Raw genomic sequence first — 72,089 nt, 5'->3', positions numbered from 1 at the left:
ATACCTTTTATAAACCGGTGCTTTTCAAGCTCCAGAACCGGCCCTGAAACACCGTTGGTGTGAATGAGGTAAGAGAGGGCCTAGAGGGCCCTGACGGCTCGCCACTGACCAGCTGCTTGTGTGACAGTCACACAGTGAATACTTTACTGTGGCCGCTGCCGTGTGAGCGGAAGAATAAACTCTGGTGGAAGAGCAGCACTGCAGCGGTCGGTAAATGCCGCTGAAACACAATAATAAACAATGAACCACGGTACTCTGGAGAAAAGTATAAGGTTGGAGAAGTCGTTATTTAATTTAATCTGGCTTCGTATATGATTAAAAGCAACACGATCATCGACCCGACGCAGTCCCCCATTGTTGTTGTAGTGAGCGTCGTAACGCCGTTGAGGAGAAAATCAGCGAAGTAAATGGTGACGTCATGACGCAGCAGTGGCAACACCAGTCGGGCGGTGTGAACAAAACGGGGGCTGAAAAGAAAAAACGGTTCCAAACCAGAAAAGCTCTAGCACGGAGCTAGAACGGGAACCGCATTGCTGTGAAAGGGGCAAGAGAGACACGAGGAGAGCTGGAGCTTTGATGGCAAACACTGACGGTTTATTTGGAGCTTCGGCCGGAGAATTCACAAGACATGTCACGGGCCACGGTTTGACCACACGGTTGAGATGCCACAATCAATTCTGAAGAACCCTCCTGTAGCTCGAGATTTTAACTAGTTCAGAGTGTAATAATCAAAATTCTTCAATAGATAGACTAAACAGCTGATGACACTGAATCACATTTCAATCAGGAGAGACGTAATGTATGGAATACATGTTTATTATCGGTCACATTATATAAATGAAACATAATTATGACAGTTTATAACGAGAGAACGAAATGGTGTTTGGCGATTAGGCCCAGGTTTTGTAGGATATCATACGTACAGGGCTTCCTGGACGTACAGGGCATCCCGGACGTATGGGGCATCCTGGACCTACAGGGCGTCCCGGACATACAGGGTTTCCCGTTGTGCAGGAATATCATTCGGGAAGGGAGAACCGATCCGATGAATCCCCAAAAGAATGAAATATATAGAAATGAGATGTACTGGGTTTCTTACCTTACGAGCTGGCTGCGGTGGTTTATGGATATAATTAGAGAATTATACGGGGACAGAGAAAACATGTTATTGACTATCGTAGGACTAAGAGTGGGATAATGCATGGATGGACTCGTCCTGGCTCACGCGAGCCTCAGACCCTTCCGGTCAAATATGAAGATAAAATGCGTGGATGTCACATCCTGGCTCACAAGCCTGGGACCCTTCCGGTCAAACATGAAAATAAAATGCGTGGATGTCACGTCCTGGCTCACTCGAGCCGGAGACCCTTCGGTCAGAACACGTGGAACGTGACTTGAAATAACCATGTAACACGACAGGACCTGTAGTGTAAACGTGCCCGTGATCTTAGATTGATGATGCAATAGAATCCAGATAGAAACATGACGATGATATGTGAGCTGATATGCTAATTTCACCACCACCAGTTAAATGCGTGATTACCAAAGTTTTTATTTTTATTTTTTATTTACTTTTTATAGTATCATATGCATTTTGTATCTATTTATTGTTATATTTATTTATTGATTAATAACAACAACAACAAAAATAAGAATGTGTTTGAAGCCCTAAGGGGAGATAGTTCTAAGAGCACGGGATCCTGGTGAGTAGATGAGACGCTGCTAAGCGAGTGATGTTTAGGGAGTGGAGGGGTGAATGATCAGAAGAATCTCCCGCCATGTGGTTTCTGAAGCAGGGCGGGGATCTTAGGCCGGCTGCGCCTGGGACATACGGACCTCGGATGAGCATCGTTGCAGGCGCTGCAGATATGGAGGAAATGGCAGTTTGGTGCAGACATTTTCGTTGAAGTTACTGCATATCTGCTTGTCTTGCCAGCGCTGCGCCTGACTGCCTTGTCTATTATCTGAAGTCTGAAAAGTGTGGGGGGGGGGGCTCTGCATGCGGAGAGAGGCACTGAAGGGCAGAATTGGGCGAGGTGGCCCTGAGCACCGCAGCTGTTGCACGACATGACTCGGTGGCCGCCTGTGGACATGACATGACGAGCAGCTCTGTGTCCAGTATGGACCAGTCCAGGCGGATGTTGGAGTGTGCAATGTGAAGCGCTGCTTTACATGAGAAGCTCTTGTGGTAGGAGTAAAATACGTTTTTCCCGTATTTCAGAAAAAGGTCGCCGATCAGAGCAAGATATGCATCTAGCTCTTGCCTTCTTTCCAAGTAGACGGAGCATATGACGTCACGGTAGATGCCGAACGCAACCAGAAAATACCCTATGGAGAGGTCTCTGTTGCCTTGAATACGGCGGTGATGCTTCCCCCTGTGGCGATGGATTTGTCGCACTCCGGGGACGGCAGGATGAGGCTAACTAGGTCCTTCCCGTCGAGTATTTTTGCCCGAAGCCGGGGGGAAATATTCGCCGTTTGGGGAATGTAAGACCTACCGGAAAGAGTGACTGGGAGGGAGGAAGCCAGGGAATGAGGGAAGGCTACACTGTGAGGGAATGTAGGGGCTTGGACCGGCATTAACCTTGGCGGCGCCATGGCAGGAAGTGCAGCCCTGTGAGTTGATGAAGTGGAGGCTCTGGCTGCTCCCCTTTCCATAGACTGAAGGCGAGCGTCGATTTGTTGCATGGATTTGGCCAGGGATTGCAGGCTGTTGGCCAAGCTGGTATCTATGAGCCCAGGCTGGTTTAAGGTGCTTCCGGGCTGGTCAGCGATGGGGCGAGCCTGGGAGGAAGTTATCTTTTTGGACGGATGAGCTCCTGGGGGGGGGCGACTTCCTTGTCCTCTTACCCCCGCGGCCGCGCCCCGGTCTGTCTGAGGGGCCGGAAGGAGCTGCTGGCGTGAGCTGGGGAACGGCGCCTGCTACTTGGTCTGAGAGCGAGTAAGACCTGGGGCTGGGGAAATGCCCTTCTGCTGCAGTTGAAGAGTGAGGAGATCTTCCTCTGCTGAATGAGAGCTGCTGCGGGAACCCGCACGGGTGCTCGAGCGCCGGTAGCTTGAGGAGGGGGAAGCTGCCTCGGGCGGAGCGTCAGGGCTGGGATTGAGATCCTCCTGGAAGAGTTCGTCCTCGGAATCGTCCGAATTGGACATCTTTGAGGTTAGATTTATCGTAGGCGGAGGTTTGTTTGCACTACCGTTGCGCGTTGACACCTGAAAGACAGCTGATAGAAAAGGGGAGAGCATATATAGAGGGATTAACAGGTGCGATAATTAGGCTTGTGAATGGAGGGAAGTGATAGGTTGGCTAAGGAGTGGCGCTCCCTGTCATCTAGTGAAGGGAGCGAGTATTGCCATGACGTGCAATACGGAGTGATAGGTCTTCCTGTCTGAACTTGCGCTAAGCTTCATTTGTTGTCGCTAATGGCTCGGGGTCATCTACACCCCGAGAAGGATGTGTTCCAGGTGTCCCACAACAATAACTATCTCTGACAGAGAGTTGCCCGGTCATAAACTGGTAACAACAACAACTTGCTAGGGCAGCCCCTCCTTATGGGAGATAACGGCTGCTCAAGGTTGGTCAGAGGGCGAAGGAGGGCATTCAGGGCAAATTATTCCCCAACAATAATAAGTACCCTGTATCAAGATTGATGCAAAACAAGTGACATTTTAAAAAACCACTTCTGGGGTCATTTGGGTGAATTTTCCATATCTCTGGCCCCCCTCGGTCGATTTTGATAGAATCGAGGGGAAGTTCCTAAAATCCATCTAAACATTACCCATTAGTGAATGAGTGATGCGTAGCCAGAATGCCCAAAACCGGAAGCTTTCATACACTCTCGTAGCAGCTAATATGAAATCTCCGCTATTGACATGAAGATGGATTATCACTAGGGGTGTAACGGTTCACAAACATTTCGGTTCGGTACGTACTCGGTACAGCAGAAACAATGATCACAAAACATGAAATATTTTGTGGGGGTTTTTAATTATTATTAAACTGTGAATAATGTATTCACTCAAATAAATACAAAATATAATAAAATAAACATTAAGGTGCAGCATGTCGATGAACTGAAATAATCTGTACTTGAACTGTATAGTACTAGTACTCAACTAAGCAGCCAGCTTGACATTAGGACTTGCTTGCTTATCATTGTATTTTCATGGTTTTTTTAAGAAAAATTAACTTGTCCACATTGCTTGCCGAAAGGGCAGATCTGATGGCACTAACAATGTCTCCTGCTGTGGAGAACACCTTCTCACTAGGGACAGAGGTGGCAGATACAACCAGGTAGCACTTTGCTAACATGTCAGTGATACTGAACTTGTTGCGAGTGGTGGAGGCTTAAATGCTAGTGGGAGTTGGGTTTGCACTTCAGTCTTTCTTCTTTTGGTACCGGTGATATTCACGTTCGGGTGACGCCTTTTGAGTGTGCAAGTTTGATGTATTGCCAGCCGCATAACCAATTTTAGTTGAACAATGCCGACAAACAGCTTTGGTTCGGTCCACCTGTATTTGTCAGTCATCCTTGTACGTAACTGCGAAACCAAAATGTTCTCAAACCGGAGACTTCAATGATGCTGGAGGATTTCGAGCTCAACTTGATCTGCGTTCGCCATTTCGACAGTTCCTCAAACAACTGACTGTATTTGAACGCATCCCTGTGACCAGCTCTCATAGTATGCCTCTCGTCCAATGAAATTGCTTCCCCTGCCGCTCAGTGGTGATACTTATATTTCTAGAATCTGTGGAATCTCAGCTTGCTAGCTGATATCTTGTTTGTGCAGATCCGATAAGTAATAAGGATATTTTACCGTAAGTTCTGTGCGAAGTGCGTTAGCATTTTTTTGCTCAGCGCTAATTCAGAAGCTTGGTATGACCCTTGTGTTTCATTTAGCTACAAATTGTTAACATTGTCTGATAGCTGAGTTTAAGTTAAGTGGGTATGACACATTCCTAGTTTGTTAAATGTTAAGAAGCCCTCAGACGCTGTTTCTTGCAAGATGCCCCCGGTACCGGGGGCATGGGGCTTAACTGGTTAAAGCCTGCACTGACCAAACTGAAACTTTGACTTTGATTAAATATATTATGTCAACAGATTTGACAAAACTGGATTAGGTTATAGTTGAAAGCAGTAATATATCAAGTTTGAATAAAGATATATTTAATTGTAGTGGTATAATGGTGTGTTGGATATTTGGTTTTCACAGTTGGGCCCCCTTAAGGTCCAATGTCATGGCCATTCCACTGATCATAATTCCATCATAATTCCATTCCATTGTTGAGGTATACTAAAATGTATACTGTGCAATTTTCCAAACTCAACATTGGTTTCGCATACAGCATCTCTGTAAAGTATGTGTATTCACCGGTATTCAATCTCTGTCCTAAACGTCTCGTTGGAGCTCTTGTCCCCCCCTCCCTGTGTGCTCCGATTGGTCAGCTCGGGCCACTCTGTTCTGATTAATCAACCACCGAAAGTCTATGTCTATGTCTAACCATGTCTAACAGTGCTTTTTTCGGCTGTTCTGAGCGGAACATCAGTCTTACAATGGCGTCGGTACAGCCATATACGCTAAACTAACCGAACTGTACCTACAACTGTTTGTTATAGAAGAGTAAGTTATTTTGACCTGTAATAAACTAAAACGCTAACGCTGATGTTTGGGTGACTTGTGTAATTCGTGGAGAACCGAAGAGTTTTGTTGGGAGGGGGGGGTCCGACTCATGGACTGACGGACAACTTCTCACTTCAAAACATAGACTTTACTTGGGCGGGCCGCCCACATATAGCCTATTAACGGCCGCCAAAGTATATTTTTGTATCCATCCGCGAGCATGACTAGTGGACAAATGATCCCTCGCTCTATGCCTCCTGTACCTGTTCGCTCTGCTATCGCGTGAAGGGTCTGCTTTCTAACAAGCAACCAACAGAAGACAAACAGGAGTCACATGTTGTTGCACATCAGTCATGCGCAAATGACGCGCACTTCTGCACCAGTCAGTTGCGCAACCACCGCATGTAAGTACATTTTTCTGTTGGCTGTTATAACATCATTAGCTCTAAAGTGCATGTATGCTATGTATTTTTACCATAGACTATATATAAATGGTATTTTTTTGTATAATACAATTGTATTGCATCAGCTAATTGTATTGCGTCAGCTAAATGAAATGTAATGTATTGTAGGCTATATAAGCTTTATTTGTACCTAAGGGTGATCGGCCCTCCAATTAAATTGGCAATTTCACTCCAAATGACTCCATTAATTATTAAGGTACAATTCTAAACGTGTACACCCTTTTAATTTTAATTTGGCAAATACTCCGTTAGCTCAATGCTAACATATAAGAGCGATCGACGCGCTAAAATAAATTAGCATTACGCACGCGGTAATTTTATACTTGAACTATATTTCTGTCAACCTGATCAACATAAACGACATAAGCTTAATACTTAGTCATATTTTTCCTGTGCTCTGTGGACATTAACACATGACTGCTGTATAGTTTACTAGTTTGGTATTGAAGTAGCCTTTATATCTGATATTGAATAAGATTTAGAGGCCTAGCCATGAGTCTAATGAGTGTTTAATAATGGGGAAACTTAACCTTAGTGACAACTCTAATTTGCATTCATTTTCAGAATGAAAGATTTTGAGGAAAGTGATGCACTTGTTGTGAAAGAACTGGATGCAGGTTGCAATCCAGCTGGAAGTGGTCATGGCTAAAGCTAGATGTCACAATTGAGGTGAAGTCAGTCAAACACACATTCCCACTGTCAGACTTTTTCAAAAAGTTGACAAAAAAGGATGTGCTAGATGCACTCTTTGCACAAAAGAAATTAATTATGGCAGCAGGGGGCGTGCATGGCCTGTTGGCACACTGTCAGACAGAAATTCACAAACATAAAGTGACCACAATCACAGAAACACTAAGTGTTGCACAGCTCCTCAGAAAGAGCCCATTCCCAGCAAGCCCCAAAGCAGCAGCTGACAAGATCAGGGAGAGGATAGCGCCTAAACTACCAGTACCTATGTGTGATCGCATATCCAATGCAGAGGTGTGTGTGTGTGTGTGTGTGTGTGTGTGGTGTGTGTGTGTGTGTGTGTGGTGTGTGTGTGTGTGTGTGTGTGTGTGTGTGTGGTGTGTGTGTGTGTGTGTGTGTGTGTGTGTGTGTGTGTGTGTGTGTGTGTGTGTGTGTGTGTGTGTGTGTGTGTGTGTGTGTGTGTGTGTGTGTGTGTGTGTGTGTGTGTGTGAGAGTAGCCAACACAACCTGTCCTAATGCTTTTGTGCTGGGGGAGCTTTTTCAGAGCAAATGCTAAGTTAAAGGTGCTGTCAGTAGGAAGGTTCGTTGTAGCTAAATTAGATTTGTTTTCCTGAAATGAGTAACCTCATATATTTAATCTGTTTTCTAGGCAATGGTCCTGGCTGTTATTGCTGAACATTCCCTACCTCTCTCAGCTGCACCTGTCCCTAGTTGAACTGAGTCATCAACTGGCTGCAGACAAAATAGCACTTAGTAGGATGAAACTGTCACGAACCGCTGCCTCTTACAAGATGGTGCATGGTCTAGGCCACACATTCTCTGAGAGAACGCTGTCCAACTTAAGGACCTTTTCTCTTAATGTAGATGAGAGTACATCTAGCAGTAGTAAAAAGGTGCTTGCAATGCTTGTGAGCTACTTTGACCAAGAGCTGAAGGATGTTGTGGTGGAACATTTGGGTTCTCTGGAAGTTGTTAAAGTCATGCTGCCAGCTTGGAGGAGCTCATCTGCAACTTCTTTAAGGAAAAAGATATTCCCTGGTCAAACCTGGTCAGCATAATGTTAGACTCATGCAATGTGATGCGAGGCAGCAAGTCAGGACTGGAGACAAGAATTAGACAGAACCATTGTAAAACGCTTTCCTGATGTTGATTCATGTCACCATGTGCACAATGCTGCAAAGAAGTTTGCAGAGACCTTTGAGAACTACTTGGAGCAGCTGTTTACAGATCTCCATACTGACCACCTGTGGGCATCAGATCAGGTAACTGAATGTCAATTTTGATTTTAGCTTAAGTGATAGATTGAGTTTGTCTCGTGTTTTCTCTTAATGTGTTGAGTGGTGTGACACTTAGGCGGTGGTAAAATGACTTATGTCTTTATTTGCAGATCATGTATCTGAAAGAAATGGCTGAATACATGGACATACCTGCTTCAAATCCCAAGAGGTTTGTCTCCCACCGTCGGTTGTCTGCGTATGACGTTGGGATGCAAACAAAAAGACTGCTGCCTGTGTACAAGGTCCTGTACTATGGTTTCAGGGGAACGAGGACAAAGCTCTCTACCAGGATCCATTGCAGCAGCTATATGAAGACTACCATGTCAGCGAGAAAGCACAGCGAAGGATCACATTAATGTTGTGCACCAAGACCTCAGTAAGAAAGGTATGTATAGTAGTTTAAACAAGGAACTCAAATTGTGAATGTCCTCTTTCTGAGAAAGTTATTAATACTATAATAAAATGTGTTTTTCTTTTGGTAGGTATGACTGAATTGGGGAAGAAGAGGAAGAGCCGAGTGGTAAAGAAGATCTGGTTTGAGAACCAAAAAGTGGACCTGCATCTCAGTGTGTACCTCAGTGTACTGCCAATACTAAAAGAGTATGTGATGGTTTTCCAGGTGAGTGTTTTTGTTATACAGTGTATATAACACACACCATATAGAAATAACATGCATATTGCAATTTTATAAACAAAAGATGGTTCAGTATTTACTGAAATGTGCCCTTTCTGTGCATTTAAGGAAAGTCAAACCTTGGTCCACAAGCTGCATGACAAGCAGCTTCAAGTGTTTGTCAACTTCCTGGCTTGCTTTATCAAACCAGAGCATCTGAAGATTTCGCCCAAAGCATTGTCAGAATTGGACTTGGCCAACCGAACACTTTATTCCCAGCTCTATATTGGTAAAGTGGCAGAAAACCTGAAAACACCCGGTTAGTGTGTGAAATAGATTAATATAATATTACCTAAATACTAACTAAAGTAAAAAAAGAGTGCCATCTACTGGTGGAAAGAGGCCAAGTTAACCCAAAGGCAGCACACCTCTTACTATTTCACATACATTTGAATATTATTCTTACACCAAATCTCGGGTTGTACCATAGTCATTTTTGTATGAATAATTGTTGCATGCCTTATTTAAACATTGTCTTGCTTGATGTTGACTAGTACAGGCCATCATTTCACTGATAGCTTTAGTATTGAGAAACGTAGCACTGTGCTGCATGAAACTTAGGATATTCATCAAAGTGTTTTTTGTTTTTGTTTTTGTTTTGTATTTGTGTTTGGTGACCAAGGCATATGTGACTTGTGGCAAGTACATGCAGGTCAAATTGCCACTTAAAAGCAAGACCCTACAAGCCTTGTTGTAAATGCAGCCTATCTACCAATTGGATCAAATATAAAAGTCCGCCGAATTAGTGTTGATACTGCAAGGAGACGCATTGTGTGAAAAGAAATGTAAGATGTTGTTTAATTGTTGATATATTTATGATCCACGTCACGTTTTCAGTTCCTCATGTTTGTCTAGAAGTCTTCTCATCAGGGCTCTATAAATACCGAACTACGGCAGATATGTAATATTTAATGCAGCCGAACCGTGTATTACAATGCCGTTATGTGATGACTTTCAAAGAGAAAAGAAGTACACTCGGAATAAAGTGTTTTCGGTCTGTTTCCGGTATTTGTTAATGACGATGTGCTGTGAGACTGGAATTGTACAGGGGAAAAACGTTTCTGCACCATTTTAGATGCGGATTTTTTAAACTAATACGTTTGCGCTGTGGACCAACACTATACATTGACGGGGAAGGGGTAGCAATAAAGATAACACCATTAAACGGTTACACAACATAACAGAAATAATATCGATAGCAGCGTCCCTAGCAACCACCTTGGTAACAATGAAAACGTTGTATAGACACCATTTCCTGAAGTAATCTTCGTAATAACTAGCAAACTAAAGATCATGTACATACACTGCACACATAATCTGAAATAACAACTCATATTTCTCGCATCAAATGACATCAAAACGCATTTTAATGGCCAAAGTAACTTTAAATAGGCATTTTACACCGAGAATAAAACGAAGTTCGGCCATGTTTTTTTTTTCTGCAGGAGAAATGTGAAGATCACGTGACATAGACGCCAGCCATTGGAATGAATGGTGAAAAAAAACGTAGGGATCTTACAATTTCAGAGGCGTTTTCGTAGAAATACTACGTCCTACGTTGTGGACCAACGTATTATTACACGTTTTTTTGTGAGACTGGGTTGGAATACCAGAAAACCAGTACACTACCTGCCTACACAGTTGCCAAATCAAATGGATCACCTTGATAACATTAGAAAAAAGGAATCATTGTAATATGTTCGGAACAACAGACTATTAAAGTAAGATTGAAGTCCTGAAACCAAGCAGACAGAGGCAGCCAACTCCAAATACCCATAAAAGATCTCCTGACTTAATGTATCTCTTTTTTATTATTTTATCACAGGCCACAGTTTACTCTGTCCAACCCTTAAAAAGGCTGTGGCTGCAAAACATCTACATAAAAATAACAACCAGGCTTAATGTGGAAGCTATAAATTCACAAGAGGATTCAATTAGGTTAGGTGTAGGGAGGGAAACAAATGAAAACCTTGTATCTCAATAGAGTCTACTCTGTGAATCTAAGCTAAAGGGGAGACAATGTAGAGTCAAATAAAAATATATTTAGCATGTGGTATTAAACATAAAAATGACCAATATTACAGTTTAGTGTATTGAATTTGTTCTTTTGGCGAAAGTAGATCCTAAACTGCCAAATATTAATATGTCAGGGTTTGTTTCCCTGTTACCCTTATTTGATTCCAATAAATACAAATAAAAAGCTCAAACATCCTAAAGACATCACTTTTTGTTGTAAACTGACATAAAACCATGATGGTGCAATCCAGGCACATTTTATGTGTACAGTAAATACAATTCTGAAGTTCCCATAATTAATGGATAATGTTTCTACTGTAGCCTACTGGCAAACCACTTTCAGCTGTTACTCTTATCCTCATCAAATGACAAGGAGAAGCAGGATTTAGTGTCTTGCTCAAAGGAACTTCAGAGATGGGTCCATTAGATCAGTGGTTCTCAAACTTTTTTCAATAATGTACCCCCTATGAAAAAAAATGCAGCCAAGTACCCCCTGATCAGCGCAAAAACTATTTGTTAGGGGAAAAAGTACTATATAAAGAGGTACAGTACGGCGCTGCACCATCAGTGTCTGATTTATTAAAATAACAACCTTGTAACTGAGAAACACTTAATTGCTACATTTCAAATGTTTACAATCCATCACTAAATTCATGGCAAACCAATTTCAGCATCATGCATAACACAGAGACGACATTAGTTGCATTTCACATGATTTTTAATAAGTTCTACTTACAATGTAGTGAGAAACATGTGCTTCACTGAGGATCTTTGTCATTCTGACAGGGAGGCAAACTGCCGTTATTACATTTCACATTTTGAAATATGTGTAACTCTGTTAATATAAAACTCACACTGCTCAAACTTCCTTACTTTTCCTAAAATTGGTTTATTTATTTTGGGGCGTGGGGAATGAAGAGAAAAATATATGAGCATTTTATGAGAATTTGATTTTGACCCCTCATATAAACAAATGCATAATTCTGCGCTATACTTTGCGGCCACACGCCGTTGCCAAGCAACGCTTATTGTTTAGGTCCTTTGATAAGCAGGCAGTCATATAATTAGCTAGAACTAGCTAGATCTGATAGATTTGGACATAAACGCGAGTGAAGACCGGACGTGAGAGAGAGATCAGAGATCAGATCAGCTTCTGCTGACGGAGAACACGCAGCTCTTCCGGACCACAGTGACGGACAGTTGAGTGGAGCTAAATACACTAAGAGTTAGAACTAACACACTTAGCTAGCTTATCTACTCTGGAACTAGCTATACTAGTTATAAATATGTGTATTCGTTACTGTCGGGTCACTTATTACAGGTTCAGCGAGCTGCACGAGAGACCGGCTGTCAGGAGAGAGAGAGGAAAAGAGAGCACCCCGTCTATTTTTCCCATTGTATTATCCAGAATTGCTGTAAACTTTTCAATAAAGTAGTTCATCTACGAAAGTAGTTTGTTTAAATGTATTACTTATGTTTCTTTTTCATGGACATAAAATAAATCTCACGTACCCCCTGCAGTACTCCAACGTACCCCTAGGGGTCCACGTACCCCCATTTGAGAACCACTGCATTAGATGCTGCAATGATTAAACCTGTGACCTTTCTTTTATGAGGTTTTACTTAACTGTTAGGCCACCCTGACTGCGGGAAAAAACCCTCCTGTTTCAGAGGTATGAGGTTGCCATTCAACAACGATGTGTGATTCTAATTCTTCAGACATGTGGCCATGCTGCTCTTTTAAAGGATACTCTTAGTTCAATAGGTCTCCTACAAAACATTTACATGATTTCCTGTGAAAACTTGTAAAGGCATCTGCTGAGTTCATAAAAAACATTATAAAGACATTTGTGAAAGAGACATTGGGGGTTACTCAAAGCTATTTTGTTTTTCCGAGTGTTACAAAACTAAAAATGTCTCCTTTAAATCACACTGCATCTTTGATCTGGTAACGAAGAGTGCAGCGAGTCAGTCAGCAACATATTTCACGACATTAAACAAAGTTGTTCTAAAATGGAGAAACAGAACAAACAATTGAGCAAAACATGCAACTACATTTGTGAGTCAAGGTCAAACCACAACACTCTAACCACATGGAGCTCATCCACTGGATTATTCCCATGTATTGAAATAAAATGGGGACTTTAGATTCGGTCATTGATTGGATCGTTTTTAATGAGTTTTAAGTTTAAAGAAAATCCTACAACTGCTATTGATATTTAGGGGAGGAAGCAAACAACGGCCCGGGGTGCAAAACGCATCAATGACAGCGACCCTCTACCACACAAAACACCATTTATATAAACACCTATCATGACAGGGCACCCACAGCCAAGTGACAATTACAAATGAATTAAGTCGGCACGGCGGCCCACACAAATGACTTAGGCCTACCTTTGATGATCAAATCACTTAAACACAAAGTCCATCCTCCTGTCCTTTTGGATGAAGCACTTGGTGGTGGGGTCATGCAGCTGATCCTTTGCCACTCCAATTTATCATTGAAACTCAATCTTGAAAATGACTCTGTTAATAATTTTGCAACGATGTCATCACTTTCACTGAAGTGAGCCATCATGAACGGACTTATGCTAATTAGCTACTCCCGCTAACCCGTTGTTATAACACACATGCATAAACTTCACAGCGGGCCGAACTTGTCATAAAGCCCACCATTTAGAGGGAAGATATGATTGGTCAATTGTACTGTCATTTGACATTACTCTCTCGTTGAGTTACCCCTAGCTGGCCCTCTGTGAATTTGTAACTCGCAGAGAGGGCCAAAGGAGCTTCTTCATGTAACCCTTCACATTCCAACAGAAACTGAACAGGCAGATTCGAAGGATTTATTTTCTGTGGACATTTTTTTAAATACAATTAAATCAAGTTATTTTGGTAAAACTAATGAAAAATATTTTTTTTTTTTATGTTTTCAATATTATTTTTTGAATATCTTAGGCACTCAGAGAGGGTCTAGAGGGCCCTGACAGCTCGCTACTGCCATTACTTATAGTGAAAACCACCCTTAAATTATGGGATAGTAGACTACAAGCTTTAGGAATTCAAACTATAACATATAATTGTGGGGGAAACTTCTGAAGCAATTGGAGTCAGGACTCATATGGGGCTTTCACACCAACGCGGTTCCAGGGCCGGTTTGGAGCTAGAGCCTGAAAAGCACCGTTTTTTTCCTGTTCACACCGCAGTGGAGCCGCCTCTAAGCTCCGGAATCCGGTTCGTTTCAAGCACCAAAGAATTGTCGGTCTAGAAGCAAGAACCGCATTCGTCACGATTACGTTGGAGGGGGGCGAGATTAACCTGAGCTAACAGTTAAAGGCAAGTACGGCAAATAAAGTTATAACAAGCAGTAGCGCTGAGCAAAATGACTAGAACGCAACACACACTTGTAAAAAAAACACACTTTATAAAGTCAGGCCACACTAACCAGGCTTTGTGTGATTCTGTTTATTTATATCTTACTTTGACCATCTGTTCGCTGTTATTGATCATTGTGGAGAGCAGGCAGACGTTTTGTTTTGTATTATAGCAGCTATCGGATGGTCATCAATCAATCAATACATGGGCTGCACAGGTTGTCATGTCCGACTATCACAAGTAGAATCACAATGAAAAATACGCCGTAAAATGTGCCTGTAGAAAATGGCTTATACCACAATAGGATAGCAACAACAAGTAGTCAAGATAGTCAGTTTAGCTTCGGGTTGCTATCACCCATTTTATACCAGAGAAACTTTCATAACATCGTTGTGATGCCAAAAACAGCGCAATTCATAATGAAACACATTCACTTATGGGAATTGGGGATATGCATCAGCTGCAGTGGCGAGCCGTGACTTTTATACCTTTTATAAACCGGTGCTTTTCAAGCTCCAGAAACCGGCCCTGAAACACCGTTGGTGTGAATGAGGTAAGAGAGGGCCTAGAGGGCCCTGACGGCTCGCCACTGACCAGCTGCTTGTGTGACAGTCACACAGTGAATACTTTTACTGTGGCCGCTGCCGTGTGAGCGGAAGAATAAACTCTGGTGGAAGAGCAGCACTGCAGCGGTCGGTAAATGCCGCTGAAACACAATAATAAACAATGAACCACGGTACTCTGGAGAAAAGTATAAGGTTGGAGAAGTCGTTATTTAATTAATCTGGCTTCGTATATGATTAAAAGCAACACGATCATCGACCCGACGCAGTCCCCCATTGTTGTTGTAGTGAGCGTCGTAACGCCGTTGAGGAGAAAATCAGCGAAGTAAATGGTGACGTCATGACGCAGCAGTGGCAACACCAGTCGGGCGGTGTGAACAAACGGGGGCTGAAAAGAAAAACGGTTCCCAAACCAGAAAAGCTCTAGCACGGAGCTAGAACGGGAACCGCATTGCTGTGAAAGGGGCAAGAGAGACACGAGGAGAGCTGTGAGCTTTGATGGCAAACACTGACGGTTTATTTGGAGCTTCGGCCGGAGAATTCACAAGACATGTCACGGGCCACGGTTTTGACCACACGGTTGAGATGCCACAATCAATTCTGAAGAAACCCTCCTGTAGCTCGAGATTTTAACTAGTTCAGAGTGTAATAATCAAAATTCTTCAATAGATAGACTAAACAGCTGATGACACTGAATCACATTTCAATCAGGAGAGACGTAATGTATGGAATACATGTTTATTATCGGTCACATTATATAAATGAAAACATAATTATGACAGTTTATAACGAGAGAACGAAATGGTGTTTGGCGATTAGGCCCAGGTTTTGTAGGATATCATACGTACAGGGCTTCTGGACGTACAGGGCATCCCGGACGTATGGGGCATCCTGGACCTACAGGGCGTCCCGGACATACAGGGTTTTCCCGTTGTGCAGGAATATCATTCGGGAAGGGAGAACCGATCCGATGAATCCCCAAAAGAATGAAATATATAGAAATGAGATGTACTGGGTTTCTTACCTTACGAGCTGGCTGCGGTGGTTTATGGATATAATTAGAGAATTATACGGGGACAGAGAAAACATGTTATTGACTATCGTAGGACTAAGAGTGGGATAATGCATGGATGGACTCGTCCTGGCTCACGCGAGCCTCAGACCCTTCCGGTCAAATATGAAGATAAAATGCGTGGATGTCACATCCTGGCTCACAAGCCTGGGACCCTTCCGGTCAAACATGAAAATAAAATGCGTGGATGTCACGTCCTGGCTCACTCGAGCCGGAGACCCTTCGGTCAGAACACGTGGAACGTGACTTGAAATAACCATGTAACACGACAGGACCTGTAGTGTAAACGTGCCCGTGATCTTAGATTGATGATGCAATAGAATCCAGATAGAAACATGACGATGATATGTGAGCTGATATGCTAATTTCACCACCACCAGTTAAATGCGTGATTACCAAAGTTTTTATTTTTATTTTTTATTTACTTTTTATAGTATCATATGCATTTTGTATCTATTTATTGTTATATTTATTTATGATTAATAACAACAACAACAAAAATAAGAATGTGTTTGAAGCCCTAAGGGGAGATAGTTCTAAGAGCACGGGATCCTGGTGAGTAGATGAGACGCTGCTAAGCGAGTGATGTTTAGGGAGTGGAGGGGTGAATGATCAGAAGAATCTCCCGCCATGTGGTTTCTGAAGCAGGGCGGGGATCTTAGGCCGGCTGCGCCTGGGACATACGGACCTCGGATGAGCATCGTTGCAGGCGCTGCAGATATGGAGGAAATGGCAGTTGGTGCAGACATTTTCGTTGAAGTTACTGCATATCTGCTTGTCTTGCCAGCGCTGCGCCTGACTGCCTTGTCTATTATCTGAAGTCTGAAAAGTGTGGGGGGGGGGGCTCTGCATGCGGAGAGAGGCACTGAAGGGCAGAATTGGGCGAGGTGGCCCTGAGCACCGCAGCTGTTGCACGACATGACTCGGTGGCCGCCTGTGGACATGACATGACGAGCAGCTCTGTGTCCAGTATGGACCAGTCCAGGCGGATGTTGGAGGTGTGCAATGTGAAGCGCTGCTTTACATGAGAAGCTCTTGTGGTAGGAGTAAAATACGTTTTTCCCGTATTTCAGAAAAAGGTCGCCGATCAGAGCAAGATATGCATCTAGCTCTTGCCTTCTTTCCAAGTAGACGGAAGCATATGACGTCACGGTAGATGCCGAACGCAACCAGAAATACCCTATGGAGAGGTCTCTGTTGCCTTGAATACGGCGGTGATGCTTCCCCCTGTGGCGATGGATTTGTCGCACTCCGGGGACGGCAGGATGAGGCTAACTAGGTCCTTCCCGTCGAGTATTTTTGCCCGAAGCCGGGGGGAAATATTCGCCGTTTGGGGAATGTAAGACCTACCGGAAAGAGTGACTGGGAGGGAGGAAGCCAGGGAATGAGGGAAGGCTACACTGTGAGGGAATGTAGGGGCTTGGACCGGCATTAACCTTGGCGGCGCCATGGCAGGAAGTGCAGCCCTGTGAGTGATGAAGTGGAGGCTCTGGCTGCCTCCCCTTTCCATAGACTGAAGGCGAGCGTCGATTTGTTTGCATGGATTTGGCCAGGGATTGCAGGCTGTTGGCCAAGCTGGTATCTATGAGCCCAGGCTGGTTTAAGGTGCTTCCGGGCTGGTCAGCGATGGGGCGAGCCTGGGAGGAAGTTATCTTTTGGACGGATGAGCTCCTGGGGGGGGGGCGACTTCCTTGTCCTCTTACCCCCGCGGCCGCGCCCCGGTCTGTCTGAGGGGCCGGAAGGAGCTGCTGGCGTGAGCTGGGGAACGGCGCCTGCTACTTGGTCTGAGAGCGAGTAAGACCCTGGGGCTGGGGAAATGCCCTTCTGCTGCAGTTGAAGAGTGAGGAGATCTTCCTCTGCTGAATGAGAGCTGCTGCGGGAACCCGCACGGGTGCTCGAGCGCCGGTAGCTTGAGGAGGGGGAAGCTGCCTCGGGCGGAGCGTCAGGGCTGGGATTGAGATCCTCCTGGAAGAGTTCGTCCTCGGAATCGTCCGAATGGACATCTTTGAGGTTAGATTTATCGTAGGCGGAGGTTTGTTTGCACTACCGTTGCGCGTTGACACCTGAAAGACAGCTGATAGAAAAGGGGAGAGCATATATAGAGGGATTAACAGGTGCGATAATTAGGCTTGTGAATGGAGGGAAGTGATAGGTTGGCTAAGGAGTGGCGCTCCCTGTCATCTAGTGAAGGGAGCGAGTATTGCCATGACGTGCAATACGGAGTGATAGGTCTTCCTGTCTGAACTTGCGCTAAGCTTCATTTGTTGTCGCTAATGGCTCGGGGTCATCTACACCCCGAGAAGGATGTGTTCCAGGTGTCCCACAACAATAACTATCTCTGACAGAGAGTTGCCCGGTCATAAACTGGTAACAACAACAACTTGCTAGGGCAGCCCCTCCTTATGGGAGATAACGGCTGCTCAAGGTTGGTCAGAGGGCGAAGGAGGGCATTCAGGGCAAATTATTCCCCAACAATAATAAGTACCCTGTATCAAGATTGATGCAAAACAAGTGACATTTTAAAAAACCACTTCTGGGGTCATTTGGGTGAATTTTCCATATCTCTGGCCCCCCTCGGTCGATTTTGATAGAATCGAGGGGAAGTTCCTAAAATCCATCTAAACATTACCCATTAGTGAATGAGTGATGCGTAGCCAGAATGCCCAAAACCGGAAGCTTTCATACACTCTCGTAGCAGCTAATATGAAATCTCCGCTATTGACATGAAGATGGATTATCACTAGGGGTGTAACGGTTCACAAACATTTCGGTTCGGTACGTACTCGGTACAGCAGAAACAATGATCACAAACATGAAATATTTTGTGGGGGTTTTTAATTATTATTAAACTGTGAATAATGTATTCACTCAAATAAATACAAAATATAATAAAATAAACATTAAGGTGCAGCATGTCGATGAACTGAAATAATCTGTACTTGAACTGTATAGTACTAGTACTCAACTAAGCAGCCAGCTTGACATTAGGACTTGCTTGCTTATCATTGTATTTTCATGGTTTTTTTAAGAAAAATTAACTTGTCCACATTGCTTGCCGAAAGGGCAGATCTGATGGCACTAACAATGTCTCCTGCTGTGGAGAACACCCTCTCACTAGGGACAGAGGTGGCAGATACAACCAGGTAGCACTTTGCTAACATGTCAGTGATACTGAACTTGTTGCGAGTGGTGGAGGCTTAAATGCTAGTGGGAGTTGGGTTTGCACTTCAGTCTTTCTTCTTTTGGTACCGGTGATATTCACGTTCGGGTGACGCCTTTTGAAATGAGTGTGCAAGTTTGATGTATTGCCAGCCGCATAACCAATTTTAGTTGAACAATGCCGACAAACAGCTTTGGTTCGGTCCACCTGTATTTGTCAGTCATCCTTGTACGTAACTGCGAAACCAAAATGTTCTCAAACCGGAGACTTCAATGATGCTGGAGGATTTTCGAGCTCAACTTGATCTGCGTTCGCCATTTCGACAGTTCCTCAAACAACTGACTGTATTTGAACGCATCCCTGTGACCAGCTCTCATAGTATGCCTCTCGTCCAATGAAATTGCTTCCCCTGCCGCTCAGTGGTGATACTTATATTTCTAGAATCTGTGGAATCTCAGCTTGCTAGCTGATATCTTGTTTGTGCAGATCCGATAAGTAATAAGGATATTTTACCGTAAGTTCTGTGCGAAGTGCGTTAGCATTTTTTTTGCTCAGCGCTAATTCAGAAGCTTGGTATGACCCTTGTGTTTCATTTAGCTACAAATTGTTAACATTGTCTGATAGCTGAGTTTAAGTTAAGTGGGTATGACACATTCCTAGTTTGTTAAATGTTAAGAAGCCCTCAGACGCTGTTTCTTGCAAGATGCCCCCGGTACCGGGGGCATGGGGCTTAACTGGTTAAAGCCTGCACTGACCAAACTGAAACTTTGACTTTGATTAAATATATTATGTCAACAGATTTGACAAAACTGGATTAGGTTATAGTTGAAAGCAGTAATATATCAAGTTTGAATAAAGATATATTTAATTGTAGTGGTATAATGGTGTGTTGGATATTTGGTTTTCACAGTTGGGCCCCCTTAAAGGTCCAATGTCATGGCCATTTCCACTGATCATAATTCCATCATAATTCCATTCCATTGTTGAGGTATACTAAAATGTATACTGTGCAATTTTCCAAACTCACATTGGTTTCGCATACAGCATCTCTGTAAAGTATGTGTATTCACCGGTATTCAATCTCTGTCCTAAACGTCTCGTTGGAGCTCTTGTCCCCCCCTCCCTGTGTGCTCCGATTGGTCAGCTCGGCCACTCTGTTCTGATTAATCAACCACCAGAAAGTCTATGTCTATGTCTAACCATGTCTAACAGTGCTTTTTTCGGCTTGTTCTGAGCGGAACATCAGTCTTACAATGGCGTCGGTACAGCCATATACGCTAACTAACCGAACTGTACCTACAACTGTTGTTATAGAAGAGTAAGTTATTTTGACCTGTAATAAACTAAAACGCTAACGCTGATTTGGGTGACTTGTGTAATTCGTGGAGAACCGAAGAGTTTTTGTTTGGGAGGGGGGGGTCCGACTCATGGACTGACGGACAACTTCTCACTTCAAAACATAGACTTTACTTGGGCGGGCCGCCCACATATAGCCTATTAACGGCCGCCAAAGTATATTTTTGTATCCATCCGCGAGCATGACTAGTGGACAAATGATCCCTCGCTCTATGCCTCCTGTACCTGTTCGCTCTGCTATCGCGTGAAGGGTCTGCTTTCTAACAAGCAACCAACAGAAGACAAACAGGAGTCACATGTTGTTGCACATCAGTCATGCGCAAATGACGCGCACTTCTGCACCAGTCAGTTGCGCAACCACCGCATGTAAGTACATTTTTCTGTTGGCTGTTATAACATCATTAGCTCTAAAGTGCATGTATGCTATGTATTTTTACCATAGACTATATATAAATGGTATTTTTTTGTATAATACAATTGTATTGCATCAGCTAATTGTATTGCGTCAGCTAAATGAAATGTAATGTATTGTAGGCTATATAAGCTTTATTTGTACCTAAGGGTGATCGGCCCTCCAATTAAATTGGCAATTTCACTCCAAATGACTCCATTAATTATTAAGGTACAATTCTAAACGTGTACACCCTTTTAATTTTAATTTGGCAAATACTCCGTTAGCTCAATGCTAACATATAAGAGCGATCGACGCGCTAAAATAAATTAGCATTACGCACGCGGTAATTTTATACTTGAACTATATTTCTGTCAACCTGATCAACATAAACGACATAAGCTTAATACTTAGTCATATTTTTCCTGTGCTCTGTGGACATTAACACATGACTGCTGTATAGTTTACTAGTTTGGTATTGAAGTAGCCTTTATATCTGATATTGAATAAGATTTAGAGGCCTAGCCATGAGTCTAATGAGTGTTTAATAATGGGGAAACTTAACCTTAGTGACAACTCTAATTTGCATTCATTTCAGAATGAAAGATTTTGAGGAAAGTGATGCACTTGTTGTGAAAGAACTGGATGCAGGTTGCAAATCCAGCTGGAAGTGGTCATGGCTAAAGCTAGATGTCACAATTGAGGTGAAGTCAGTCAAACACACATTCCCACTGTCAGACTTTTTCAAAAAAGTTGACAAAAAAGGATGTGCTAGATGCACTCTTTGCACAAAAGAAATTAATTATGGCAGCAGGGGCGTGCATGGCCTGTTGGCACACTGTCAGACAGAAATTCACAAACATAAAGTGACCACAATCACAGAAACACTAAGTGTTGCACAGCTCCTCAGAAAGAGCCCATTCCCAGCAAGCCCCAAAGCAGCAGCTGACAAGATCAGGGAGAGGATAGCGCCTAAACTACCAGTACCTATGTGTGATCGCATATCCAATGCAGAGGTGTGTGTGTGTGTGTGTGTGTGTGTGTGTGTGTGTGTGTGTGTGTGTGTGTGTGTGTGTGTGTGTGTGTGTGTGTGTGTGTGTGTGTGTGTGTGTGTGTGTGTGTGTGTGTGTGTGTGTGTGTGTGTGTGTGTGTGTGTGTGTGTGTGTGTGTGTGTGTGTGTGTGTGTGTGTGTGTGTGTGTGTGTGTGTGTGAGAGTAGCCAACACAACTGTCCTAATGCTTTTGTGCTGGGGGAGCTTTTTCAGAGCAAATGCTAAGTTAAAGGTGCTGTCAGTAGGAAGGTTCGTTGTAGCTAAATTAGATTTGTTTTCCTGAAATGAGTAACCTCATATATTTTAATCTGTTTTCTAGGCAATGGTCCTGGCTGTTATTGCTGAACATTCCCTACCTCTCTCAGCTGCACCTGTCCTAGTTGAACTGAGTCATCAACTGGCTGCAGACAAAATAGCACTTAGTAGGATGAAACTGTCACGAACCGCTGCCTCTTACAAGATGGTGCATGGTCTAGGCCACACATTCTCTGAGAGAACGCTGTCCAACTTAAGGACCTTTTCTCTTAATGTAGATGAGAGTACATCTAGCAGTAGTAAAAAGGTGCTTGCAATGCTTGTGAGCTACTTTGACCAAGAGCTGAAGGATGTTGTGGTGGAACATTTGGGTTCTCTGGAAGTTGTTAAAGTCAATGCTGCCAGCTTGGAGGAGCTCATCTGCAACTTCTTTAAGGAAAAAGATATTCCCTGGTCAAACCTGGTCAGCATAATGTTAGACTCATGCAATGTGATGCGAGGCAGCAAGTCAGGACTGGAGACAAGAATTAGACAGAACCATTGTAAAACGCTTCCTGATGTTGATTCATGTCACCATGTGCACAATGCTGCAAAGAAGTTTGCAGAGACCTTTGAGAACTACTTGGAGCAGCTGTTTACAGATCTCCATACTGACCACCTGTGGGCATCAGATCAGGTAACTGAATGTCAATTTTGATTTTAGCTTAAGTGATAGATTGAGTTTGTCTTCGTGTTTTCTCTAATGTGTTGAGTGGTGTGACACTTAGGCGGTGGTAAAATGACTTATGTCTTTATTTGCAGATCATGTATCTGAAAGAAATGGCTGAATACATGGACATACCTGCTTCAAATCCCAAGAGGTTTGTCTCCCACCGTCGGTTGTCTGCGTATGACGTTGGGATGCAAACAAAAAGACTGCTGCCTGTGTACAAGGTCCTGTACTATGGTTTCATGGGGAAAGAGGACAAAGCTCTCTACCAGGATCCATTGCAGCAGCTATATGAAGACTACCATGTCAGCGAGAAAGCACAGCGAAGGATCACATTAATGTTGTGCACCAAGACCTCAGTAAGAAAGGTATGTATAGTAGTTTAAACAAGGAACTCAAATTGTGAATGTCCTCTTTCTGAGAAAGTTATTAATACTATAATAAAATGTGTTTTTCTTTTGGTAGGTATGACTGAATTGGGGAAGAAGAGGAAGAGCCGAGTGGTAAAGAAGATCTGGTTTGAGAACCAAAAAGTGGACCTGCATCTCAGTGTGTACCTCAGTGTACTGCCAATACTAAAAGAGTATGTGATGGTTTTCCAGGTGAGTGTTTTTGTTATACAGTGTATATAACACACACCATATAGAAATAACATGCATATTGCAATTTTATAAACAAAAGATGGTTCAGTATTTACTGAAATGTGCCCTTTCTGTGCATTTAAGGAAAGTCAAACCTTGGTCCACAAGCTGCATGACAAGCAGCTTCAAGTGTTTGTCAACTTCCTGGCTTGCTTTATCAAACCAGAGCATCTGAAGATTTCGCCCAAAGCATTGTCAGAATTGGACTTGGCCAACCGAACACTTTATTCCCAGCTCTATATTGGTAAAGTGGCAGAAAACCTGAAAACACCCGGTTAGTGTGTGAAATAGATTAATATAATATTACCTAAATACTAACTAAAGTAAAAAAAGAGTGCCATCTACTGGTGGAAAGAGGCCAAGTTAACCCAAAGGCAGCACACCTCTTACTATTTCACATACATTTGAATATTATTCTTACACCAAATCTCGGGTTGTACCATAGTCATTTTTGTATGAATAATTGTTGCATGCCTTATTTAAACATTGTCTTGCTTGATGTTGACTAGTACAGGCCATCATTTCACTGATAGCTTTAGTATTGAGAAACGTAGCACTGTGCTGCATGAAACTTAGGATATTCATCAAAGTGTTTTTTGTTTTTGTTTTTGTTTTGTATTTGTGTTTGGTGACCAAGGCATATGTGACTTGTGGCAAGTACATGCAGGTCAAATTGCCACTTAAAAGCAAGACCCTACAAGCCTTGTCCTCTATTGATCCTGTTGTGAGGGGCTATTCAGAAGCAGGGACTCAACTGATGAAGCTGGCAGGAATACGTTGACTTAGCACTGAGTCAATGGCTTGTTCTGTGTAATATGCCAACCTACTATGAACAAAAGCTAGTGGTTCATATTAGGCTAGCAAGAACGTGTTTACAATTGCAATCTTATACGGGTAGTCTGCTACGTTTCGGTCATTCATTTTAGCTTGCATAAAAACAATGTTTTTCCTAGCATCTCAAGCTCTTGGTAGCCTTGTTGTTTAGCTCTGTAGCATACATGCTAGCCCAACTATAATATACTGACCGTACGGTAAATCACCCGGAGTACACTGTCTGAGTATTTCGTGTGTGATTGCAGACATTCTCCAGCTATGAGATACATACAGTATAAGGCCATCTGCTAACATTGGTGTTTATATATGGAAACGCTAGCAACTTAGTTAGCCCAGTTAGCACTGTGTCAATGACTTAGCAGGCAGTCCGAAAAACGTTTACCCATTTACACAGTCGTTTGTTTTAAACATTATAAATACACAAACAACAATGAATACCGCTGGTCCAAACAAAGTAGGAACAGCATCGTTCTTCAGTGCCCTACGCTGTACATATCCGGCATGAATCGCTGAAAGGTTTGGGAAGATTTGTTTCGTGAAAGACTGGCAGAGGGTGCGGCCATAGCTCTGGGCGTGGCTACTGGGTATCCCTACGTCACGATACCCAGGAAGAAAACATGAAATCTCCAACGAGGCGTTTTGGGGAGGTCTTTTCTGTGTTAGAGTTTTACTCGCTACAGGGTGTACTTTGAGGGTTTGTGGCTCTGCAGACCGTTTACATGCATAAAAACCTTCACAACACACAAGGGGACAGGTAATAACTGGAAAAGCATGACATGGGACCTTTAAATGCTGTAGACAACCAGTGAATGCATAAAAGAAACTGGATACAGGGTTGGATGCTGGACACACATTGATTCTTACAAAAGTTGCTCAGTTGTGCATCACTTCAAAATGCCTTAATCACAGTAAAATATATTAATTTTGTTGTAGTTGTAGCTCCCGAGCCAGCGCGTCTTGTTTGAATGATGCGAGTAAACACAGCTGGCAGCCGCGGTGAAACTCGAGCGATTAGAGCGAAGCGAATATTCGCATTGCGTCCGGTGTGAGCGCAGCATTAGACGATAGGAGCTGATTGTTGTACTATTCGACTGCAACCCTTGTGTTTTTGAGAGCTTATGACAGTTTATGTGATAGGACATTGTACTGGTTGTGAGAGAGCATACTTTAAAAGGAAGTCAGGTTGATCCAACAGGAAGCCAGTTTAAATATTCATTCCTTGACTGGTTTACAGCCTTGAAAACAAAGCCTGAAGCTGCTCAGAGCACTGCTAGCTACATTTGAGCTGCAATAAGAACTTTTGGTAACACTTTATATTAAGGTACACAAATTCACCATCAACTAATTAACATGCATATTAGCAGTATATTGGCTCTTTATTAGTCATTATAAAACACTTATTAATTCCTTATTCTACATGACCAGATTATACAAGTAATACAGTAGGCCATTCGTTGAGTTTTTCCTCAATAATCAATCAATCAATCAATGTTTATTTATATAGCCCAATATCACAAATGTTACATTTGTCTCAGTGGTCTTCACAGTGTGTACAGAATATAAGTATGACAATACGAGACCCTCTGTCCTTAGACCCTCACATCGTACAAGGAAAAACTTCCGGAGAAAACCCACAGTTTAAAGGGAAAAATGGGAGAAACCTCAGGGAGAGCAACAGAGGAGGGATCCCTCTCCCAGGACGGACACACGTGCAATAGATGCCGTGTGTAAATTGAAAAGATAATACATTTGCAACATAGGTAGTCCAAATGTTTGGAAATGCATGTGTGTATAATAGGAAGATGAATCCACGAGGATATCCATCCAGGACCACAGCCACGACTCGCGATCCAGGGCTCGCGATCCAGGACACAACCCTCTAATTAGTGCTTATTTATTGCAAGTAAGGAAGTTGTTGTACATGAGTTTTGTTCTTAATATGCTCTGCTCAATATGGGCCCAATAAGACAGTAGTACCTAATTTTGAGTTATTTAGACTTAATTAACACTTTCATATCTTGTTACATAAGAATAGATCATATTTGATCTAAAACATATCTATTTATGATCATACTGTGTGACCTGCTTGTATGTACTTACACAATAGGTGTACTGTTCTCTCTATGTGTTGTACTGTCTCAGTGTGAACATAGATTAAACAGCCAGCCAAAGTCTTTTGAGAGCCAGGGAATGAGCAGCCATGCTCCTTTATTGAATTATTTGCAGTCTACTGACATTCAAACAGAGTGAAACTATAAAAAAGAAGATACAAGGCACTTAAGGATCTCATGCATGAAAGTGTAACATACACAGATTAACACAGAGGACTGCTAAGTGTAAACAAGGTAAATATAGCTAATGCTAGCAGTGCAATAAGCATGTATACAGGCTAGTATGGCTAACGCTAGCGTGTATGCTAGCGCAAATGCTAACGCATTGTAACGCAGTTTAACGGCCCGTCCACACAGCAGCGTTAAAAAAATCTTCTAACGAATCTGCCCATTGACTTTGAATGGGGTGACGTCACTTTGCCTCGCTTTTCGCTGAACTGCATTGTGGAGAAGCAAAGCGAAGATTTCCAGGATTTTCAGGATTCAAAAGTTGAGCAATGTTCAACTTTTGAAGCTGAGGTAGAGGCGTCAGCCAATCAAATCCTGTTTATGCAAATCTGACAGTACAAGCGCTAGCCAATCAAACCGCGTGCAAGCTGGGAGAGCCAGATCACAGTTCATTTCCTATATTCCTGAAAATGGAGGAGAAGTTAGTTATTGCCGTAGCAAATCACCCGGTTCTTTATGACCAGTCGCTAATAACTTACCAGGATACAAACCGGAGGAACCAGGCATGGAGGGAGGCGGCAGAGACAGTGGGTGCAACTGGTAGGTTTTTGCCTGTTTGGGGATTTTATATCCAGTTTACTTAGTTTTAACATTGCTATTGCTTTGTATGTCGGGGTCGGGAGATTCATGTGATTGGTTGTTGATCGCGTTGCTCGCAAAAATCCCCAAGCTTTCAGACACGCCCACCTCCAAGATTTTCAAGATTTTTTTAACGCTGCTGTGTGTAACTCTCAAGAACATAAATATTCATCAATGAGGCCATAGAGCGTGGGCACTTTTTTTTCTCTCTAAGCCACACCATCTTAGCTGCTCTTTGCTCAGTCTAATGCATGGAGAGGGGAAATTACTCTGGATGATTGAAAGGGTTAGGGTTTATCATGTGTTCATACTGGGAAGTGTATGCACCCCTAAAAGAAACATACGCTGATATACAGACGTTTTTTTATTATATCATAACTTAGTACCTTTTAATGCATGTAACATATGTAACAATAAGCTGTCTGTGGCTCTTTTTTCTGCTGTAACTACGTAAATGTCCCCTCTGTGGGACTGATAAAGGTATTCTGATTCTGATCTCTTCCCTAATGAAAGTCAATGGGGTTTTGCCTTTTCTTTTGGCCCTACCATGCATCTGACAGAGAAGTTGGGATAGGACCATTTGAACAAGAAACCGCAGCAATTTCATGATGCTATCATGTCAATATGGAGCACCACGTTGAGAAATGTTTAATCAAAGAATTAAACAGTTCTGAAGGGAAAAGGGCATCTACTTTGGAAGTTTATCAACAAGGTGTACCTAAAAAGTGTACAGTATACTGGTATCTATACATTTGAGAAATTGGAGAAAGAGTTTCTTGTTCATTTGAGTCATGTATGGATGATTTATCCAATATTCTTTCTTAACAGTTACTGGCCCGACCTAAAGGTTTATGATCAACCAAAAGGTTTGCCTTATACTGATACTGTATCTACTCTATAACTTCACAAATGACTGTCTTTAACACAGCCTTTTCATCTTACACGTCTTACTATAACTCGACTCCTTACCCAAACAGGAACAACAAATCAATAACAAAGCTACACTATAATCCATCTTTAAACTCTCAGTTATGCTGCCTTCCAGTTGTTTTTCCTCCTCAAAGGGTGGTCAAATGAAGTCTACCGACTGCCTGCATTTAATATGATTGCCACAGAAAACCAATTTGCCCAGTACAGGGAGAGACAGTAAACAAATAAAATAAAAAGAAGAGACTGAACAACAATAGATAGAGCCAGGAGGAGGGGGCTAAAGATCAAGCTGCAAATATGGAACCACTTAGGCCCTAAGAGCACGTAAAGGGTTAAAGATGGCTACGGGATAAGTGGAGCTCGTTTATCGCAAATTTGACAGTGGTAGTTAAATGGTGAGTTTTCCCTCCAAGCTGCCAGTCTGAGAAGCAGACGAGGCTCTCTGCTCTCCTCACCTCCGCTCGTTCAGACTTTCATGAGCTCCTCTTGTGTTGTTTAGGTTTGCCTGTCTCCTCATCTTAGCCCTGAATCTTCTGCGTGAAGGATAAGAAGAGGATTTCCTTCTGTCTCGCCTCTCACCTTTACACTAATCTTTTTCAGCGCTGCTTTGGGCCTGCAAGATTATATTCTCCATCCATCCCATCATCTTTTAAACCCCGTCTTCTCCCCTTTTTTCCTGTCTTTCTGTCCCTCGCTGTGGAATTAAATCTCCAACCTGCCACCCCTGGAGTCCTGGAGGCAGATGTCCGCAGCCTGGCGCTGAAGAGGGCGCTTGCCAGCAGCCCAGATGCATTTGCAACCCTTTGCCATTGTGATTATCTTGCTGTGTGAGGTGATCAAAATGGGCTCTGGCGCCGTGCAGAAGCAAAGTGGTGAGTACGCTGGGAAAACAAACCGGATTCAATGCTGTAACTTTTATTTTAAAGCGTCACTGAGTTGATATTCTACATGATGGAAGCTTCTGGATTCTACACAATATACAAAAAGCAAAAGCGAAGAAATGTCAATTGTAAATGGATTTATTATATTTATTTTACAATGGGATATATTTTCAAATCGATAAATTAACATTTAGGGAACAGCATTAATAATGTTTTTTTAATTTATTACCTTTTTTAACTAAAATTGCAAAATTCGCTATTTTAATCTAACACATGGTACATTAGTCAGCAGGTTTTAAAAAACATTGACATTGATTTTCTTTACCATTAATCTATATCTATATCGTTTTTTATATACTTTATAGCAAAACAGAAGAAAAAAAGGTTCTACTGTAAGTACAGAATGTTTTCAGTATTGTTAGACGTTTCAAGAAATTTGACATTTATAAATATATTTTCTCTTTATTAACATCCACCACATTTTGCAACAGTGTTTTCGTCCATTGCTATAAATCTATAAATCAACGACTTTTAAAGTATTTTTCGGGAGAAGTTGAATCTAGGTCATCGTTAAATGTTGACCACGTTACATTCTCACAGTTCCAATAAGGGGTTGGATTGTCACTCCTTGTAAAGCTCAGAGATTCCACAGTTGTTGCAAATTCTCCTTGAAACCATATTTGTGGCTAATGAGTCTTAATAACCCCCCCCACCACCCTCTGAAAACAGTCTCACCACAGCCTCACAGGTATGTGGTGACCCTCGCGCTCAATGGTGTCTGGTATTTCCTCAGGAATTTGGAACTAATAGAGGGGGATCCGGTCTCAATTACACCGTCATTTTAGCTTCCTAACCTTCCACGCCAAGAGGTGAGGTGTTAGGAAATGTTGAGGGGGGGCGCATTAAGCCATCACGTTCCACTGACTCTCATTCAGAGTAACTGCATCTGACAGCTAGATTACACACTTTCAATAATACCAGGTTTAACAAAGTCAGACCATCAGAGGAAAACATATAATACAACTTCTACTCAATGCAATATTTAGCAAAAATGGCATGCTCAATTAAGAAATGATAATATAATATAGATAACCTTTTATAATAACATTAGATAATTGAAAAAAAATAGGGCTGCACAATTTGGAAAGAAATATCTTGCATTGCAATTGCGATATGATTTGCGATATTCGAGAGATTGACCATATTTATTTTCATTAAAAAAGTTGACTACCGCAATCTGGATATTGCACTAGTACATATTGTTTTTTATTTATTTATTTAATTGCAACGAAAATGACTGCCGGTTCACAAGTAGATCGAAACATTAAATGTGCATAAACCTGATTTTAAATAATGCATTGTCTCAAGGCAGTACTAAATAATTGAACAAATGTTAAAAAAAGATATGTATAAGTTTGAAACATACACATTTTGAGCATGATATTATGCAACATTTTACAAAATTACAATAAAAATGTTGCTTAAAATGACTTTGAGTCTTGGATGAAGGCATTTGACGCTAATAGATCAGAACAGCTTAAATCTAGGCACCGTTTTGCGGTCTAAAGGGTCAAATGCTGGTTGTTGGCACGACAGGTTGACCTGCTGTCAGAATGCATCACTTCACCCCAGAGGGATTGATGTCATTTGATTCTCCCCTTCCCCCCTTCATTCCCCCTGTGCCCCTTTTTTCCTTTCCTTTATTTACCCCTTTTCTCCACCTCTCCCACCCTTTCGCCCCCTCTCACATCTGGACCTGGTTTTTTAAGCTGTTAAAACTCACACACACACATTGGCAGAGGTTTGAAGTGTTTCAGAGCTGGAAAATTGAACTGTACAAGTCAGGTTGAACCCATTATTTTGTCCATTAGTGTTTCTTACTGTGGGTAATTGTGAGCATCTGTGAGAATGATCAATGTTTGAGATAAAATGCTTCCCTGCTTGAGTATTCAGATCCCAGCTGGCTTTTAATATTGAGGACTAATTCAGATATCCTTAATAACATGATAGATCAGGATGTAAACTTCACCGATCTGTACTAGCAATAAACAGTGTGAAAGTATAAATACGATCCTTTAAAAAATAGTTTAGGAAAAGGCCTGATTTAAAATGAAAAAAGTTAAGAAAAGTTTTAATTAAAATGTAATCAAAGTATCAAAAGTAAAAGTACTCTTAGTGCAGAATGGCTCCTTTAAAAAGTATTCTGTTATAATTTATAACATAAGTGGAGACAATTTCAGATACTGTACTTAACAATTACATCACATCCTATGTTGTCATCTCTAAGCGGTTGACCAATCACAACAGTGCCGCACTGGGCTCTGCTCTGATAAAGAGCTTTTTGAACATTAAAGCATTTCAACATGTCACAGTAGAGACACACAATACAAGTATGAACCTGAACATGAGCATTATAGGGCTCCTTTAATCACCTTCATCAGAACATGTGTGACAGCAGTGAAGACTCTCCTCTAAGTACATGTCATGCAATCACGAACCAACGGAAAAAACTGGGGGGGAAAATGAAACGTGCGAGAAGACAAATGATTGACTAGTCTCTTGAGGCATTTGGAGGAGCAACACATGACATTCAACGCAAAAGCATGTTGGGAATACATTCAGGAATGCTACAGTCCTATGAGGAGCTTCAAGTATGGCTAGGCAATATGGAATATTTTAAATATCAAAATCTCAACCTTGCAATGGGTTCACTATTGGTGCTTTCATCAAAAATATTTTTCAAAATTAGATTCTAAGTGATAAATAATCAGAGGTGGGAGAAGTACTCAGATCTTGTACTTAGGTGAAAGTAGAAGTACAAGAGTGAAAGAATACTCTGTTACAAGTAAACGTCCTGCATTCAAAAAGTGCAAAAAATCTAAATATACTTAAAACACAAAAAGTAATAGTAATCATTCTGCAGGTTTGATGAGATTTCAGAATATATATGATATGTTTCATAATGATTGATCATTAAAGTGTTCTCAAAGCTGGTAAAGGTGCAGCTAATTTGAATGACTTTGTATACTGCAGGGTAGCTTGTGAATTTACTCCAGGTGGAACTAAAGTCTGTTGATTATATATATATTATATTTCACATCATTAATCCAAATCTGTAAAGTAACTAAAGGTATTAAATCAATACAGTGGAGGATAAGTACACCATTTACCTCTGAGTTGTAGTTGGGTAATGCTAAGTAGCATAACATGGAAATACTCAAGTAAAGTACAAGTATCTCAACATTGTACTTAAGTTCAGCACTTGAGTAAATGTACTTAGTACCTTAATACCTATGACTTTAATGACTTAGTGGTAAAAAAAGTATACTATCATACCATCATGCAGCCTTTAAAATCAGGATGGCAACACTTGCTAAGATAACCAAAAGTCAATATGTATTCTCATATCACAAAATCAATATTATATTGATTTATTGCCCAGCCCTAAAAGTCAACAGATGCCTTGTTATGATGTGTTTTATCTTGTAATCATACTAAATATAAAAATCATATTTGGACTCATTTATCTTGAGGTATGGGTTATAGACATCTCAGTATTAGCACAAGAATGAAAGCTGCTTAACGCTTTGGTCACACTGGAGGAAACCATCCTTCACAGTGTGTGGTGGGAGGATGAAGATGTAACACACGCTGCTCTGACTTCCCTCCGTCACATGGTGAAACATGTGTTCAACAACACATCTTTCACACAACTGCTATCAATTGTCTGGATATCTACACGTGGGTCATTAGGGACTGCACATCTTGTGTTGTTTTAACAGGTCACCCCCACCTGGCACGTTTTTCCTGTTAGTGTACACGTTGTGGTGCATTGTGGGTATTCTGGCACCATCTACAGAAGCGGCGGCTGCTGTATGTTACCTTGAAATCGTACCCTAAAACGGAATTATTGTGATCCCACCTGAACTCACCTTGTGATTTTCATAGCATGATGTACATTTTCTTTTCTATATAAATGAGGTTACTGATTTGGGAAAAAGTCATAATCACAACTAACCTAAAATGTTGTTCACAGCATACAATTTATATTTCAATAAACATTGTTAAAATCATATGATCATGGTAAATTAGGCTTAAGTTTAAGGTTATCAATGATGTGCAAACAAGATTACCATTTTAATACCTGCTTGCAGCTTTACTAAAGCTAAAGATATAAAGATATTCTGTCATACGTAGATAAATTGCTTTGGAGAATATATCATATGTTGCATTGATATTATTATATACGTGTGTTAGTACCTTTGGAATTGTTTTCAGTTGTTTTCCTCCCACAACTGACAACCAAATATTTTATATTAAACCTTATTGCCTTCATTAAAACCATCGTATCATTCGTAACCATTTTCGTACCTTCAGCACATGATGTGAATTCAATTTCAGGGTGGAATGCCTCTTTTAAACCCTAGCATGTTTCCCTGGAACCCTGACGGACCTTATTACACCTGGTGCTTGTTAAAAACCCAGAGCAATCCCATGCAAGGGCAGAGGTCAGCGGTTTACGCTACCTAAACCTGCCGCGCCTCTTAAAGTCCCTTAAGCCCGCAGATCGATAGCATATGTGCAGAGAACTGTTTCTCGGACGATGAGTCCAGACCTCACAGTCAAGTCCAAAATCAGGGAAATTAGTTATGAGGAAATATGGTCTGCACTGGACTCTTCTTTACTTCTTACTCACCTTTCACAATTCAAAAAGTATTTTTAACTCTGTTCAACAAATTCCTTTGAAACATATCCTTTACATGTGAAAAGTCAAAGGTCATTGCTACTTAAACTAGCACAATATAATGACAGATTGACAAGAAAATCACTTAAAATGTTGGTTTAGAAGCCCAAAATTAGTGTAGGTGGAGTAATTGTGAAACAATAAAGTGTCCTTGACATCTTCTCTTATCATTTGTCTCCATCTTTTGGGCTTTGTTTTCTCTGAACCACATTATTTCCCAGATACCATCTGTCCTCTTACCGTCTAATCCTCTAATGCCTTTTCCATGTTGTTCTTGTCAATTACATTTCCAAAGAGTTTTCGGAAGGTGTGTCCGATAAACAGGGATTAGCTACTTAACAGTTACCATTTCTAGGCCCTAATGTAATGATTGGCCAAGTTCAAAGTGGTGCAGCTAGAATTTGTTTCCCATAATCCAGTGCACATGGCTCAGTGTGTTTAGGTGTTTGCATGTGATTATAGCTAGATTAACTGTGGTAGTTAATCAGATGTATGCAACAACAAGAACCTTTTTAGCTGAACTGCAGCTACAGTACACCGTATATTGCACCGACGAGTTCAATATGTGCCACTATGTAAATTAATGTAGTCATCATTTATTAGCATGACTCAATTATACCTATTTTGGCAAAAGTGTTTGTAAAGATCAGAAATGTATCTAAACCTTAGAGCAGTGTTTCTCAAACTTTTTCATACCAAGGACCACTTAACCAATAAAAAAACACTCGCGGACCACCTAACTCCACAAATATCCCAAAACACATCGTTTTTCTAGAACAAATTATAAATCGCCTGAAAATGGTACAAACAAGTGGCAACATGTGTGACGAAGGTGTTGCCCTGGGCTTTATCATGCAATAGAAAGCTCATTCCATTGCGGAGATATTCCTGCGAGAGTGCGGAAAACTTAAATGTATTTATTTATTTCAAATGTGTAATGTTACCAATATACTCACGGACCACTAGGGGGCGCTCACGGACCACCAGTGGTTCGCGGACCACACTTTGAGAAGCACTGCCTTAGAGTATTTGAAGGTAAATCACATTGAATCAATAAACTTACAACAACAATGGCTGTAAAGGTTAAGGTTAAAAATAGTCATTATTCTCTGCATTTCTGAGCTAGATTCCTTTTTTGTCGTATTGTCTTAATTTCAACCAATGGTCTACTTTGAAGAACCCTAAGAACAAATATTTTTGTTTGAATGCATACCAATGTTTGGAACTGCAGCGACAGCAACGTTACACTAAATGACGGCAGCACTGATGGATGTCTTCTGTAACTGTCCAAGTGTGTTCAAAACTTTTTTTACTATTAACCAGTCGTTAAACACTGCCAGAGCCCATACCATGTTCCCTTTAGTGTTTACTTCCTGTCTGTCTTCTATTGCTGTTCCCTTTAGTGTTTACTTCCTGTTTGTGTTCTTCCTGATGATTTCTCTAAAGTTTTAATCTCTCTTGCGCCCTTTTTCTTTACTTAACTGGGGACAGATGGCCATCTTTAATCCAAAATGTGGTGCTGTCAAAAACAAAAATAAATATTCAAAAAGTATTCCATGGTTTATTCTGAATAATGAAAACAAATGTTTGTTGGCCACAGCTGACGTTAAATTTACCGGACTTCTTTCTGCGGATGGATATGACTGCACAAAGTCCCTTGATCCTCCTTAGAAAATAGTCTGTTATCCTTGGCAGCAGTCGATTGGCTAAATTAACAACCTCCGGAGGATGGGCAGGAAGACGGCGCAGGCCGCGATGGGACCCCACCATTGTCAGCTGGATCGCCAGAGCACTCAAGTTCCCTCTCGAGTCCCCTCTCAAGTCACCTCTCAAGTTCCCTCTCGTGTCTCCTCTCAAGTTCCTTTTCAAGTCACCTCTCGAGTTCCTTTTCAAGTCACCTCTCGAGTTCATTCTCAAGTCTCCTCTCGAGTCCCCTCTCAAGTCCCCTCTCGAGTTCCCTCTCAGGTCCCCTCTCGAGTCTCTTCTACGCCTGACCCGCTAGGGGTTCCACCAGCTCCTGCTCTCGATTCAGTTTATGTAATAATCATTTATATTAAAAAACAAGTTACAATTTTCAAAAGATCTTTTTATCGGGTGGAGGCCCTTTTTTCCAGTTTAGAGCAATAGTCCCTCCAAATGTCTGTGCACGTCCCTGCCAAGGATACACTGATGTATCCTCCGGGGATGTATTTCCGGCAACAGTGATGTTTAAAAGAGTCATGACACACGGCCGGACTTATCTCAACCAATGACAGCTCTGCATGCATCCCCTGGATATTATTGTATTAACTGCTTTAATCGCGTTCCCCTCCTCGACTCCTCCACTCGCATCTCCTGTGGGCGGGACTAAGACGCAAGGGTAGGAGTCGAGGAGGGGAAATTAGATAAATGGGAAAGGTCTTATGTGTATTCAGAGCCAATGAACAACGGACTTTCAAAATAATAATATGAATTTTAAAAAAAATGTAATGCGCGATGAAATAACTGGTGGTGTTAATTAATTAATGCGTTTTTTATTTTTTATTTATTTGAACAGATCAGGTAATCCCTCTTAACAGAGTAGGTAGTGGAAATAACTAAAAGCGCTCACAAGGAAGAAAAAATTAGCGTAACAAAAATAGGACTCAAAATAAACAAACATAACAAAACCTGACATGAGTGAAAAGCGATCCTTTCTGAGTTGAGGCTTGGCATGACCATTCGGGGAAACTGAGGTTACCTACTGTAACCCCAGCTTCTATGAGTAAATGGCGCAGCCCTCTAAGGCTATCGCTATTGGGTAATCCCCATGCGCCCCCGCGCAGCACTGAAAACTTGTAGTCCACGCCCACCCGCAAGGTGGGCCCCACCCTCGGGCCTCCTTCCGGTAGAAATAGGAAGGAGGCCCGGCAATCTGCTCCCATACAAAATAACTTTTCTTCAGCTATTCGTAGAGCCTGTGGGGCCCAGCGCTTCCCCTGCGAAATGAACCATTGTAGACCATGGTCTACCATGGACATAAACCATGGTCCACCAGTACCATGGACATAAACCATGGTCCACCAGACTGGAAATAATATAACTTAATACAAGCTTTTCAATAGTTTCAAGCATGTAATTTTAAAATATTTGTATAGATCATGTTAATTGCACTTAATTTCATCTACAGTACACTGTCACTCTATAGTTGCACACACACTCATTAAATGCTCATTAAACAGTTGGTGAAAATGTAAAAACTATTTTATATACATTCATCAGGTGACGGTGCCTGCATGAGCCTCATTAGAATGATTGTCGACCATGGTTTCTGTAGACCATGGTTTCTGGAGACCATGGTTTCTGTAGACCATGGTTTCTGGAGATGACATTGTGACCATGGCAGGCTGACCGTGGTTGACCATGGTAGACCATGGTTTCTTCCCCATGGTACTGTGACCATCATGCTATTTTGTGGCCAACCATGGTATTACCATGGTTGGCAATGGAATACCATGGTGACCATGGTCAACCATGGTTACGTTTTGCAGGGGTTAGAGGGCTGCGCCATTACTCATAGAAGCTGGGTTACAGTAGGTAACCTCAGTCCTATTTCGTATATGGCTTCGCCCTCTAAGGCTATCGCTATTGGGTTAAGGGCGAAGCATGATGTAGTCTGCGCCCCACTGGGTCCGCCCGGCACTAGAAGCACAGACACACCTGCTCAATAACACCCCCTGCCTGTTGTGCCATGCGTAATGGTGCATCACCGTCCCTGGAACATAGCAAAACATGCCTATCTTCCCGACGGGGTGAAGGCTGGGAACAATACATACCAGCTGCTGTGAGAAAGTAGAGACGAAGGTCCCACCTTGCCCCGCGACCATAGAGGGGGAAGAGCTGCTCTTGGTGCAGACAGGTAGGAGAGCGCCCAGCTGGAACCCTGACGTCACTCACTCTGAGAAGACACTCTGTACAAAGTGTGTCAGAGGAAAAAGGAACATCCCTTCTATAAGAGGGATAACAGGGCCGCTCTCCGCGTGCCGAGAGGCAGGAGAGAGGCGCACAGCTGGTTCCCTGACGTCACTCACTCCGACAGGACACCCAGTACAGGGTGCGTCAGAGAGGAATGGGAGACATCTCTCAAATAAAAATGAATAAATGAACAGGGGGAAGACCAAGATGCAGCAGTGCAAATATCTTCCACTGACATTCCTCCGTGCAAAGCCGTGGAGGAGGAAATTCCTCTGGTGGAGTGCGCATTGATATTCTCCGGGGGCCCCACCCCAGAGGAGACATATGCCTGCGACACAGCCAGTGTCACACATCCAGTGTCACACATCCAGTGTCACACAGCCAGTGTGCAGACAGAGGCTGCCCGATCGAGCGCTCTCTATAGTGCACAAACAGGCGCTGAGAACGGCGCCAGGCCGCCGTGCGCGCCACATAGCAAGACAGCGCGCGCACAGAACAGAGGAGATGAGACGTGGCTTCTTCCTCCGACCTGTGAGGAGGGGGAAGAAGCCAGCCAGGGTGATCACTGGTCGAATGTACTTATTGTAAGTCGCTTTGGATAAAAGCGTCAGCTAAATGTAATGTAATGTAATCACTCTTGACCTAAAAGAGTTGTGATGACCTTAGACATGAAGCCGGGTTAGGGCGTAAAACAGCTGAACTGCATCTCCTTGGATCCGGAGACATGACGGAGCCACAGAGAGAGCGCAGACAAATCACTCACCCTTTTCTCTGATTGAGCCAAAAGCAGTACTACTTTGGCCGATAACAGTTTAAGGGGAACCTGATCAGGTTCAAATGGGGCTTTGCTTTAGTGCACGTAACACCAAAGCCAAATCCCACTGAGGCGCCAGTGTGCGTGACACAGGTCTGAACGGCTGCTGCGCTCTGCGAGCCCCTCTGTTAATTTCGCCGGGAATATACATTGCTCTGATGGAGAGCAACGTGTGTGTGCGCGCCCAGAACAGCAGCCGTCTGGCTGCGTTCAGAAGCTGCGCAGATCGTACTCCTCCCTGGCGATTGAGGTAGGCTGCTTCCATGGCCGTGGCCTGTTGTCTGTGTAAATCAACACATGTTTGAATGTACAGCAACGGGGCGACTCCCCCGTTCTTTTCCGAGATTTAGAAAAATAGCGGAGGTAAAAACCGCGTAAGACACTGTTCCTGGGATGACAGGAGTGTTTCTTGTATCCCATGGAACTGCTGGGAGGAGAGGCTTCTCTGTGATGTGCCGTAATGGTCGTCATGGTGACGAGCCACGCCATCGCCACCGCTGCCCGTGAGGCAAAAGGGCTGCGAGGGAGTTTCCACACGCTGCATTTCACTCCGTCTCTCATCATGAGGCGCGTACACGCCCAGGGGATGAGTGGTGGTGTGTGCAGTGCTGTCCACACGAGGCGTTATAACGGTGCTTGTGGATTTATTATGACCGTGTGTACGAGGCGTATCTCGGACAGAGGAATGCCGCGAGCTCTGCAGGTTATTAACAGAGGTTAAAACCGGCAGGCTTCTGCAGCGAGCCCTGCTGTCTACTTGGGGATTACCCAATAGCGATAGCCTTAGAGGGCGAAGCTATATACGAAATAGAACAAACAAGACGAACTGACACAGGACAGGGGAGAGACAGGACTATTTAAACATGAGGTGAGTGGGAACAGGTGGAAACAATCAGGGGCGGGGCAGACAAGGGGAGGAAGAAACAGGGCCTGAAATGAAAGACAAGAGGTAAATACAAAATAAAACAGGAAATGACAGACAAAATACACCAATCAATCAATCAATGTTTATTTATATAGCCCAATATCACAAATGTTACATTTGTCTCAGTGGTCTTCACAGTGTGTACATAAACATAACTAACACATTTGACGAGACACAACAAGCGCTTAAACTTGCCCAGCCCTAATTATATTTCATGTTTATTTTTTCTTCCTTAGATAGTCTGATATATATCATACTTTACTTCAAATATCAATTATACTTTAACTGAGGTCCACTGAGTAAACTTATAGTGTATTTTTCTTCCGAATCAATGTCAGCCTCAGTTGCCTTGCCGTGTCTGGCAGGTGTGTGTCTCTGTGTGAGGTGAGTGTTAACCTATGATTAAGAAAGTCTGTAAATGAGAAAGCAAATATATCTGGCTGTGCACTAAATGTGCTTATAATACAGTTTATGAACTTAGCTTATAAGGTAAGTAAAGAAGCCATTTTTCACTTAACAGAGTCTGTTGCGTGGACTGTGACCTGTCATGACCATTTTTCGGGAACCTGTTTAATTAAAAACATTTATCAAGATTAAACCTTTCACCTTTGCTCTCTCACACACACACACTCATCGGAAGCATTCCTACTTTGTCTGTTGAGTCTTTGGAGGAGACATCTAGCTCGCTGTTATAATATAATAAGACTTATTTTGGTTTAGCTGTAAGCCTAACTGTCATGTTACCAAGAAGTGAAATATATGGTCAGTGAGATTTACAAATCAGGACTGAACTCTCTTTGTTTGCCAAAAGAGAGAAGTGTATTTTCTTTTTTCTTCAGCATGTCTGTGTAGAAACACAGATTCATGCTGACAAGCTATACAGTATACTGTACAGTTTGTTTTCTGTTGGCATCTACATTTAGCAAAGCCACAGTACAGTAAGTAATATTGAACATGTAACCTTAATGAGAGAAAGAAACTACTGGCATTCTATTGATTATATCATTCATTTCCCAATCATTTGGAAAATACATCTATAGCTAAAATGTCAGTCAAGATTTAAAAACAATCTTATCAAAGCTTCCTATAAAATACAATTTACTATTATTTTAGTGACCTGATTTTAATGTAACAATGGGGGACATTTTTTTCTGGCTGAAAAATGAACAGTAGAAAACATTGAAAAAGGCTACTTATAATACAAAAAATATATATATATATAATACACCTACTAATCCCCTTTTAGAACAGCCACTATACTTTAACACAAAAACAAGAAACAGTATTAAAAAAGATATGTTTACAAATATTTAAAAAAAATACCCTGTATGGCATCTTTTAAATAAAGTGACCTATGTTCTTCATTACAATGTGATAATGAAAATATACTTTTTTATTTAAAAAATCAATAATAAAAAATCTGTTAAAAACACTTATATAAAAAGGTGTACAACATCATTAATGTATACATACAAAAGGGCTTAATCACTGCTACACTACAGTATATCTTCAGATGTATTTCAGTAGTCAAGAAATGTTCTCCTCCTTCATCTTCTCCTCCACCCTGCTTCCATACCCTTTAAAGTATTAGGAATGTCTCCTCTAATATAGTGCCCCGTATTCTTTCCTAATCCACACTCTGTTGTCTCCTGCAGCTCACAGAGACACATCACACGATTGTCGAAGCTGTCTGGAGTGTTCCCGGGACAACGGCTGTGTGCGTTGCCCCGAGCGACTCTTCCTGTACCTGCAGAGGGATGGGATGTCTCACCATGGGACCTGTCTCCACGCCTGCCCCCCTGCACACTTTGGACAGAGAGGGAAGGACATCAACCGCTGCATGAGTACGATATTAGAAAAAGGCCTATAACCTGCAAACATCTCTCTGACTAAAGAGTCTTCACTGATAGCTAGTCTTACTCACATCAGCACACATCTCCATCTGTCTTCAGGCCCTTTATAATGAAGGAACTGATTATTTTTTAAAGTTCACCACAACAACAACAAACAATACCAATCTACATAGTTTACACTTTTGGAATAACCCCGGTATTGAGATGAATCCCTCTTAATTCATTCCAGAGAAACACTGTGCCAACAAAAGGGAAAACAAACTCTCCTTAGTGAGTGCCTGGTTCATTCGTTGAGTTCATTCCCATTCACAAGAAAATGTATTTGATTTAAGAGATGCCAATAAGGGCTCGGGCAACATTTAGCAGAACCCTAAACAAATAGCAACATTTTGCATCTGCATGAGCAGTGAACTTGTACGTTAGTAATAGGCCAAGCTATTCGCATCATTTTGTCTACATCTCTCTAAAAGTTGAGCTTGCTGTGTGAGTGCTGAACTTGTGTGCTAACGTTAGCAGAAGGCTAAGGTAAAAGCAACATGTTGTCTCTACGGTGGAGGAAATAAGTATTTGATCCCCTTGCAAAACATGTCTTAGTACCTGGTGGAGAAACCCTTGTTGGACACACAGATGTGAGACGCTTCTTGTAGTTGGTCTCCAGGTTTGTGAACATCTCAGGAAGGATGTTGGTCCACTCCTCTCTGAAGACCCTCTCCAAATCCTTCAGGTTTTGAGGCTGATGCTTGGCGTCTCGAAGCTTCAGCTCCCTCCACAGATTTTCTATGGGATTAAGGTGCGTAGACTGGCTAGGCCCCTCCATCACCTACATGTGCTTCTTCTTTAGCCACTGCAGTGTTGCCTTGGCCGTATGTTCAGGGTCCTTGTCCTGCTGGAAGACCCACCCATGACCCACTTTCAGTGTCCTTGTTGAGGGAAGGAGGCTATCTGCCAAAATGTTACGGTACATGTTCTGGGGTTATAGTCAGCATCTCTCTTCCTCCAAACATGGCATGACGAGTTGATGCCAAAGATCGCGATGTTGGTCTCATCTGACCACATCACCTTCTCCCAAGCCTTCTCTGAATCATCCAGATGTTCATTGGCAAACTTCAGACGGGTCGATCATGTTCCTTCTTGAGCAGGGGGCCTTGCAGCGCTGCAGGGTTTGATCCATTATGGTGTAGTTTGTTACTAATAGTTTTCTTGGTGACTGTGGTCCCAGCTGCCTTGAGATCATTAAAAAGTTCCTCCCGTGTAGTTATTGGCTGATCCCTCACCTTTCTCATCATCATCAATACCCCACGGGGCGAGATCTTGTGTGGAGCCCCAGACAGAGGGCGACTGATGCTCATTTTGTGTTTCTTCCATCTCTGAATAATCGCACCAACAGTTGTCTCCTTCTCACCGAGCTGCTTTCCGATGGTCTTGTAGGCAATCCCAGCCTTGTGCAGTCATCAGAGGGTGCGGACCCGGTCCTTAGACAGCTCTTTTGTCTTGCCCTTGGTGGAGAGGTTGGAATCTGATTGATAGATTCTGTGGACAGGTGTCTTTTATACAGGTAACTAGTTGATATTAGGAGTACTTTCCTAAAGGAAGAAGACTTATGTAACTGGTCTGTTGGAGCCGGAATTCTTGTTGGTTGGGGATCAAATACTTATTTGCCACAGTTAAATGCAAATCAATTTTTATCTTTTATATAACGTCAATTTCTGGATTTTCTTTTCTTCTTAATATCACTGTTAAAATAAACCTACCATTAAAACTATAGACTGTTCATTTCTTTGTAAGTGGGCAAACTTACAAAATCTACAGGGGGGTCAAATACTTATTTCCTCCACTGTATATCTCTATGGTTTATATCTTTCTGCTTTTTTTCCAACACTGGCCTATTTTATTTAACAGGAAATACGCTGTTCAAAGGCCTAGCTACAAACCCCTCCCCCACATTAACACTTCCTTATGAACATAAACTACAAACATGGCTAGGGCTGCACAATTAATCAAAATCACAATATGAACTAGTGCAATATTCAAAGGGTGCAGGTCTGGCCTCCAAACGGTATTACAGACTAAATATAAAATCCCAAAAATTCCTGAAAAGTTAGCATCATTAAAATATATTATTCAATGATGATGTGAATAATGTTTAAAACAGTCATTCCCTCTAATAGTACAACGTTGAAATTAATTGTAATAAGGCTTTGTTTTTCCAAATTGTGCAACTAAACATGGATATTGTCATAATTCACATTCACACATACAGTCACAGCCACAGATATCTATATACATTTCATTTATTGATTGCTGTCAGCGTAAAAAAAGTATTTCTACAAATATTACATTTTGTTTTCTACATTATACATTACCCACTTTAACTTTAAGTGAACATGGGTGGGATTAGAAGTGACACAATATCGTTTTGTTTCTCCCTCCTCTTAGGGTGTCGCTCTTTGGACTGTGAGCACTGTTTCGACCGGGAATTCTGTACCAAGTGTAAACCAGGTTTCAAGATGTCCAGCGGCAAGTGTGTGACACACTGCCCGGCAGGAACCTACGCCCACCAAACTGACTGCCTTGGTAAGTAATGACGCTTTTAAATAACCCAATACGAATTTTAAGAAATTAAATAAAATGATCAGAGGTAATCTGTGTGTATCAAAACGTGATATACAGTATCTTTCTCTCTGCCGTAGAGCTCTATTGTTGTCCGAAAACTATAAAAAACACACTAATGAGCCACACTGTTGAACTATGTACATTGTTCCTTCTTTACCATGAACATACACCGTCCCAAATCCTCAATAGAGCCCCAAATGTGGATTCATCTGTCGCTGAAAATACTCCCCGACAAAGGAACTATTTCCTTTTCCCCAAAAATAGTTTCCAGCTGTTGGTATGTCTTGGTTGAATGATGAAAAAGTCAAAGTGTAGTTTAGCAGTGTGTAAATATACTCATTCCATGAAACGCTATCCTCCAAAAGAAACTATAAATAATCAGCTAACAGTTATGAATGTTTTATATTTATTGACTTGAAGTCAGTGAACTAAAAGCCTATTGACCAGCAGCAAGCTGTTAAATGTAAGCCGGCTCTGAAATGGAAGCATCGGTCAAACGAACAGCAGACATATTCCTGGTAAAAACCTTTCCTTTAATCGGCTTTCTCTTTGGCTCTGTGGTCATTTCCTGCAGTGTTTTATGTTTGAAGGGTTTCATTTATCATCATTTATGTGGTTATGTATTTTTTAGGTTGCATCAGGCGGACTTTGGTCAAAAATGTGCGACTGTTGATAAATTGCAACTGTTTTGGTAAACTACATTTTGTTTCAAATCAGACCATGAAGAAGAAAACACATCTTGAAGCTATTTTTAAACGATTTCTCATGGATAAAATGATTATTCTCGAAGAAAGTGACATTATCAAAGTAAAGAAACTTCTTAATTCTCGAAGAAAGTGACATTATCAAAGTAAAGAAACTTCTTAATTCTCGAAGAAAGTGACATTATCAAAGTAAAGAAACTTCTTAATTCTCGAAGAAAGTGACATTATCAAAGTAAAGAAACTTCTTAACACATAACAGTTTAGTTACACATGCGAACTACAAGTTCAGCCTTTGTGGTATTTTGTCTTGAAGTATTTAAGCGTTTGTTTTGAGAACGGATTCTTATCTTTGTCTGTTTCTGTGGACTTGCATGTGCTCCATTTATTTCTTTTTATTTCTTAATTATTTTCTAATATGCAGCCAAACTTTCAATTCAATACGTGATTCACGTTAAAGTCTTCTGAGAAGTTTAATAATGTATTACCTTATCTGGTTGTGTATCGTCCCTTCTAACTAACTGAGATGTACTGTTGAGTTTCCCCTCTGCTGTTCACCTGCGCCATCTGCAGCTTCTGCTGTTTCTTGGCTTCGTGACCACATCTGGTTTTGATGCCTCACTGTTGGTATACACCTCGAGCAACTCCAGCAAAGAGTCACTGGAAATCTATTCATTTATACCAACTCTAATAATGATAATGATTATTTCCAGGAAATGTTGTCCCAACTTGGCTGATGTTTTTTCCGCTGTGGGCTTTGTGGAAAAATGGCAGTGATTGATTGTGTCGGTGACATCACTAATCAGCAAACGGTTACTAGCAGTGTGACGACCCGTGTATTAATGCTTCAGCTGGTACTCATCTATCTTAAATGATAGCAATGTGTTTGCCGGTGTCTGAGGAAAACCGTCGTATTAAAATATTGCAACTGCTCCATGGGTGATTGTTGCGAGTTACTGATTTATCTAAACCATCTCAGTTGTTGCATTTCTCTAATGGAAGAGAACATTAAGCCAAAACATTCAAATTAAAGGAAGTTATTTACAGTTGGCATTTTCCTTGGTATAGGGGTGATTTCGAAAAGTAAGGGGCCATGCGGCTTCACAGCATTGGACGACTCATGGTCATGCCACTAGGCATCAGGACTTGGCTCCTGATTGGAAGAAGGATTTCACTTGTTAGATCCCGTAATTGAAACCGGACAAATATGGCAGTTTGTTTTAAAACTATTGGCTATATTATCTTATCAATGAAATGTGTTTCGGAAAAGGGCGTAGGGAGTTTCTGAAGGCGGTGATTTGCACTGGACAACTCTCATAAAGTACTCTTTACCTCAACTTTAGACAATATGTCGCCATCTAAATACTCAATGCTGTAATACCAGAATGCATTGCAGGGCTTCTCAATTAGACCATGAAACAGAAGCTTTAAAAGGACAGATCCTGTTGACATAAGCTCCCTTTATACTATACACGATTTACTCCATGTTCACCGCGAGGTTGGACGAAGAGCATGGCAGCGAAAACAGACAGTTAGTTGTGTTTCTATTATTACCTCCTTTTGCTATCATGCGCCGGCAACTATTTTTCAATCGGGACAAGTGGCGCAGGCAGCAATATAGAGCCGTATTACCGATTGTCAGGTGATCTGATGTTTTATAGTAGCTTAAGGCCGAGAGAGAGGAAAGCGCATTTCAAAAGTTGAAAAATGTACTTGTTGAAACACCCGTTCCTTTGGTTTATCACATTCTAAACTAGTTGAAAACTTGGCTTCTGCAATCCTTGACAAATCTCAATCCTTTTCTCTCTTAGAGGACGGTCTCTTGGCTCCATTGGGAGAATGGAGCGAATGGAGCGCCTGTCTCCGTGAAGGCGTCACCTGCGGCTTCAGGTGGGGCAAGCAGACCAGGACCCGGATAGGCGGGCCGTCCGGGAGAACGCCTGAAGAGAAGGCAGCATCACTTTGTCCGTCGCACAGCGAGACACAGAGGTGCAGGATGAAGAAAAAGTGTCCCACAGGTGAGGAGAAAGGGGGGAGATTAGAAGTGCAAACAATACACATTTAATAGTAGGCTGATGTTGACCGTTTTTCCTTTCGGGAGCAGTAGCAGAGCAGGGAAGAAGCTCCATAACTGTTGGACCTTTTACAGACAAGTTTCAAAGGTTAAGGGTTTTTATTGCATATTACGGAGGTGTCATGTTCCTGCTACCCCTCCATATGGATAACGTTATGCTTTATTGTCTTTGGTTGAAAGGTGAAAGTTCTTTGAAGCTGAAGTTACTGACTTTCTGTAACTTAAGTGATAAACAATGGACATGACCACATCAAACGTAGGGAAACAAAGAACTAGTTTCATAAACTATTACTAGTAAACGTAGATAAATCAAACTTGTTCACAGCAAAGGAGTATCAATAAATTCCCTTTTTATAAAGCAAGTTTCCATGGTCAACTAGTCAACATCAAGTATCAGAGTTTGCCTTTCTCTTTCATCCTATGATCAATTTCTGCTGTATTTTGAAATATCACAATTAGCCTGTGGCACGATTACAGCTGTGTTAAGGTTATAGGACCATTTTGGTAAAGGTTAACATATATCAAAATGGACTTGTGGTAGGAAACGGTTAGCTAACAGCCGTTTCCAGTTTTCTTTTGTTGACAAACTCCTCCCTCTGATCTTGGTTTGGATTCAACTACATACCGAATATTTTTTACTGAGGTGCGGAAGTTACATAACAAATATTCAAGGTTGACTTCAGCTTGACTTTGTTTCTCCTCTGACTACGTCAGCGTCTTGGCTCTTGATTACGTAGGTTAAATACATATTGATTTTGTGGGTTAAATACACATTACAGTGATTTACTTCTCAGGGCTATTATCCACTATGTCATTCCCTCTGCTGTCAGGGAAACTTTTAGGAAATGTAGTGTTCACCTGTTTGTGCTGTGATTTTGTCTTTAAATCATAACAACACCGTTTGGGAGCTTTTGTTTATGGTAAATGAAATATGACACTAGCATGGTGCACAACGTTTCTGATGATGGCATGTGGTGGAACAACTGAAAGGCTGCGGGTAGGAAACCACTTTCAAAATGTTTATTAACATTAAAATATATTCCCACATGGCGTGGTTTTTGGAAAGCAAAATATCTGAGTCACATGTTAAGGAAAAAGTGATGATATTTTCGAAAACCAGCATTTCATAACCAAGTTAGAGGACGTCCATTAAATCTTTCTCTTTCCGTTAGAGTAAAACTAGGAAACATATTGATATTGCTGCATAATTACTGTGTGTGCGTGGCATCTCAGTGTGTAATGCTGTTCAAACATCCTCAAAGACAAATCTACAGCCCCTCACAGAGGATTTCTCTCTTGAGCACCAGGTAAAGAAAATGGAAACAGAAGAGAATGAAGTATGAAGATGATATGATAACAGACTGTATGTCAACCTTGCCTGGCTTCACGTTGCCAAAAAAGGCCTTGTTTTTCTGAATGTTGGCTGTTCTGCTGCAAGATAACATCTTAAAACCTCACACACCTCAGCTTCATCAGAAGTTTGACTTTAACGCTGCTTCCATCCAAGGATATCAAGGCTCTCCGATGTAGTGCAACTCACAGCGATAGGACTCCAGAGGGTAATGCTCATCATGTGTTCTGTGTTGCTGAGCCATAATGAATCCTTCAAATCTCCAACTGCAAGAAAAACTTTGAAAACTCTCTGTTGTGAAATTGCTGTCAATGCTAGTTAAACATTGTTCTGAAGAGAACAAAAACACAGAGTATTTAGTCAATTACGCTGAGCCCTCATCAGTGTTTGGCCTTTGTTTTAACTCTGCATTAAATGAATGACCGACTTCAAACTGCTTTTCGAAAACCTTCAGAACCTTGCAGCACGTTCCCTCCAAAACCAAATTGTGGGTGTGACCTTTTGTTGTTCTGTCTTGTCAAAGTTCTTTGTGTTGTTCACTCTTTCAAAGTTGGTGGGAAAGCCGAGAGTTATCTCCCTTCAAATGTCTGTAAATATTGTCTTGCTTTGGATACTGGGTGTGTGTGTGTGTGTGTGTGTGTGTGTGTGTGTGTGTGTGTGTGTGTGTGTGTGTGTGTGTGTGTGTGTGTGTGTGTGTGTGTGTGTGTGTGTGTGTGTGTGTGTGTGTGTGTGTGTGTGTGTGTGTGTGTGTGTGTGTGTGTGTGCGTGCGTGCGTGCGTGCGTGCGTGCGTGCGTGCGTGCGTGCGTGCGTGCGTGCGTGCGTGTGTGTGTGTGTGTCCATGTCTGTGTGTTTTCAACTTCTTCCGCGATGGAAGCCATGTCATTTTAAGTAATTATCATGATCATTGTCAGATAATATGTCCGGTGGCATTAGCAGAGGAAGAAATGGGATCCAGCAGAGCCTGGTGCAGTGATCGGTCCCTTGCACCTAATAGCACACATCTGGGATAAAAGGGTGCTGTGGCATCGCTCTGACATTCCTCTGTTGTTCCAGATTAGACGGCTCTAGTCTTTTAATTCCTGCTCTCTTGTTGTCTTATTGTTTTCAGATGATGAGGAAGGACACGGGTCTCTTCTGTGGTTCTCCTTGCTGCTGCCAGAAAACTTTCAAGGGCTAACCGAGGAATCTGTAGCTTGTTCTACTGGCAATTTAGCAAAATGTCTTACAGACTGTTGAGATGTTATGCTGTAGGGGAATGTCTCAATTAGTAGCACAAAATCTATTTATATTTCCGTCCATGTTATCTGATTGACATATGCACTTAGTGAACAGTGGCCCAGCTGTTTGACAGAGAATCTACAGGTCACGGGTTCAAGTTTAAGAAAAGTGTTCAAAGGTGAAGATCTAGTAGAGGTTGCAGATGTTGCAGTCTTGCTCTGACATTGGGTAGAGAAGCATCTTTGTAGCTGGTATGCAATCAGTTCAATTCTGGTACCAGCAAGATAAGCCCGGGCGAGTCAAGTAAACGAGAAGCTGTCACCTGTATTGCATTTGCAATGAGTAAACTACCCTGTATAAATTGAGCACAGTTAATACTTTTACAGCCATGGGCGACTTTGAGGTTGTATTTTACCGCAGTGTTGCCTGGCACTATAAAGGCTGGTAAATGTTTGTTTGGCATGTTAGCATACTTACTTAGCCGGTAAAGCGAAGGCTAACCAAGTCTTTTTGTTGAATATATTGAAACTTAAATTATTAGTTTATTGCGACTGTATGGAGCGTCATACTCTGATGTGCAAGGCTAGCCAGTGAGTTAGAAAGTGACGCCAAGGTTTCCTGACCAATTGTCTATATGCGACGAGTTAAGTATAAGAATTGGCTAAAAACTGAGCCCCAATCTGTCCTTGTTTTGACAGGCTAGTGCCTCTACAGGAACATTTAGGGGATGAAGGATTCACCCCCTGGGCACCATTAATGGCTTGAACACTGCTCACTGTAAGGACTGTTAAGTATGTTTATTTTTACCCAACCAGTGTTGCCATTGTGTCTAAGCATAATCAAATGGTGAACCATATTTTTTACAGTTAAATATAATTGCTTACCCACAGATGGTTAAGCGTTCATAGCCTGCAATGCTAAATACGTGCTTCACTGGAAATCAAGAAATAACTCAACATTCTAAATATTTGGATATTTGTAACCAGCTGAAGGGGGGTTTGAGTCTGTAAAACCATAAATAAATAATAATCCAAGATATGGTGGGTAGTAGTGATCCCATACATTACTTTTCTAAATCCGACAGCTCTTTGATGTTTCCCAAAGCCAGTTAAAGCAGTTTATTTTCTGTTTTATTAAACAGTAGGACTGCAACAAATGAAAGAAACAAAACATTGTAAATAAAGGACTGTTGCTGATAGACAGCATTTAAAATGACTGAGTCACATTAGGCCAGGCGCCGGATAGACATGATTTGTCTGAAGACGTCATACATTAGTTGAAGTCGGCCAGGATGACATTCGATAGCTCCATACCCCGTCAAGTTGTGGATTCTGTAGGCAAACCCTAACCCTTAACCTCAACTAGCACAACAACGTCTCGATGCTCTGGATCAGTTTGAATTTGCTGTTGTAGTTAGAATCAAACAACATGTACACGCTTAATAACAAGCAAGAATTCACCCGTTCATAAGCTGGGGAAAGAAGCTACCTTACAAGGTGCTATCTGTTTATCAGGAGAGGTAAAGATTCACACACACTTATGCGCTTTCAGGGATTAGTCTTGCCCATGACACATCAAAAAGTAGACCGCAGTGGCTGGGGATTAAAGAGACCGTTTGATTATTCAAGCTCTCTCCACATGTTGAAAACTAAACCAGCCTTTTCCTGGGTTCTGAGGTTTGAGCTGCTTATTATATTTGTTCGAATTACTTTGGCGGCTTAAGACACATGTTTGGACTTAGAATGAAACCGTATTAGTTGTATTTAAGATGGTTATAATCCCCCCTAGTCAGACTGATTTACTTGCTGCAGTGCAGCCCTTATTCAGGGAAATAATGCATTTCCCCTGCTTAAAAATCAAAGAAGCCGGTAGGTAGGGTTTCATGATGCAGTCAAACACAAATGTAAACAAAAGGAACATTGTGGTGTCCATGGTCAAAATCTATTTGCATGCATCTGCATTGCATGTATCTTTCTAAACGCTAAAGCCACTAAGACTAACTTCCCCTGTCGTCCATCCTTCATGATCATTCCGTTAGTGCTGCTGTATATTGTTTCATAAATGCAGCAAAGTAGAAATAATTAGGATATAAGTCATAATAGAAAAACTGTAGTCCCTTGTGGTTTGTTGCCTGGTTATTACTTTTGTTCTCTGAATGCTGAAAAGAGAGCTATGCTTTATTTGTACAAGGGATTCCTCTTGGGAAGAGAATACTGCAGCTGTGCTTGCGTACAATATTTAATGTAATAAAGGCTTGGTCCAATCCAATGCACACGCATAGTCCTGCACGCTATACTGTAGCTAGCTAGCCAAAAACAAGATCAAAACACAACAGCAGAGGCTGACAATAACACGGAACAGGGCGGCACTCTGGGAACACTCCGATATGGTGATCAGTTAACAAACAATATTTTGAAATACTAAAAGGAAATTACCAAAACTGTGCACTGAGTGATCTGATTGGTCAAGGTTATCTTTTGATAGCCTGACAAGTCACTTTTCAACGTCGGCTATCACATACAATAAGGTGCATCAGGTTATATAAAACCACACAGTATTTAAAAAAGAAAAAAGAAAGAAATGTTTTTGATATAATGTTGTACGTAGTTTGTTCTCCATGTGTCTGTAGCGCAGGAGATGCAGGTGTGATCTGTAAAGGTATCTTTGGGTCAGCTTTGAAGGGCCAGTCTGGCTCAAACGCAGGGACAGTTTATTTATTCTACCGCAGTCCACCTCTGAGAACAGATGTGCATCAGATAAAGAACTCACTGCTGGCAGCAAAGGACCTATTGTGATCTTAAAAGTCCCTCATTGAGTTCAGACATTCAGAGCTAAATATTGATCAAGTTAGTTGATTCACCATACGGTTCTTTTCTCAGACAGCATTCCAGGCACAAGAAAATGAGTCTGCTTCCACTAAAATGTAATAACAGCAGTAGCCTTCTCTGTCATAAAATGCCACTAATATTGTACTCCATAAACAAAAGATAAAAGTACTTTCTTGCAATTAGGATTAGAATGGAATTCCTTTAAAGTCTTGATTGTCGTGCTTTCTTTCCCAAACTCTGCACTTTTCCCATGTCTTTATCCTGCAATTGTAAGATTTAAGTGTCAGTGCCCATTCCAAAATAATGTAATGCAACTGTGTTTTGAAGGTTAAAAAGTAAACACATACCGTATGATTCTGTAAAAAACTATTTCAAAGGATTCCAACTATTTAGACTTAGGCTTTGGGAAAATGTGGCTTGTCAATTTTGAAACACAATATTGTTGTCGTATTTCATTGAGGGTTGAGAGAAAAACAATATTGTTTAAATATATGGTTAAGGATTATATCGCAAGGATCTATTTCCAACAAGAATTCCGACAAATTCCGCCTGACAAAAAGGAAGTTACTTGAGATGTTACAGTTTCAGACACTGCTACCTCATAATGCAGCCCTTACAGTGTAGAACTCAGTGGCCTTCTCGCCCAGCAACACATGGATCTGCGTAGAGCTTACAGTGCACTGTAACACAACACAGACAGCGTACTTTTTCCCAAGTATCATATGCATTAAGTTAGCACATAGCGATCCCAGTGCAGACGTAGCCTCTGGGCAACTGAAGCTCTTGACAACAGTTATTCATTAGAGACAAGGGGCTTTCTGCAGACTCAGGCCTGAGTAAAAGACAGTATTGATATTGTTGATCTTCCTTTCCCTCAAAGTTGTGGGTAGGGATGAGTCTGGTTCTGGGTGGATTTCAGGCATTTTCGTGAGGTTTCGTGTCAGTGTGACCGATTCAATTTGGCTGGATTCAGTCCCTTTCAATTGCTTTTATAAACCTATATCAGACCATCAGGAATTGAGAGATTCAGGATGCTCCACAGGTGGTCCTTGTATTCACTGTTTTGAAGTACTGAATGTACCAAAGATGTTGTCGGTCTGGTTCTATGATACTTTTACAACTTGCAGGTGTCCTTCGTCCTCTGCATGGCATTTCTCTCGTCTGTTATCTCAGTGTGCTCGAGAATTGAATCCAACTCATTGGTCCCTTAGAAAATCTTGTTAAGACTTATTTGACTTGCTTGTAAAATGTTATGAGGACAAGTGAACTTATAACTGTAATTACAGAGAAAAGCTCCTACTGCACCTGTTGTGTTAATACAAGTCTTTGGTATATTTTGGTACAAATTATAAAAGAATGTCTGAGTTGGTAAACCTTTGTGTGCCATGAAGGTATGACATCACCTAACAGTGTAGCGTAATGTTGGTATTATTGTTAATATGTGCCGCAGGGATGACGTATTTGTGGAGACACCATAAATTAGCATTGCACTAGTTCAGGTCACGACAGGAAACGACTGAGGGGCCATTGGGACGTTAACCATTTTCCCATTGGCCTGCCTGCACCTGTCCAGCAGTTTCCGTCAGTGGTTGCACTGTTTACCTCGATTTAATATGTAGAGAGAAGTTGTCAACGGTGGTGCAGCCTTTACATATCGAGGGGAACAAGGGAGAGGAAGACAGCTGAAGATCTTCAGTCATAATTCAATGGGGTATGTCATTTATTTCAGAAAACACTTTTTGTTATATTCCATGGAATGCTCTTAACGTCCCGATAGCAATGAATATATTAAATGCTTTGACAATAAATACATACACAAATTAATCTCTGGAAGCCGTAGCGCTGTAAAAAGCACGACCAATCATCTGCCTCGGCCCGGCTAAAGTAACTGGATGGCCTACCTGCCTGTCAGCCTTCCATCTGTGCACAAACTTATCTCGTGCCCTCATTGGTCATGTGCGCGTTCGTGTGTGTTGGAGGAGGGGCTCTGTGAGGAAGTCTGAAGGAAGAGGCATATTTTTTCCGGTTGTGTATTTTCAAATTCAAGCGCAATCGCAGCTCGTTTCTCCATTCTTACCTACCCTACCTTTAACTCTTTTTAGGGTGCAGCTATATGTTTTATTTATTTCAAAGTGAGCCCATTTTAATAATATTTTTTTTCCTTCAAATGTGCAGAGGACTCCCCAAGTGCTGTGTTTAATTTATTTTAAAGTAGGCCTGTGTATTATTTTTAATTCTCCTTATAAGAGTTATTTGTTTCTTATTAGAGGTTAACAGTTTTATATCATGTAATACATAGCCTAATAAATGCAAAAAAACTGTAGTTTTTGTCTGATATAACGATAAAAAACTATGAAATATGTTTTGCGGCTCCAGACGAAAAAATGTTTTGGAAAAAGGAGCAAAATGGCTCTTTTGGTCATAAAGGTTGCAGACCCCTGGGTTAGGGCGACAGACTTTGACTAGATTCTCTCAGGGAACCATGGAACTCAAAATGTTTGAGTTATCTGGGAAATATCTTTATGAATTTGTATGATAGGTACAGAAAGCATCAGATGATTTATTCTAATGACTGGTGACCCTGCATTTCCCCTAGAGCCACCATGAGGTTCACATGTGTGCCTTTAAGAGGGATGTCTCAACACATAATGGTTTAATTGTCATGAAATGTGGTGCAAACATTATTTCCCTCACAAAATAAATAAAAAACACTCTGACTTCTCTCAAGTACCATCTTTAATCCGAGATGTGGTCAAAACTTTCACAGAAGCTAGCATGGCTTTTAGAGTCTTATTTGCTTCAATTCATAAATGGTCTTTAAACTGAGACAAGGAGAGAAACTACTGTTGGCTGCTTAGTACAACCTACAATAGATCTTTCCGTTGTGGATTCAAATGCACAAGTTGTTTGTGTGATCTTTCAGCTCCTGTTGCTCTGCTGTACCGTGTTTTAGCATGTGTTCACGTGACAATGCATTTTTGTGACAGTTTGTTTAACTGTGCCCAGTGTGTGTGAACCACAAGGCTCCATGACGCTTAACTTCATGCCAATTTATCTCCAGTTTTGCCAGTGTACTATGGCAATGCCCCCCCCCCCCCCGCAACATGTGGTTCCAGTGTTACTCTGTGTTGTGGAAGTGGTCAGTACAAGCTCAAGGATAATAACCGCATTTCTGAAGAATCCTCCATTTTCGAGTTTGTCTAGTCAATTTAAGATCTCCGAGACGTGGCCACATCCAAGTCTGATATTATCTGGATTTAAAGGGCGAGTCATTCAACCATGAAGGCATCTAGCCATACAAAGAAATTGAAACAAACACAATTATGTTTGCGATGCCCACAAGTCTTCATCATCTAATCAAAATAAGGCTTGTTTGCTTTCCAAAACCCAACTGCTTAATAAACAACCAATTTGACTTTTTCCTACATTTCTTCAGATTCAAGATCTTGTAAAGTGACATTTCAATCATTATTTTAAGTTGTTATTCCTGTTTCTAAGCTGAGACATTCAAAATATGTTTTTAAAAAGTGCTCAAGTTTTGCCGTTGGAGTATTTAGGTAAACATTAAACTGGCGAAGCACATAGATGTTGGGAAGAGAGTGTTGATGATGTGGTCATACATGTATTTGTTACGTGGAATTCAGTAAAATAACGCAAGGATAACATTTATATTTCTGTTTACGTATGTGCAGTTTTCCAGCACAGTGCTTGATTCAGTTAAGATGGCAGAGTTATGGTTCACTCATGAAATACCAGCTCCATCCCATCTGCATCACTGTCTACATGTTTGTGTGTGTGTGTTTGCGTGTGTTTGTGTAATAAAGTAAGAAGCAAAGACACTGCCGCAGTAAAGAGATTAGTATTGTTTCATGTAAATATCTCTTTTCTGTTAGCATACCTGTGGTTAGCATTAGCACCAGGTTTGATAGGACTCACATGTGTGTTTAGCGGAGAACTGCTGTATTTATGACACACACAGCAGAGATGAGAAGTGACATATTTACTGAACTTGACTTCAGTGTGCTGCAACTTCAACTGAAGAAATACATTTAGCAGGACTTCAGATATTTCCTTCACTACATACGCAGAGTATGACTTTATTCAGGTCATAAAACATCAAAGGGTGATTCCGTAAATAAAACAGTTGGCATCTTTAAAAAAACAAAACATGAACAGAAAATTCTGTAATAAAAATAGTATGTTTTTTGCCACTGGAAAAGAAAAAAATAGTCCGTTTTTTTTTTGTTGGGAAACCCAAGTAAAGTCATTGAAGACACGTGATGGTGGGTTCAGACACAAAACAAATCCTACAGTCATGTGGGAAGTACAATTCCAAAGATTGTCATCGAAAAGGAGATCACAATGTAAACATTATTAACTCTTACTCTTACCAGTAACCTACACACCTAGAGCCAGATAAGGCTAAGAGGTAGAAATGTGTTTTGAGCAATCCTCATGTCAGAGAGGCTTTACAGTCTAGTAGCAACAGTAAAAGCATATTTCCCCTTTTAGCCCAGACTGTTGAACAGCCAACTACCTCAGGTCAGACAATCTGAGAGATGTGAAGGAGACTTAAAAGGGTTAAAGGATCTGAGATATATGGAGTTTCTAGCCCCTGAAGAGCCTTGAAAACAAACCGAAATAAGTTCTCTGCACAAGAGGCCAACAAGGAGAGGCCAGCCCGGGGTGATGTGGTGTGTGTGTGCCAGCAGGAGGCCCGGCAGCAGCGTGTAACACCAGCAGCAGACAGGAAGTGGCAGGAAATAACACAAATTACCAGAGTGTTGCAGGGATGTTCCTCACATAGTTCTCCTGTTTTCTGCTGTTCTATGTGGATTCAGAATACTTTTTTTTTTATCTATCCTGGCTGAATTTGGATTTCATAGGTTGGTCCTTTTTAGACTGATATAAAATAAAACAATATATAGACAAGATCAAGTCAAAGTGTGCACATACTTATATAAAAACAATACATTTGTAGAAATGTACAATATATTCAGTGGTGTATTAATATTAAGAATGATCTTTTTGCTCAAAATGTGCTGTAATATTGATTCTGTAATAATGCCTGGTGGTGTGAGTATTGCACAGTTGAGTAATAAACAAACTTAATGCAGATTTGCACAAATCAAATATTACTACATATCCAGCTTTTTTTAGGTATTAAGTAGCAATCTCCCCCGAGTTTTTTCCCAACAGCACTTGTTCCAGCATAAAGTTGAAAATGTTCCCTTCTTCCTCCTGCTACTCGTAAATGAATAAGTAATTCCCTCAAATCCCATTGAAAACTTTGGACGGTATATACATGTAGCACCCATCCCACAAATCAGATATTAATGTGTAGAAGTAAAACAAGAGAAATAGTATAGCAATATCCTTAAAGATTATGTAAAAACATAAATAAAACTACACATCTTCAGATGTTATACATACATTAAGTGTCCTACACTAATAATACAAAGTTATTATTAGCATGCTGTGTGTACCTTGTGTGCACCGCCTAGTGGTTAAAGCACGTTATTGAATTATTTGTGTTGAATAATGTTATTTTTGTTGAATAATGTTATTTGATGAAAAACATATTAAGAGTTCATACTTTCATAGGGGGGAAGTAGAAGGTCAATAATAAAAATATAGAATATACAAAATCAAGAAGATACTGTAAGTGATCTCTACAATAAAACAGTTTAGTGCTGGATGTACAAAGATATTAATAGGAGGATGTGCAAAACAGACAAACTAATTAACCTTTATTAACACAATAAAGAATACTTTAGGTTAAGGTCTTCTTTCAAATAAGAATAAAGCTTTGGGGGTATCTATCTACAGATAAATATTAAGCCTGACAAAGTACTTAACGTCTAATATATTGCTTTCCTGCAATGTTAATGTAGCGTGGTACAGAGTGAAGTAGCCCTCCACTACACATTTAATTTGAAAGTCTTTTATTTTGTTCTGCAAAGAGCAACAATATGTATCTTATCACAGTTCGCTACACACACACACACACACACACACACACACACACACACACACACACACACACACACACACACACACACACACACACACACACACACACACACACACACACACACACACACACACACACACACACACACATATATACATTTGCACACACAGTATACAAAGATTAAGCCAATTTAAGGCGGCGGTTATTATGCTGTCCAGCAAAGCGTTTAACCAAAAATATCTAGGTCCAGTACCTTTGCACGCTCACTCTCAATGCTGAGCACAGCTAAATGTGTCAACCGCTTGCCATTGTTGACCGCAGGTGAGTTTTAACAAGCTTCAAGGTTAAGAAGCTGCGCTCACACCCAGCACTACTCACTGGCAAAACAGCTGCAATCTTACATAAACTAAAGAGCTCAAACAAGACGTCCTTAAACGGGTCCAGGAACTTGACTAAGTCCATCAGAGTGGTGGGAGTCTCTTTTCCCTTTGCCCTTTTTCCTTCAAAAAGTGTTCTTGCCTGATTTAGTTCGTTCTTCAGATCTGGAAAACCTGAGCCATAAGCTTCTGCAAATAACAACACTAGGGCTGAACGATTAATCGATTTTAAATCGAAATCGCGATTTTAAATGATGCGATTATGAAATCGCAAAGCCTGCGATTTTTTTTCTTCTTGTGTGTCAGTCATCCACACCAATCAGAAGTGTTGTGCTCCACATGTACCAGCCATTGTTAATCAATCAGAAGTGGCCCATGATAGAAGGTGATAGACAGATTGATCCAATCACCTGCCAAGTGCTTCTGAAAGTGCCTGCCCTTTCCAAATGGCTTCCAATGGAGCTTTAGATGGTTTGGTGAAACAAACCATCTGAGTCAGGTTAGCAATGCTCCATCACATGTTTTACATCTATTACAGATCTCACCAGAATGCATGACCCCACCACGACTCCTTAACACCGCATTACGTGGTGGAGTCACGAACTTTGCTACATTTACGTGTCTGCACCACGCAAACAACCCCAATGTAAAGTGAATGAGGCTCCTTTGTTGTGGTGCACACAGTACACGCATTTCTACAACGTCCAGCAGTGAGCTTTTATTCTATAAAACGTTTTTAAAATCTACTTTATAGCTTGTAGTAACTCACGGGAGGCTTCTTTTATTTTATTTGTATTCATAATAATTTGTATTTTTCGTCAGAATGTATTATGGCAACCCTGTCTCCTAAAAATTACGTTCCCACAGACCTAAACTGCATTCTCAATTACGTTTAGCTAGAAACGTATTTTCTCCCACCTTACGTTTCTTATGAACGTATCTTAAATACGTTTATTTTCTACATGTCTTTGCCATGTATTGTCTTGCTTATAATAATGATAATAGTCATTTATAAATATCATTTTAGAGCACACATTTGAAATCAGTAGGCAAGGCTGTAATTTCACCAGCTGAGCGAGGCAGAAAATAATAGTTTTAAAATGCCAAAAAGCTGCTGTCTCGTTTATTGCACCTCAAACATTAAAACAAATCCAGAGTTACGTGTTTCTGTACTTCCTCTAAGAGAAAGGACAGTAACAGAAGATCTCTGTGGCTTCAGGCTTGATCGCTGTTCAAATGACAGCGTTGGTTTCCCCAAAAGTGGGCGGGGCTGTAAAGTGACGTAGATTTTACTCTCATCTATTATTCAAAACCATTCTTATTATTTACTCAACAATAACACACAATTATCCTTGTTTTTATTTATTCGTTTAATTCTATAATCTTGGGCTTTTTAGCATGCTTTTTAGCATGCTTTTTAGCCGTAAATAAAGTCACCGGAAACAGACGTAGTAGGCCTATAAGGGACATTTCGATCGATACACACCACAAACCCACTGAACAGATTACCGAAGATCCTCAGCCTGAAGCTTGTTGATTGGATGTTTTAGCCACAATGCATGTTGGGATATGATGTTAATGTGATATGTTATCCAAAAAATTAAAAAAATTAAATAAAAAATACTTTATTCCGAGTGTTTTTGCTTTTCTCTTTGGAAGTCATCACATAACGGCATTGTAATACACGGTTCGGCTGCATTACATATTACACATCAGCCGTAGTTCTTTATTTATAGAGCCCTGATGAGAAGACTTCTGGACAAACTTGAAGAACTGCCGCCAAAACTGAATATGTGACGTGGATCATAAATATATCAACAATTAAACAATATCTTGCATTTCTTTTCACAAAATACGTCTCCTTGCAGTATCAATACTAATTCGGCTGACTTTTATATTTGATCCAATTGGTAGATAGGTTATATTTACACCATAACGGTGCACAGCTGATAGAAAAGGACTTTTTTAAAAGATATTACTGATTTTCTTTGAATATAAGGCAAGGCAAGGCAAGTTTATTTATATAGCACTTTTCAACACAAGGCAATTCAAAGTGCTTTACAAAAAATGAAAGACATTAAGCATTAAACAAGAAAAGTTAATAAAATAAACATTAAAAGAAAAAATACATGGATAAAAGTTACAGTGCAGTTTAAGATATGAATAGTTCAATTAAAAGCAGCGACAAAAAGAAAAGTCTTCAGCCTGGATTTAAAAGTAGTAAGAGTTGCAGCAGACCTGCAGGTTTCTGGGAGTTTGTTCCAGATATTTGGAGCATAATAACTGAACGCTGCTTTACCATGTTTAGTTCTAATTCTGGGGACAGAAAGCTGACCAGTCCCTGAAGACCTGAGAGATCTGGATGGTTAATAATTTAGCAGGAGGTCAGTAATGTATTTTGGGCCTAAACCATTCAGTGCTTTATAAACCAGCAGCAATATTTTGAAATCTATTATTTGACACACAGGAAGCCAGTGTAAAGACTTCAGAACTGGAGTGATGTGATCCACTTTCTTAGTGTTAGTGAGGACTCGAGCAGCGGCGTTCTGAATCAGCTGCAGCTTTCTAATAGATTTTTTAGTGAGACCTGTGAAGACACCATTGCAGTAGTCGAGTCTACTGAAAATAAAGGCATGGACAAGTTTTTACAAATCCTGCTGTGACATTAGTCTTTTAATCCTAGATATATTCTTCAGGTGATAGTAGGCTGATTTAGTAACTGTTTTAATGTGACTGTTGAAACTCAGGACAGAGTCCATGACTACACCTAGATTTCTGGCTTTATCTGTTGTTTTGAACATTGCACACTGAAGCTCAGCGCTAACTTTTATACGTTCTGACTTGGCTCCAAAATCCATTACCTCAGTTTTATCGTTGTTTAATTGGAGAAAGTTCTGACACATCCAGTCATTGATTTGTTCAATGCACTTACTCAGTGTTTGAATTGGAGCATAGTCTCCTGGTGAAATTGTTACGTAAATGTGTGTGTCATCTGCATAGCTATGGTAACTTATTTTGTTGTTCTTCATTATCTGAGCCAGTGGTAGCATGTAGATGTTAAAGAGAAGAGGCCCCAAGATGGAGCCTTGAGGAACCCCACATGTCATATTTGTCAACTCAGATGTGTATTTACCTATAGAAACAAAGTTGTTTCTGTCCTTTAAGTAGGATTCAAACCAATTTAGAACTGTTTCCGAAAGTCCCACCCAGTTTTCCAGTCGGTCTAGTAATATGCTGTGGTCAACAGTGTCAAACGCAGCACTGAGATCTAATAATACTAACACTGAAGTTCTGCCACTGTCTGTGTTTAAGTGGATGTCATTAAAGACCTTTACAAGAGCAGTCTCAGTGCTGTGGTTTGGACCAAAGCCTGACTGGAACACATCGAAACAGTTATTTAAATGCAAGAAATTACTCAACTGTTGAAAAACAACTTTTTCAATGATTTTACCTAGAAATGGGAGGTTTGATATGGGCCTGTAATTGTTCATTACTGAAGCATCTAGATTATTCTTTTTTAAGAGCGGTTTAATGACTGCAGTTTTCAGGGCCTGTGGAAAAATACCTGAGTGAAGAGATTTGTTAAGAATGTAAATACTGAGTTGAGAGAATAGTCAGGGGATTTGGGTGATGGGAGACACATCTATGGAATCAGAATTTCAATAGCTTACAATTAAATGACGGATATGCCTTTCTGTCTGATGTTTTACAAATCAGATATTAATGTGTAGAAGTAAAACAAGAGAAATAGTATAGCAATATCCTTAAAGATTATGTAAAAACATAAATAAAACTACACATCTTCAGATGTTATACATACATTAAGTGTCCTACACTAATAATACAAAGTTATTATTAGCATGCTGTGTGTACCTTGTGTGCACCGCCTAGTGGTTAAAGCACGTTATTGAATTATTTGTGTTGAATAATGTTATTTTTGTTGAATAATGTTATTTGATGAAAAACATATTAAGAGTTCATACTTTCATAGGGGGGAAGTAGAAGGTCAATAATAAAAATATAGAATATACAAAATCAAGAAGATACTGTAAGTGATCTCTACAATAAAACAGTTTAGTGCTGGATGTACAAAGATATTAATAGGAGGATGTGCAAAACAGACAAACTAATTAACCTTTATTAACACAATAAAGAATACTTTAGGTTAAGGTCTTCTTTCAAATAAGAATAAAGCTTTGGGGGTATCTATCTACAGATAAATATTAAGCCTGACAAAGTACTTAACGTCTAATATATTGCTTTCCTGCAATGTTAATGTAGCGTGGTACAGAGTGAAGTAGCCCTCCACTACACATTTAATTTGAAAGTCTTTTATTTTGTTCTGCAAAGAGCAACAATATGTATCTTATCACAGTTCGCTACACACACACACACACACACACACACACACACACACACACACACACACACACACACACACACACACACACACACACACACACACACACACACACACACACACACACACACACACACACACACACACACACACACACACACACACACACACCCGCCTCACGCTCGTTCAGGCTAACTAGGCCACCAGTGCTAACTACTGGCTAGCCATTTTCAATACGTTACGTTTGCTGAACAAGTAACGTTCATAAACACTACTGCATCTTACCTTAAATAACTCATTATACCCTACTGTCCTATTAGGGCATTGCGTTCCAAGAATGCAGGGTTGTTGGTTGTTCCTAGAGTCTCTAAAAGTACAATGGGAGCCAGAGCCTTTTCTTATCAAGCTCCACATTTGTGGAATCAGCTTCCAGTTTGTGTTCGGGCAGCAGACACCCTATCCGTTTTTAAGAGTGCGCTTAAGACCTTCCTTTTTGATAAAGCTTATAGTTAGGGCTAATTAGATTCAGCCCCTAGTTTTGCTGATATAGGCTTAGTTTGTCGGGGGACATCTTACTTCTTCCTTCTCTCTGTCTATACCTGTGTACTCTCATGTTCCGATTAACCCAGCTTCCCCAAATTTCTTTCTTTTTGGTGTCTATATACGCCGGGATCCGGAGTCATGGATGATCCTGCGGTCCTGTGTCCTGGATCGCGAGCCCTGGATCTTGAGTCGTGGCTGTGGTCCTGGATCATAGGTCCTGGATGGATATCCTCATGGATTCATCTTCCTATTATACACACATGCATTTCCTAACATCTGGTCTACCTATGTTGCAAATGTATTATCTTTTCAATTTACACACGGCATCTATTGCACGTATGTTCGTCCTGGGAGAGGGATCCCTCCTCTGTTGCTCTCCCTGAGGTTTCTTCCATTTTCCCCTTTAAACTGTGGGTTTTCTCCGGAAGTTTTTCCTTGTACGATGTGAGGGTCTAAGGACAGAGGGTGTCGTATTGTCATACTGATATTCTGTACACACTGTGAAGACCACTGAGACAAATGTAACATTTGTGATATTGGGCTATATAAATAAACATTGATTGATTGACATAAAGTCCAACCGGGATCATAAACTCACACAACATATTCACTCATCAATTACACAATTCCAACTCTCCGTTCTTACCTGCAAAGAGCAACAATATGTATCTTATTATCACAGTTCGCCACACACACACACACACACACACACACACACACACACACACACACACACACACACACACACACACACACACACACACACACACACACACACACACACACACACACACACACACACACACGTTTACGTGTTTTACACAGTGTAGCGAACGCGCCCTCTGCTGGTCATAGTTAGACACTACATACTGCTAGATAACACTACATTTTTCAAACAATAAACCAACCATTCCTTATCAGAAAACACACAGACAATTCTCACCACACTCTGAACATGAGCTGTACTAAATGCAAATCATGTTAACCATGTAATTACTAATAATGTAGGTATATCAACCCACTGATGGCTCTGTATGCCACACTCTCCCCTCCAATAATAAATGTCTCCAGACATTTCAGATACCCAAAGTGTACCTTTTCACACATTGCATTTTCACACTGAAAACATGGTATTACTTATCTTAAAGTGGCACTTGACATTCAATTCAATTAGTACCCATTTATCCAAGTATCTGACCCATTTAGACCTATACCACTAAACATCAGTTACTGTACTCTGGATCCCAATCAGATCAACTCTCAAATATAACAGAACTCATATCGGCCTCGGTTCTTTTAGTCTGTTACCAGTCTCTTCTTTTGTACAGTACCAGTGCAATATGTTTTCCCGGAATTGTCTCTTCTTCACAGTCCATATACATTTCACCATTCTACTTTTCAGAGTCCATTTTCTCCGAACTAGGGTAATGTTCGTGTAATGTGAGTTCAACCCATTACCTCAACGTCTAGTGATGCCCACGGTCGCCACATGACCGGTGGGTTGCAGGCTGGTGACATACTCACTACGTGCAGACTCTCGGCCCCCGCTTCCTCCCACGTCGGCTCACCCAAAGCGTTGTAGGTCAGCTTTCGGGGACGGTGCCTGTGTTGCTGCGGATAGCTGGTCGCTGGCGGAGGGTCAGGATCATCTTCCTCTGATGACTCTTGTAGACTTTCCCCAGGCTCTGCCATGCGGTTCTCACCATCTCCATTAGCTGTGATGCCTCTGTTGTCAGTCTCTGTCTCCTCTTGAGCAACCGTTGCATCTTCCAGATCTGGAGCTCCGTCTTGCATCGTCAGAGCTGGTGCAAATGACTCTACCTCTGGATTCAAATCTGCAGCTGGATTCAACTCTGCAGCTCTCTGACTTAGTTCTTGGTCGTAAGGGAAACGGCACACCAGCTCAACTTCATCACTGCTTTCGCTGTCTGAATCTTCCTCTGGTTCGCCGGTTTGGTGTTGTCTTGTTCTTGTCCGTGTCTGTATTTTCCTCTCTTGTTTTTCAGGGGCGGGTCCCGGTTTCCCCAAGGGCAGACTGTCACATGGGAGTAGGAGGTTCCTGTGCAATACGCGACTCTTACCTCCTCCCTCTGGTGCTACTTCATACACCGGGCTGTCACTGCTTCTTCTCGTCACCACCACATGCACTTTAGTTTCCCAGTAGGACCGCAGTTTACCAGTGCCGCCCCTCTCTGACAGGTTACGCATGAGCACCCGTCCACCAGGTTGCAGGTCGGCTCCATGTGCTCTTTTGTCATAGCCTTTATTGCCCCGTAGAGCTTTTTTTTTTTTGCCGCTGTTTTGGATGCGATCTCATAGGCTTGTCGCATTCGGTTTTGCCAGTTCTGTACATATTCAGTGTAAGTCTCTTTTGCCTCTCTGGGCTGTAGGTTGAAAAGCAGGTCTACTGGCAAAAACGAGGTGACCTTCCGTAGAGCAAGTAGTAGGGAGAGAACCCTGTGACCCCACTGCGGGTGCAGTTGTACGCGTGCACCAGTTTTGTCAATGAGCTCTTCCAATCAGCCTTCTGTTCACTTGTGAGGGCGCGGAGCATTGATAAGATAGTTCTATTGAACCGTTCACACATCCCGTTGCCTTGGGGGTGGTAACATGTTGTGTGGGACCCCCGCACGTCACAGCTCTTCTGTAGTCGGTCCATCAACTGGTTGTCAAACTCTCTCCCCATGTCGTGGTGAATTCTCTCTGGAAATCCGACGCGGAGTGCAAATAACAATTGTCCAGTACCGGGATTAATAAGAGTTGTGAGGACAGGAGGCTGAGGCCGAGCCCTGCAGACTGCAGCTCACTCTCTCTATGCTCCGGATCAGCTGATCGGTGCACGGTGCAGCTCAGCGTCTCTCTCTCTTTCTACACACAGCGGCTCTGCTGCCCGTTTAACAGTCTCGTCTTTGTCAATCTTTCTTTTCAAATGTTCTTTCTCTAACATGTAATGAAGGTTATTAAGCGTTTTAGCTCCTATGTTGTTAATATTGACCGCCATTTCCTTTATGAAGTGAAGCAGCCTCCCTGTCTGTGTCCTCGCGCTGTCCTCACATCCCCGGACCCCCAGACTCGGAGGAGCACAGGGATGTCAGTATTGTTTATGAAGCAGGGTAAGTACATTATTGAAATGAAAATACTATTTATTTACTTTTACAAACAGTGAGCAGCTGGGCAGCTGTAGCATGTGTATTGCAGGACATGTGTTTGACACAGACTGTGTGGTTGGACTCTGTCTCACGGGCAAGTTGCAGTAACATCAGAGGAGACTGGGACAATTGTACATTCTCAAACTGCACCGCTTAGAACTTACTAAACAATGGAGATTATTTGTATATCATTGTATTCAATAACCGTAATAAAATTAAACAGTAGCCTATGAAGTGATTAGTAAATAGGAATACAGATTTGACTTAATGTTTTCATAAATATATTTTTCTCCCAGTGAAATTGGCATGGGACTTATTTTTACCCTCTCAAAGAACCGGAATGGAGAAACGAAAATAACCGGAATCGAACATCAGAACCGGAATCGTTAAAATCCAAACGATACCCAACCCTCGCTGCTTGTTCACACACACACAATAAGAATCCTTACCGGAGTTTCTTCTGTTTATACCGCTAAGTCTGTGCGCTGTGACTAAAGTGCACTCTCTACATTTAATTTATATTTCAAAGGATCATTATTACAGTTTTATTTTATATTTTATGTGAAGCACAACGTACCTTTCTGTTATAACGCTCTTTATCAGCCTTTGAAACTGAAACCATTTTGGGAAAAAAATAAAGAATATAAAAATATATGTATATTTACAATCATAATGTATCATAAACGTGCGACGATTAGTCGACTAATTGCCTTAATTGACGACTGTTGGTAGACTAGACAAATCTTTAGTCGAGCAGGGCTGGCTGCTCTGCGATGCTAGCCGGCTAACCTACATACTTTACTAACTATTCAGTCTGCAGATCTTTGTTTTCACAATAAAAGTGTAGTTTATTAGTGAATGTACTGGTCTTAAAATCTCATAACATCAGCTTTTCATTTTCCTCTTGGATGTTCTTCTTGACCCTCGGAGAAGGAGAAAAGGCTGAGTCGTGTCTTTCAGGCATGTCCTTTCCTAACAAAAATTACAGGAAACATACAACACATTATTGCAGAACAAGTGTGTTATTTATGAAAGAGGTGTATTTGTGGGTTTAGGTGTGTAATATTTGGAATGTTTTTTTTTTACATCAACAGTGAGCTACAAAGACAATCAGATTATGAATGAAAAGTATGAAGTTCATCAACATTGACATACATTTATTATCAAAATAATATTTAACTGTTGTCAAAACTTAGTGCAACTGTATAATCAGGCTGTTCGGTTGTCTCACAGAAAGAATCACTTTTACCACGTTTTATATAAAGCAGTGGCGAGCCGTGACTTGTATACCTAGGCCCTCTGACCCCATTGTGGATAAGGGTGGATAGCCCTCATTGTTCTGTGTGTCAAAATGAAAGACAACCCACGCACCTATCAATCATCAAACCGTGGGGTCTTATTTCACTACGTGTTGATGTCTATCAACACGTACTGTTGTATCCATGGATATATAGAGAAGAGAGAAGTTCTACCGCAAAATTATTCTCCGTCGGGACTTCCTTAGGCTACTGAAATCAATCTTACTAGCGGCTGTCTGTGCAATTTACTCGGCGCGAGTTGGTGGACTTTTTTTTGCTTACTTTAACATAATTTTTCAAGGTGAGGCTAAGCCATTTCTTGGTATGGCTGTAGCCTACCCCAGCCATACCCTGGAGCCGCCACTGACTATCACTGACATGAGCCATCATGAACAAACGTATGCTAATCATAAATCTATTGATCATAAATCTATCGATTAGATTTATGATGCGAAAATTATAAAAGTAGGGTAGACATGTGGATATTATCCGGCTGAACAAAACGTGCATTATCTAACAGGTTTGTTTTCCACAGACTCCGATGGAGAAATCCCAGTGCTTTTGTCGAGGGAACCCGTTCTTATTATACTTCCATGGAGGGAACCCATGCACAGCTTACTTCCGGGTTTTAGGACGTGTCACTGCACCACTCTATAGAGAGCCGAAGTCCCTCCCGCTCCGGTGAGCGAGCGAGGGAGCGCACCGGTACGGTTGTTATTAGCATCTGGTGCAAGCTGCGCTAATGGATAGAAGAAGAAGAAGAAGAAGAAGAAGAAGAAGAAGAAGAAGAAGAAGAAGAAGAAGAAGAAGAAGAAGAAGAAGAAGAAGAAGAAGAAGATGTTTCTACAACAAGGGTGGAGGAGAGCTCTCCTGTCAGGCTGAGAGGCTCAGTGAGGTAAAGGACTCTTGAGTGTTTAGATCAGGGGGGTCAAACTCAATTTCATCGCGGGCCACATTCGCATTATGGTTGCACTCAAAGGGCCGGTTGTAACTTCAAGACTATATAAAAATACATGTATAAATGTTTAATATATAAAATAATGTGTTATATAAATTCCATTATTGCCTCTGCATTGGATTATTATCGGATAGGGTAATAACTTCATGATTAACTACGTCTGAAAGCAGAAGTCTCGGGCAAATAATTGCAAGTCTCTTCAGTGAGAATGTCACAAAATGATTTAAAGAGAAAAGCTAAATTCTGGAAAAAAAGTCAGAATAAAAAAAGAAGAAGTGACATTTGAAAAAAAAAGTCAAATTCTGAGAAAAAGGTCAAATTTGAGATGCATTGAGGGACATGTAGTTTATGGGCAACGTGCTTCTGTAAATCGGCCTGTAACCGTATAATAAACTTATTTTATTTTTTGCAAGCTCTTGTGGGGCCGCATGAAGTGAAGACACGGGCCGGATTTGGCCCCCGGGCCTTGAGTGTGACACCCCTGGTTTAGATAGTTAACTTTAGTCTACAGTTATCTCAGTGGGTCTCAAACGTTTTGATCACAATGTATGTAAACAAATATTTCCAAGGCATTCCTTTATAATTATTGGGATAAACAGGTTTGAAATCATTTAAATATAGGACAGTAAACCGAAAATATTGTTTGAAACTGGAGAGATAAAAAAATATGCATAAATAAATGTTAACTAGTAAAATAAGATATTGTTACGCCCAGATCTAGGGGAACCTAGGTGCAGCACAACATTTGCACTCTCTCCACTCCCAAGAACATGGACAAGAGACAAAGAATGCCGTTTGGTAATTTTAATTACCAACGTTTTTACAAAGAGGCGCACAAAACAACAACCCACAAAACAAACAAATCTTTGAACACATAAATCTTGCCTAACAAGTATGAAAAATAAACGTACAGGCTTCTTACCTACTCTGGCGTATAAACAGGAGAAAATGAGAATTAACCAAAAGAAAAAGGGTTTCACACTTTCACATACATTTAAAGCGTGTCCAACAAGGACAGGTTAAAGTAGTTTCTTTTCTGAGGTTTCAAAACAAGCAAGAGGACCGGTGTACGGTATAAGTACACCCACAGCACAACAGGAAAGATATAAATACACAACAGTGTTGGGAGTAGGAGAATCAGCATGCAGAAGGTAGCTAATGGGCACACACACACACACACACACACACACGCACGCACACGCACACGCACGCACACGCACAGAGGAGGAGGAGGGAAAAATATACACACAAATGACCTAACGAGCCAGGGTCGTAACAATATGAACAACACAAATAAAATAGGCCTAAGTAACATTTATTTGTTATTGGCTATGGTAGGTTATTGGTTATGTTCACATACTTATTTGATTATTAAAATGTAAACCGATCTTTTTCATACGGGTGTTTTAGAATTGTACCCCCTAGATCTAGTCTCTAGTAAGTGTGTGCTCAAAGTGCACCAGATTGAAGCATTTTACTTTAAAATGTTCAAAAAAATCTTCTAAAATCTCACCTAGGGCATCAAATTGGCTAGAACCGGCCCTGTCCACATTGCATACACAGCGATCACGCAGTCCTTAACGAGAAAACTAGTTGCTAAAACAAAACACGGGAGTGTACCTTGTTAGCTAATCTTAGCTAGCTGACATTAACGTTACACATTACACTCGTTTAACACTCACCGAAACCTTGTACAGCCGGTCCCGCATGCTGGCTCTTACGGAACCAACTAACTCCCCTTTTGTGTATTTGCAACTCTCAACATGCCCAGATGTGTAATGATTTTCACCTCGTTGACGTATATTGTGCGAGACCAGAGATGTAGTTCATTGAGCGGTTTCACACAAAAATGTGTTACTTCACAGATTTACGACAAACTTTTTTTTTCTTGACTTGCAAAATTATCTTTTAAATTGACAAACATCATATGTGTAATTCATGGCACAATTCAAACGGGATCGAAAGATAAATTCTCTCTCGCCATTGACTACAATACATATTTTTTCCGAAATAAGGTCCCATGATGGTCCGCCGGAAAGGGAGGGACTTCGGCTCTCTATAGAAAAGCAAAGATTGACAGTTATACACATTACATTACATTGCATTTAGCTGACGCTTTTATCCAAAGCGACTTACAATAAGTGTATTCGACCAAGAAGATACAAACTAGAAGAAAACAGAATCATATAAGTACATCAGGTTTCATAGTGCCAAAACATTTCAAGTGCTACTCAACTAGCTTTAGATAAGCCAGTCCTTTGTTAGTATATAAGTGCTTTTTTAGTAATTGTATTGCCCGAAGTGGAGTCGAAAGAGATGAGTTTTTAGTCTGCGCCAGAAGATGTGTAAGCTTTCTGCTGAAGATTTGTAAGCTTTCTGAGTCCAAAATCCAAGATGGCTGATGGTGTGTGTCATGGCTCGGTAGCTCCTGATTCAAACCACCGGCCTCGATTAAAACCTCCAATATACAAGACTGTTGACGGCCTAGTTATTGTAGAGGATGAGTTACTCAACTTCCTGGCGGTTAAAATTAAAACTATGTACCGAGATGAGCTAGTCCTTGTAGCCTCTAACACCTTCGATTCCGAATGGATCGAGACTTGTAAAAAGACGTTGTTTGAACTCTGTCCTGAAACCAAGCAGCGGTGTGTGGCCTTTAAAGGCAACCAGAAGGATGCAAACAATATCAAAAGCTGCCTAAAAGTGCTAAATGAGTGCGGTGAAAACATCCCCCGTTGTGTCTCCCACTACCTGGATGAGCTGCCGCCTGTTACGTTTAACAACCTGAATGTGTCCAACCTGCTGAGCAAGATGGAGCGACTGCACAGCGAGGTTTGCGCGTTAAGACACATAGTGGAAGTTCAGGCAGATATCGGTGAGGACCTGCGTGCTGTGGCTGCGACCATGGACAGCAGAGTTGCTGCCGTAGAACGCCAGTTGAAGCTGAGTCATGGTGGAGGATTGGCTGTACCAAGTGACGCTGAAACTGCCTGTGGGAGCGCTCAGGGTGATGGCCAGGATGGTGCGGTGTCGGTGAAGGATGTGAGCCCCCCCGGCTCTTCTGCTGATGTACATCCCAACTGTGTTGACCCGGTTGCTGCGTCAGGGACCGTGAGTGCCTGTATGAGCCCTGGAGGAACTGCGGTAAATTCGCTGGTATGGAGTGAAGTTGTGAAACAGGGCCGAGGTCTGAGGAATAGGGCCGAGGGCCAGTCTGCCTTATCTAAACAGCTTGTTGGGAAACCTGAACGGAGGATGCCTAAGCCTATTGTTGGCACTGCTGCACAAGGAAATATAAAAGTGGTCCGTACGAAGTTGGTGAGTGTTTTTGTTACCAAATTCTCGCCAGACCTTGATGCTTTTATACATTCTTTTATTGTTGATAATCATTCCACCAGTGTTTATGTAGTGGGTGATATGAATGCTGACATATCAGACAAAAGGTCCTTGTTTGCTAAGCATGCTACACTTTTGTGATGATAACAATCTTATATTATCAAGCC

General features: G+C 41.3%; 1 protein-coding gene across 1 annotated transcript; it reads left to right on the top strand.

Annotated features, from left to right (window-relative positions):
* The first annotated feature begins 28,778 nt into the window (after positions 1-28,778).
* Positions 28,779-49,058, top strand: rspo4 (R-spondin 4). Its single transcript, XM_034082547.1, has 6 exons — positions 28,779-28,863; positions 40,944-41,132; positions 43,578-43,715; positions 46,267-46,473; positions 48,404-48,465; positions 48,990-49,058. The coding sequence occupies exons 1-6, from the start codon at positions 28,779-28,781 to the stop codon at positions 49,056-49,058; spliced, it is 750 nt and encodes a 249-aa protein (XP_033938438.1).
* The last annotated feature ends 23,031 nt before the right edge of the window (positions 49,059-72,089 follow it).

This window comes from Pseudochaenichthys georgianus, chromosome 5 (assembly GCF_902827115.2).
Source record: "Pseudochaenichthys georgianus chromosome 5, fPseGeo1.2, whole genome shotgun sequence".
Taxonomy (NCBI): domain Eukaryota; kingdom Metazoa; phylum Chordata; class Actinopteri; order Perciformes; family Channichthyidae; genus Pseudochaenichthys; species Pseudochaenichthys georgianus.
This window is presented reverse-complemented; position numbering and strand designations above follow the sequence as displayed.

Coding starts and splice junctions, on each gene's coding strand:
- rspo4 (XM_034082547.1), top strand. CDS start 28,779: ATGCATTTGCAACCCTTTGCCATTGTGATTATCTTGCTGTGTGAGGTG. Junction 28,864..40,943: donor CGCCGTGCAGAAGCAAAGTG/GTGAGTACGCTG, acceptor TGTCTCCTGCAG/CTCACAGAGACACATCACAC. Junction 48,466..48,989: donor AGAGTTATCTCCCTTCAAAT/GTCTGTAAATAT, acceptor TATTGTTTTCAG/ATGATGAGGAAGGACACGGG.